Source organism: Scyliorhinus canicula, chromosome 15 (assembly GCF_902713615.1).
Source record: "Scyliorhinus canicula chromosome 15, sScyCan1.1, whole genome shotgun sequence".
NCBI lineage: Eukaryota > Metazoa > Chordata > Chondrichthyes > Carcharhiniformes > Scyliorhinidae > Scyliorhinus > Scyliorhinus canicula.
This window is the reverse complement of record NC_052160.1, coordinates 143,265,321-143,337,409: the sequence shown is the minus strand read 5'-3', so window position 1 is coordinate 143,337,409 and position 72,089 is coordinate 143,265,321. Positions and strand designations below refer to the sequence as shown.

Below are 72,089 nucleotides of genomic sequence, written 5' to 3'. Positions count from 1 at the left end.
GAGGATCCAACCTTCCACATCAGCATTTCCGATATGGTTTTCCGTTTTTCTCAATTGAGAATTCTCCCGGACTCTGATTGACTGGATCCTCATCAGTATCGGTTCTATTCCACACACTTCTGCTCTCATCCCTTCCCCTCCCTCCCACATCTCAATGTTGTTCCCCGCAACAATCCACCCAGCCTCTGTATTCAAAAGATCCTCCACTATTTCCCCCATGTCCTGTGTGATGCTTCCATGATACACATCTTCCCCTCCCCTTGCAGCGTTCCAAACAGACCATTCCCACTGCTCAGTCCTCATTCACTCCAACATCTCCTCGCTTTCAGGGGCACCTTTCCAGAAAAGCACAGGAGATGTGATGACCTCGGCCCCAAACACTCCCTCCAAGTGAAGCAGCGATTTCCCTGTACTTTCTTCAATTTAGTATATACTGTATTCACTGTTCACAATGCGATCTCAACACGGGAGAGGCCAAATGCAGACCGGGTAACTGCTTTGCCGAACATTCAGTCCACAAACATGAGTCCAAGCTTCCCGCTGCTTGTTATTTTCATTCTCGACCTCGCTCCCACACTGGATGGGCCATGTGATCTACTTCTGCGCCCATTTCTTATGGTCTTAACAACCTGTTCACAAAGTTGTGCAAATTCATGGCTTGAAATATGAATGTCTTCAAATGTGCAAAGTTATCCAATTAATGGTCAGCAGTTTCAAAAGGACAGCTCAACAGGCTAAATCGCTGGCTTTTAAAGCAGACCAAGCAGGCCAGCAGCATGGTTCGATTCCCGTACCAGCCTCCCTGGACAGGCGCCGGAATGTGGCGACTAGGGGCTTTTCACAGTAACTTCATTGAAGCCTACTCGTGACAATAAGCGATTTTCATTTCATTTCATTGGTAAAACACCCCTCACAAACCCAATTCTCTGTCCCACCAATTAATGGGTCAAAATCACCTCCAGCCACCGCCAGATACCGGTTATTTGAAATTGAAGACAGCGATATGATCGGACGGCAGTGCGTGCATGATCTGAATTAAAAGGGGCAGCACAGTAGCACAATGGTCAGCACAGTTGCTTCACAGCTCCAGGTTCGATTCCCGGCTTAGGTCACTGTCTGTGCGGAGTCTGCACGTTCTCCCTGTGTCTGCGTGGGTTTCCTCCGGGTGCTCCGGTTTCCTCCCACAGTCCAAAGATGTACAGGTTAGGTGGATTGGCCATGCTAAATTGCCCTTAGTGTCCAAAAAAGGTTAGGTGGATTACTGGGTTATGGATGTGGACTTAAGTGGGGTGCTATTTCCAAGGGCCGGTGCAGACTCGATGGGCCTAATGGCCTCCTTCTGCATTGTAAATTCTATTATTCTATGGCACATTGGTGGTCATCATTGAACATTTTGTGGACCCTGAAATGGTTCCTACAGATTGGGAGGTGGCAAATGTAACTCAACTATTCCAGAAAGGAGGGACAGAGAAAACGGATAACAACAGACCTATTAGTCTGACATCAGGAGTAGGGAAAATGCCTGAATCTATATTGAAGGATGTGATAACTGAACACTGAAAATAATGACAGCTTTGGACAGAGTTAACATGGATTTTTTGAAAGAGAATCACATTCATCTAAAAATTTGGACTTTCTGAAGGATCAAACTTGCAGAATAGTTAAGGGGGAACTGGTGGATGTTGTACATTTAGATTTTTGGAGAGGGCAGCACAGTGGCGCAGTGGTTAGCCCTGCTGCCTTACAGCGCCGAGGTCCTAGGTCCCGGCTCTTTGTCACTGTCCATGTGGAATTTGCACATTCCCCCCATGTTTGCATGGGTTTTGCCCCTACAACCCAAAGTTGTGCTGGGTAGGTGGGTTGGCCAGGCTAAATTGCCTCTTGATTGGAAAAATGCTTTGAGTGTGGCGCGGATGCAGTGGACCCTGAGTCAGTGCATAATGGAGGAGCCCCCAAAGTCTACCAGAAGGATGCCCTACCCCACAACATAAATCCTGACCCCCCCAGGTCCCTGCATCAGACCCCTCCAGCCCCTATCAGAACTCCCCAACTATCCCATCAGACCCCCTACCAGACCCCCACTATCAGACTCCCCATGAGACATCCCCACCAGACCCCCTCATCCAAGACCTCCAATAGAGACACCCCCATCAGACCCCCACCCCTCAATCAGGCACCCCTGCCTGAAAGCTGAAGGTCAGTCCAGCATTAGAGGGAAAAATCATAATATTTTCACTTACCTTTCCTAATATCTGCTGCCTCAGATAAAAGTAGACATATTGGAGGCTTCATTGAAAACCCAGTGCACCTCATGGGCTTGAAATCCCTTGACAGCCTTTGAAATGCAGATCTCCCACTCAATTTCACACAATAAAACATTGCATTACCCAGTGATTGACAAGTTTATTAATCCAGAGACAGCTGCTTGGTGGATTGTTAATCTATCTTTCCCTTCATGCTTGAATGCATCTCCATTACACAGCTTTGATTCTAATTACAATGTTTATGAACACTCTTGCTGTGACTGACCGCTGGTCACCTCATCAAAAGCAGCTAAGTGCTTTGACTTCCTCTTGTTCACAGCAGAAAGCACTTAGTCTCCAAAACAGAAAATCCAGCCCATTTTGCCCACACGGGTATCAAATTAATGACTGATGCAGTGGTCACCTCTTTCCCACTGCATAGCAACGAGACCATGACAACCTAACGCATGTTCATCTCATGATATCTGTTCCTTACAAATAGGAATGTGTTGGAGAATTGGATAATTACATTGGTCCAGGATCAAACTGAAACACTGGGGGCTGGATTCTGTGCCAGCGGGATTCTCCATTGTGCCGACAGAACACTCATGCCTACGGTTTTCCCAGTGGTGTATGGTGGCCACAATGGGAAAATGCACTGGCAGGTGGCGGAATGGAGAATCTCGCTGCAGGCGAGAGCATGCTGCCCAGGAAAACTCTGCTGGTGGACCAGAGAAACAGCCCTCGGTACGTGGATTCAGCTCACTTAATTGATCATGTATCCTCACCGAATAGAATAGAATAGAACAGTACAGCACAGGCCAGGCCCTTCAGCCCTCGATGTTGTGCTGAGCAATGATCACCCTACTTAAACCCACGTAACCCGTATACCCGTAACCCAACAATCCCCCCATTAACCTTACACTACGGGCAATTTAGCATGGCCAATCCACCTAACCCGCACATCTTTGGACTGTGGGAGGAAACCGGAGCACCCGGAGGAAACCCACGCACACACGGGGAGGACGTGCAGACTCCACACAGACAGTGACCCAGCCGGGAATCGAACCTGGGACCCTGGAGCTGTGAAGCATTGATGCTAACCACCATGCTACCGTGAGGCCCACTAATCTCTTTCAGTTTTTAAGAAGGTGGACTAAACACTCAAATAGGAAATGTGGACATGGATTTAGGAGGCAATATCTTGCAGGGACAGAGAGACTGAGGGCGATGACAGGGGTTTTGAAAAGGAATGTACAGAAGCTGAGGTGAAAGAACCAAGGGCAGCACGGTGGCACAGTGGTTAGCACTATTGCTTCGCAGCGCCACAGTCCCAGGTTCGACTCCCGCATGGGTCTCTATCTGTGCGTAGTCTGCACATTCTCCCCGTGTCTGCGTGGGTTTCCTCCGGGTGCTCCGGTTTCCTCCCACAAGTCCCGAAAGATGTGCTGTTCGGTAATTTGGAGATTCTGAATTCTCCCTCTGTACCCGAACAGGCGCCGGAATGTGGCGACAAAGGGCTTTTCACAGTAACTTCATTGCAGTGTTAATGTAAGCCTACTTGTGACAATAATAAAGATTATTATTATTATTCACAATGTCATGTTGATGGGCCTCTCGTCCTGGCCTCACTGAATTTGCTGGAGATGCAATGATGATAAGAGTCACATCTGGTGAAGCTTCCAGAGACAGACATACATGGACAATAGCCGAGTCCACCCAGACCCTGAGTCCTGACATTGCTCAGCTGTGTGAGTGATTCAGAGTTTCCTTAAGGAGAACTTGGTGATGTCACAGAAAGGCAGATCCAGCAGAGCAATTTGTGGCTCCCAGAGATGTATTGAATCCTGCATTTCATCAGTCTGTCCAAGAGCTTTGGGCAGCAGTCACCAAATGGGAAAGGGCCGAGCTGCCAGCATTCTCCTCCAGATGTTTCTCCAACTCCTGTTGACAGGGAGGTGCCAATATACACCGGAGGGGGGGGGGGGGAGGGGTGCAGCTTCAACCTGACACATCTGGGGGCTCCTCTCAGGGGGCTCCAAGGGTGAACAGGTGCTCCTCAGACCTTCAGCCAGTGACCTGATCTCCTCCAGTAATTGCAGTGAAAGAGGAGACATCTGATCTTGTGCAGGAGCCCCTCAGCATGCTAGGATATTCCTGGCCTCGCCGGCCCAAAGGGCGGCCAACAAGGTCATCTATGGCCAGGGGACAGTGCGATCAGTGAACTGTCTCCATCTCAGTTGTGGATGCTGGGGTCACACCTCACTCAGTGAGTTAGCGAGCTGGAGGAAAGGGCATTGAGGGTCACACAGCCCTCTGAAGGATCAATGGGAATCTACAAAAGAATCCTCACGACAGTGCTGGGATGAATTGGTGATCTTTAACCTCCTCACTCACTCCCCCCTCTGTTGCTGCCTCCTCTCCGTTTCCCTCCTCCTTTGAGTCTGAAGCTGACCCCAGCTGTTTACATCCCCCCCGAAACGCAAGTTAACCCGTTTCACACAACAAGGAATGAGCCTCACTCTGCATGTGGCTCACGAGCTGTGATTTGACCACCCCTGACATAGGGGCAGCAGGTGGCATGTGGGTTCAGACGCTTAACGTTGATTGGTATTTATTTTTTATTAAATAGTGTCTTTATTTCAATCCTGTTCGCTGTGACTTCAGAACAACTATTTGAAACGATGGTTGAAATGTTCTGGTTCTTCCCACTGGTAGGATCTTCCGGCCCTGCTGAAGGCACCTCCCTGCCCTGGGTTCCCTGGTGGTAGAGATTTCAAACAACGGGAAAACAGATTAACAGTGATCAATCTGAAATTTCCAGCCATTGGCCAACTATGGGCCGCTTCTGCCACAGCAAAACACACGGTGCATGGACACCTGGAAACAGCCCCATGGATTGAGATGTTACTGTCTATAGGGTTGAAAGCAGAGTGTGAACTTTCCTGTGGAATGTACCAGTATATTTAGAGGTTCATGTCCTAGGCAATAGTGATCATAATATGTATGAGATTGATTTCCGTATTTGGATTTCCATCCTTTTATTGGCTGGTGCCTTGGATGGAATGTTCAGTAATTGTCCCTCAGCTTTTCAATGCTGAACTTTTCCCTTCCAGCTCTGATCCTCAGATCGTCAAATGTGACCCTCTCCTCTGTATTAACATTGACCATCTCTGTGCTCCAAATGAAAGACTGCTCCCCAATGAAAGGCAGCTTCCACTTTGTCTGACATTCCCCTCAAAGTCTGACAAACACAGAGGGCGGAAAAGGATTGAAAATGATAAGGATGAAGGTCAAAAGACGAGAGGCTTTGCTTCAATATTAGTTCTTCAGCACACTTTCTGCACAGCATGCGGGTTGATAAAGTCTCTAGTTTACAGCTGTAATAATCTTCCTCACTGAGTCATTCATTCAATACAGCACTTACAGGCAACAAGCTTTCTGGAGAGACGTTTTATTTCTTATCAAACTGGGCCTTCAGCTCGGGGTTCTCATCCATGCCTGTATCTTTCTGTATACTGTTACAACACCCTGGGCGAGTGCGGGGTCAATTCCAACCCCACAGACCCCCTGGAGTCCAAGAAGAAATGAATTAACCAATAATCCGTATTTTCTGAAGATCTTTAACCCTTGACTGCTCCGATGTGTTACAGACACCAGATTTATAAATAAAACATTAACAAACTATTTATTGATAAAAAGCAGAAAAGATGAACATGTAAGGAAATAAAAGGATATCCATCTACCAGACTATCTGATCCCAAGATCTCATAAAACCCTCTACCCAGACACACACAAGACAGACACAAGGTAAGGGTTGGCGGGAAGTAAGATAAAATAGGGATGAAAGTGGTAGGTCTGAGATGAGTCTTCACTACTGTGGCTGCAGCCTTTGGGAAATAGATTTACTTGAGGGGTTCAGGTTGGTGAAATTCTGTCCTTCAACCACCAGGTGGTGTTTCACCTAAGAATTCCTTGTCATGTCCGCCGTACTCATGAAAATGCGAGCCACAAGAGCAAGGGGGACACAATTGACACCATTCGAATTATTGACCGGGAGAGCTATGGCACTCCCAGAGGACATAGTAACAGGGGGCGCAGAGAGCTGTAATGCAAGGGAGAGAGTGTTTAAATTTATCAGTCTCCCAGCGGAGCAGCTGCACAGTTTAAAGGGAGAAGTGATAGACACACAGAGAGTGAGAGATTGGGAGAAAGAAAGGGATTACATCTGCAGCCAGACCCCAAAGGCTGGGGACAGAGTCATGATTTAGCATAAATCAGCAGGGGCTGGTTTAGCTCACCAGGCTAAATCGCTGGCTTTTAAAGCAGACCAAGCAGGCCAGCAGCACGGTTCGATTCCCGTACCAGCCTCCCCGGACAGGCGCCGGAATGTGGCGACTAGGGGCTTTTCACAGTAACTTCATTGAAGCCTACTCGTGACAATAAGCGATTTTCATTTTCATGATTAAGGTACTTCCAGAAAGGGCAGGCTTACAGCCCAGATGGGTGGGGCCGCAGGGGATACATGTGCCTTAATTGAAATGAAAGGCACGCTGAAGTGGAAGCATTATACTCAAATTAAAATGTACAAGGAACCAAAGGAGATCTAACTTCCCCCGATTATGAGGGGTTCATACCATCTTTTGTTACAGATTCCTGCTTCCATGGATACTGTTGGAACCAACAATTCTACGGACACGTGCTTGTAGGGTTAGAATAGCGGTTTTAATATACTTACAACAGAGCCAGCCTGTTAGCCGTTTAACTTTCGGTGAACTGGCTGGCTGACCCTGTGGCACGGATCTTTATACAGCAGCTCCAGGGGGAGGAGTCCTGGGCGGAGCCAAGGGAGGAGCCCAGTACAAACCCTCGAGTACTCCCAGAGCTACTCCCCCGGTGGTCAAGTAGTGCAACTGCACTTATAATATTGATACATTAATACCGTGTGAATCTCATTCACCATAGATACGCCTCGGACAGACCTGGGAGGCACCCATGGTATTCATCAGCGACCACACATGCTTGCACTTGGGGCAATATGTGCAACTCCCCACAGAAGGAACGGGAGAATGGATAAAGATCTCGGAGAGGGTCACACCGGACATCCATCGAACCCAAGTGATCACGACCGTATAGGGAAGGATGGTGGCAGAGAGCACAGTTTCGGTGCCCCTTGAAAGGCCCGGTACATCCATTAGACTCAAAGATCCAGGCTGCGACTGAGCCAACGCCAACTGGGGGACAAACAGCATTAAGCGACCCACAGGATGGCACTTTCTGAAGACACGTGCGGGATGAGGGTGGTTTGCCATCCCTTCCGACTTGGGACTAAAAACTGAACTGGGCATTGAAGGACAGTTGCTCATAAAGGGGATTTATGATGTGCACACGGGTTTGGGAATGTGGGGATATACATGCAATGTAACTGGATCACAAGGGAAAGCTTGGGTATTTGGCCCATATTTAATTATAACAGCCGAATGGGCCAGTCTGCCCCCGCTTTGTGTGGGAGCCTGGCCTTGGAGGGTTGTACTGTCAGGAACATTGCACACATGTGAGAGACAGATTAGGATGTAAAGGTGTAAGAAGCTACAATCTCAGCACTTGTGGATATCAAAAGCCACGAAATGCCCCCATATGGTTGAACCTCCCCCCTGGATGGGTTAGTTAGGATTGGGCAGCCAAAATTACTACTACATGATGTCGCCATGGTGTCACTAGAAGTCACATATAACGCAACAAGGTTATTGGATGTTTTGCGCTCCAAATGCTGTGACCAGCCTTGTGTTATAATTTGGGCAGAGATCAGACTGCAGGAAGCCATAGACGACTATACCTCCAGGATCGCCCCAGAATCAAAGTTATACAGGAGCAGCAAACGCTGTATCCTAGGGGACGTTGGCGGGTTGTTTGGCAGTACAAATTCTGTTATGAATTCAGCACAGTTAGCAGAGACCAACAGTTATGCCTCCTGGGTAGCAGCCGAAGTAGGAAAGGGGCTGCAGTACGGAGCTTATGGGACTGAATATGCACTGACTGCCATAAACCTACAAGGAGAAGGGCTGGTGCGAGTCTTAGATATGCGATCAGCAGGAATAATTAGCACCACAGAAGAGGAAGCGAAAGGCAGGGTTTGCGATACATTGGCAAGGGATGCAATTGACAGCATCAAAGCTTGCATCACAGACTTACGATTTGGAACTATCCCGCGGCATCTGCTCGCCTCCCTACACAGGCTAAATCTCTTAAATTTACATAGGGACAGGCATGAGCTTGTGGTCACCAGGCCAGGCGACGAACCAATTGAGGGAGGGATGAGATTCATCATGGCGGTGCCTCAGGTAAGTCGAACAAAGGGCACCTTTGAGGACAGTTACAGGTTTGAATCCCTGGGGACAGTACAGGAGGGCTGGGTCTATCACACTGGATCCAGGGGGTACATTGCACACAGCGAAGGTTTGGCATACATAAGCACTGCAGAGTGCTGTTCAGAATCAATACACTATATTGTGTGTACATGTAAAACCCTCAAGCCCCTAATACCAGAAGAGTGATGGTCAACATACTGCCTTTACGAGAAGCCTTCAAAGCTATACAGGCGGGGCCGACACAGTGGTGCTTCACAACACCGGAGACAGAGATCATCTCAGGGGGTTAACTCTGTGGCAGCAGCCATAGCTTGTGTTTGCAAGTCACAGACTCATAGACAGTGGAGCACATCAGGGTATCTATTCGGAGCCTAGTGGGACGATTCCCTGTACATTGACAAGACACCGGGCAGTACAATTCGTGAGGCAATGAAATGCGCCACAGAATTAGCCCAGGATTATACCAGGCAGTCTGCAGAACAAACTAGCAAGGGGAGAATTCAGGTGAACTTAGCGCTCCAGACCGCCATCAAGATAGGATTCTCAGGGGCACACCATTGGTGGGACATATTCGGAGGGGGTCGTTGAGCAGGTGTATGGGAGACAGTGAGGTTAGGGATAACCTTGGGAACATTTGCTGTACTGATATGGGCAACAGTGCTGCAAGCAAAGAAAGGCAGGGGAAAGGCCAATTGCCCCTCAATACATCCCAATGGCATTCGTCCGAAATGGGGGAGGGGAGGACAAAGGAGTGGCTGGAATTTACAGCCATGTTATTTAGGACACATTCCATGGAACCAGAGGGCTGGCCACCCGATGGGATCAGGTGCGGTCGGTGTCTTCAACAAAGAAGTAAAACAGTAGGAAGTCACCCATGGGCGAGCAGCCGATAAATCTACAAGATAGCTATAAAATATGTTTTCAACCAAAGGAAGCACACAGAGAGAAGGGAATATTTATATGGCTTTCTTGGGTATGTATATTACCAAGAGCCATCAGGGGGGAGTGTTAGCGGAAGAAATTGCTATATGTGTCAGGATTGGTATAATAAAGGTGTCTCAAAGTATTATAAGAAGTCTTACAACACCAGGTTAAAGTCCAACAGGTTTGTTTCAAACACGAGCTTTCGGAGCACGGCTCCTTCTTCAGGTGAATGGAAAGGCTTCACCTGAAGAAGGAGCCGTGCTCCGAAAGCTCGTGTTTGAAACAAACCTGTTGGACTTTAACCTGGTGTTGTAAGACTTCTTACTGTGCTCACCCCAGTCCAACGCCGGCATCTCCACATCAAAGTATTATAGCACTGGTCAAGGGCAAACCAGCAGGCAAGGGGTTAAACATATTTCAAGGGAAAACCAGCAAGCAAGGGGTTAAAGTCACCCACATTGCAAATGATTTAATCATCTCACAAGCATTTGAATATGAAAAGGGAAACACAGGAGGCCCCAGTAAGGCTAAGGGATCCATTGTCCAACACATTCGCCCCTCTTCTAGAAGTTAAATATGTTCAGCACAAACCAATGAGATTGTAAGGAAACATTGTATCTTTAATCATTTTCCCATTACGGGGACCAGGAAATATGCAAACTGATCACTTTGTATTGTTCCGAATGATTCAGTGGCGTCAATACCTGCTTGTGACTCTGAAGAACTTTAAAGATATTTGCATATGATTCTGAGGACAGGCAGAGCTGACTTTTGCAAGCTACAGGATAATCACAGAATCTATCTCTCCTGTGTGCAGAGTTTTTCTGAATTAAACAAAGTTTTACCAGCACCACGCGGTCGGGAACAGACTTTGAGGTTTTTCTTCCCTCCAACGGAATCCTCCATCCAGGCTGAAGAATGAAAACTAAAATGAAACTGGAACCTTGTGACTCTAAAAACATTCCAGTGGGATCAGATCCAATCACAACCAGTTACCGGGCAGAGCACAGCCCTTTGGGCCAATTCATTGACCACCAGCCAAATCAATCGCACCGAGTCATCCCTGATGCCGTCCAATCTGCAATCACCAGCCGACACAGCATTCTAGATTCTTCAGTTTGAATTAAAGGTACAGGCTGCTTTGCCTTAAAGTCACAGGTCAATTAAACATCCATGGATCAAAAATGTAACAGCAAAAATAAATGATAATGGAAATCAGGGAATAAACAGGTAGGATCTTACACTTATGGGAGACTGGACAGTCAGTTTTATTATTTAAAGGAACACACTGTGTAAGATCTGTTGGGATCAGTGCACGGCTCTTTGTTGTTGGATCAACGTTTACTCTCGCTCAGCCATTGCCAATGGCCATTTCTGCCACATGCTTTGTAGAATTGTGGAAAAGCTGGGAATTTCCCTCAGTGCGTGCAGAAGGCCACACCGTGTACGCCTTGCCAGGTTTTGGTGTTCCAGTGAGTGTGTCAACAACTGATCTTGTACTTAGGGCCTGTGACATTCATCGAACTTCAAAGATTGCTTCATATTTACGTCTGTTCTTGAGTAGCTCCTCGATGTAATTCACGCTAAGCTTGTCGAGCAGATCTTTCTGGAATGTTGCCACGGGAGCTAATGTGATCACCAATTCAACAATTCTGTTAGCTCTACATGTAAAAACTCTCACGCTATAACCATGTCTCCACATTTGTTGATGAAAAGTGTATAGATTCTGTGGCTTTTGTGGAAATAACATGAACTCCATGGGACGAATATGGAAACTTGACCAGATTCTGGACCAGTCTTGCAATGTCGTCCGTATCTATTGGTCATCCTTTAGCTCCTCTGCTGTTCATCCTGATGTGTTCAGCTTGTGTTGACCTTCTTTCCAAATTGCCAGATGAATTTGTCTGATTTGCTTCTCTGTTTTAAACACATGAAGAAACTATGGGCATGATTTTACCGGAAAAAATCTGTCTGTATTTGAGTGTGTTTATTGGATGTTCCTCAGCGGCCCTAGTGCCGAGAATCACACCGCGATTCAGCGGAGTTTTGCTCCGTCGAGATGGCACTTAGTCATTTCCTGCTGGTGAGTCCAGTAGGAAAGGCTGCTCGAAGATTGGTCACCCTTTTGTCTGGCAGCCCCGATCTTTCCCCCCTCCCCCACCCCGGTTTTCAACTTCCCCTCCCACCCAAACTCGGTGAGGCCCTGGGAACACTTCCTCACCCCCCCCCCCCCCCCCAAACCTGGTAAGGCTCCCACCACTGCCAGGGTGCCAGAATGGCAGTGCCAAGATATCCATGTGGCAGAGGGAGTGCCAGGGTTCCACCCAGCCCTGTTACTGACCACCGAGGAGTCTTTAATGGCATTGGAAACCCTCCCAGGTGCTGTTACAATGAGAATGGACTGCCTGCTGTGATAGTGGAGTAAGGCACTTTAGGAACTTTCAAGCGGTTATTGGATAGGCACATGGAGCACACCAGAATGACAGTGAGTGGAATAGCTTGATCTTGGTTTCGGACAAAGCTCGGCACAACATCCAGGGCCAAAGGGCCTGTTCTGTGCTGTACTGTTCTATGTGTTCTACGTTTGTGGAAACCAGTACTAAACCTGGTGAGATCTCCTAGTCACGACTTTTAGATCCCGGGCGCCAGGAGAATCCGACAAAAGAATATTTAAATGAGTCGAATGGGTCATTTAAATATGCTAATCAGGATCACGCCCAGTGAGAGTGAGATCCCGATTGTGATGTCTCACGAGACTCCATAAAATCGCACTTCGAGCGTCAGAAATTTCACAAGGGACCTCTTGCGAGATTTTTCAACCAGTTCCCAACACAAATTCGGCCACGACGATGCCGTTAAATTGTGCCCCATTGCTCTGTATGCTGCTTAAATATTTTGAACTCAGATAGCATCTCAGCTACATCCCTATTTAAACACAGAAATGTTGTTAACTCTCTGACAAGCACTTCGACCTTCCTTGTTCTTTAGCACCTGGGATTAGTGTCAGTGTGGCTGCTTTTTCCGCGCTTTTCTGAAGCACTATCTTCGATCATCGCAACTTTCTCTGGCCTGAATTACATGATTATTTAAATGTTGATATTTGTTTGACTGCCCCTCGCTCGCTCTCAATCCGGCTCATGCCCTGGCCTTTCCCGATTGGAACGCCGTTCTACTCTTCTCGATGAGCTATTCTAGCCTCCCTGAGACATCCATCTGCTCACAAGCTCTTTACTTCTGCCCTATCCCTGCAATGTGTCTTCAATGCTTTTGCGTATAGTCACCATGCTGTGATTTCAATGCTCTCTGATGCTGTGATTCTGCTGCAGTCTGACCGGAACATTGAGGGTCCTCTCACGCCATTAACAGAATCAAAGTTATATCTATCCTGAATGTTGCTTCCAGGTTGAGAACCATTCCCACCAGCCATCATTCCCCTGCCCCCCCCCCCCCCCACCCCCCACCCACCCCCCCCGCCACTCACAGGTGCATTGAGTCCTGATCAATCCAAGACCTCTAGTGAATGTATTACTGACAGCAGCCAAGCCAGCAACTCTCGACACTTGTGTTCTTAGCCCCAGGGATCTTAAATCCTGGGGAAGGTCTGACCCTGGCTAGTTAAGTTTCTGATGGGAAACAACACTCTGGGCTAATGCGCGATCAATTCCAGCCCCATAGTCCCCATAGTCACAACACAAGTGAATTAACCAATAATTTGCATTAAAATTCCAGAAATGTTGGGCCCTTAGTTGATCAATAATTACAGTCACCAGGTTTGTAAGTTGGAACACGATTACTGTTTATTTGTAACAGAAATAAAGATGCAATATGCAGTAATTACAGTATTAATGGCAAGTTAGCCTGCTAACCCCCCTCTACCCACATTCACAAACACAAGTCAAACAACCACAGAGTAGTGGAAAAGGGTAAAAATAATAAGGATTAAGGTAAAAAGGATAAGAATCCTTGCTTTAAATGTTGAATTACTTGCCACAGGCTTTCTTTCCTGCACACTTATTGATGGATGTCACCGTTGATGATGGTCTTCCAGCATCAACATTCATTCAGTACCCACAAGCAGCACGATCTCTTCTGGAGAGACACTTCAGCCTTTATTAAACTGGGCATTCAATCAAAGGGCCATCGTTGAGTCTGCTTCTCTCTGAAGACACTTTGTCTCCGCTCACACCCAGCTTCCAGCCTGGGTTTTAATCTCAGTTCTCTGCAGTTTCAATAAAATGACATCCTTGTGATGCCAAGGGACATTACTGGGGAGGGAAAAGAAATTTCACATTAGATTTAATCACATCTTAGTTGCAGGGCTGCTAATCTTCCATGGATCAAAATTGTAATTGCAAAACTAAAATAAGGGAGCAGACATGAACAAACGTGAGAGATCCTTTCAGCATTTAATTTCAATGGACCTTCCCAAAGGAGACAACAGAAACCAGTTCTCCAGGACGAACGCAAGATGAAAGTTGCTCACGTTAAATTCTTCCAGGAGTGGTTATTTTACTGGAGTATTAATCCAGCCGACCGTGAGTTCAAATCTCACCTTGGCAGTTTGGGAATTTGTTGTCGAGCGATGAACGGACATCGCGTGACAATCACCAGGCAGGAATGTTCCCTTCCAGTCGGGGAACACTTCAGCAGTCAAGGGCATTCAGCCTCTGATCTCCGGGTAAGCGTTCTCCAAGGCAGCCTTCAGGATGCGCGACAACCTAGAATCGCCGAGCAGAAACGTATAGCCAAGTCCCGCACACATGAGTACGGCCTCAACCGGGACCTTGGATTCATGTTGCATTACATTCACCCCCCACCATCTGGCCTGGGCTTGCAAAATCCAACCAACTGTCCTGGCTCGAGACAATTCACACCTCTTGAACCGGGGATTACCCCTCTCACTGGATCTGGAAATAATTAATTACCGTATATACTCGCGTAACATGCGACTTTTGAGCACCTAATTTGAAGCCTAAATTTCGGGGGTCGCATGATACGCGAGGTACAAAAATCGCGGGTGTGAAATGCTGGCCAAGATAAGTCACATAGCATCCAGCTGGCTTTACTAGCGTCGTTCAGCCACTTGCCGTTTCCATTCATAAAAACACGAATGGAAACGTCAAGTGGCTGAACATCTTCCCATCAGAATACTACTCTTCAGATTTTGACCACAGCATTCTGATGGGAAGATGTTCAGCCACTTGACATTTCCATTCATGTTTTTATGAATGGAAACGGCAAGTGGCTGAACGATGCTAGTAAAGCCAGCTGGAAAGCTGTTCAAATCGCAAACAGCTTTCACAGCAGAATCCACTCTGCAGAAACCACACACAATGATACCATTTGGAAGTTTTAGTTTCCAAAATTAATTTCCAAAAAAGTCACTCGCATGATACATGAGGTATACCATAAAATCATGTTTTGGGGACGAAAATTTAGGGGTCGCATGATACGCGAGATCGAAGGATACGCGAGTATATATGGTACCTGCAAATGCTCGCATTCAAAGTATCAACTTGCATCTTTGATTTTGTATATATATAAGTTTCTGGAACCTACCCCTTCATTCACCTGAGGAAGGAGCAGTGCTCCAAAAGCTAGTGATTTGAAACAAACCTGCAGAAAGTAAGGAGGCATGGGATAGAAGGAAATCTGGCCAGTTGGATAACGAACTGGCTAACCGATAGAAGACAGAGAGTGGTGATGCATGGCAAATATTCATCCTGGAGCCCAGTTACCAGTGGCATTCCGCAGGGATCAGTTCTGGGTCCTCTGCTGTTTGTGATTTTCATTAATGACTTGGATGAGGGAATTGAAGGGTGGGTCAGTAAAGTTGCAGACGATACGAAGATTGGTGGAGTTGTGGATAGTGAGGAGGGCTGTTGTCGGCTTCAAAGAGACATAGATAGGATGCAGAGCTGGGCTGAGAAGTGGCAGATGGAGTTTAACCATGAAAAGTATGAGGTTGTCCATTTTGGAAGGACAAATATGAAGGCGGAATGCTGGGTTAATGGTAGGGTTCTTGGCAATGTGGAGGAGCAGAGAGATCTTGGGATCTATGTTCATAGATCTTTGAAAGTTGCCACTCAAGTGGATAGAGCTGTGAAGAAGGCCTATGGTGTGCTAGCTTTCATTAGCAGAGGAATTGAATTTAAGAGCCGTGAGGTGATGGTGCAGCTGTACAAAACCTTGGTCAGGCCACATTTGGAGTACTGTCTGCAGTTCTGATCGCCTCATTTTAGGAAGGATGTGGAAGCTTTGGAAAAGGTGCAAAGGAGATTTACCAGGATGTTGCCTGGAATGGAGAGTAGGTCTTACGAGGAAAGGTTGAGGGTGCTCGGCCTTTTCTCATTAGAACGGAGAAGGATGAGGGGCGACTTGATAGAGGTTTATAAGATGATTAGGGGAATAGATAGAGTAGACAGTCAAAGACTTTCCCCCCAGGTGGAACAAACTATTACAAGTGGACATAAATTTAAGGTGAATGGTGGAAGATATAGGGGGTATATCAGAGGTAGGTCCTTTACCCAGAGAGTAGTGGGGGCATGGAATGCACTGCCTGTGGAAGTAGTTGGGTAGGAAACATTAGGGACCTTCAAGTGGCTATTGGATAGGTACATTGATTACGGTAGAATGATGGGGTGTAGATTGATTTGTACTTAATCTGGGACAAACGTTCGGCACAACATTGTGAGCCGAAGGGCCAGTTCTGTGCTGTATTTTTCTATGTTCTATGTAAACCTGTTGGACTTTAACCTGGTGTTGTAAGACTTCTTACTGTGCTCACCCCAGTCCAATGGCAGCATCTCCACATCCTTTGAACATGGTTTGAGGTTAAATATTTGCTTCAGTGAAAATCAAAACATGCAAATTAATATATTGAAAAGCCTCAGCAAATGTTCATTCCCATCAGCCCCAAGGATTCAGGAAAGTTGCAATACTATGCAGTGTTGTTCAGACACTTAGACTTAGGAAATGGCGAAGGAGAGCCTCCCGCTCCCCAATATATGCACTCAGAGCCCCTTTTCTCGGACTTCAACAGACCCCACACTCTTTTTGAACTAATCTGACTTATAAATTCCGCGGTTTTCAATAAAAGTTGCATTTTCTGTAAATGTGATAAGTTTAAGTAAAAATGTGATGCTGTTATTGTTTACATTTTTGTACTGTAATATAAGTTATTTTGGTAATTAGCTCGCAGCATAAGTGTAGTTTGGGTAAGGACAGTTAGAGGTGTAAAGAAGTTAAATGAATGAGTGCCCCCTTAGAATCTTTATAGATGTGTGACGTATTAAAACCTTAGGTAAATGGTTAGCACAGGGCTAAATCGCTGGCTTTGAAAGCAGACCAAGGCAGGGCAGCAGCACGGTTTGATTCCCGTAACAGCCTCCCCGAACAGGCGCCGGAATGTGGCGACTAGGGGTTTTTCACAGTAACTTAATTTGAAGCCTACTTGTGACAATAAGCGATTTTCATTTCATTTCATTTCATTTCATGTTCCAATCCATAGGGCAGAGTAGTATAGAACCTGCCCTTGATTAAGGGTACCTGGCACACCAAAGAACAGATGAAGGATCAGTAGTGTTATCCACCACGCTTCGGGTTTAGGATCTAGAGGACGGACTGGAGCATCTGGGATGGCCACTTACAAAGAAACATGGACATTTGCAAAGACTCAAGGGAAATATGGCCAATACAAGATTCAGGCAGGATCAGAGCCTAAATGTATATTTGTCAGCAGAGAACCAGACAGTATTGAAACCCCCAGCCGACTTGCATTCTAATAACCCATTTCCCTAAGACAAAGGACTGGTACTCAGGTAACCGATACAATTCCAGACATATCGGCGCCACTCCTTAGGACACGCCCAGCCATCAAGGCATCCGCCCCTTTATTGGCTCAGATCAAAGGCAGTGACCGAAGTCTGCCGAATTATTAGGTCCAAACCCAAGGACCACCTAAAAGAGCGCGAAACTCCCAAGGATAAAGAGAGACACTGCCATGTGTTCAATCTCTTATGGACCTGGTGCTCCGGCAACGTTTATCTCCAACTGCAGCACACCGACCAGAAGCAAGTCCAAGTTCAACGCTCGCTACCAGACAGTTGATACCAGACTGAACCGTAGTTACTTCTCCAGACCCAGCAGATCCAGATTTGAACAAAGGCCACTGTTCCTCTGACATAAGCCGGCTGCCTGAAGTTAAGTACAGGTTGTCATAGTGTTAGGTGTAATTTAGCTCGTTGTGTTTATGTTGCATGTATAAGTTAATCTTGTTTGTAAATAAAGTATTATTGAACTTGAACTAAGTAACTGGTTGTTGGCTCTTTGATCAATATCCGGTTGAACCTTGTGGTCATATCATTTGATACCTGGCGACTCTGAGTAATATAATATCAATATCTAGATAAAAGAAGGGCAACCTTATTGACTGCCATATTTATAGCGAGTAAATATACCAACAGCATTGTCCTTGTGTGGGCCACATGATGCCCCCCTTGCGGGTAGTGGTCTGGGGTAGCATAGCAGGGGGGCTTGGAGTGATCGTTGGGGGGGGGGGGGGGGCTGGTGGAGGCACCCATACAGCTGGTGGCACTTTGCAGAACCAGGGGCCAGGGTAGGTGGTCAGGGGGTGTTCTGCAAGATGCCTGCCTTGGAGGCTGAGGCAATGGAGGTATGTGTCTGGACACTGCCCCAGTCCTGTGGTGGGTTACCCTGGCTCGCCATCCCCTGTCAATGCTCCCCACTCCCTGGCAGTCACCTCCTCCCCCACCCCAGCAAGCCCAGCCAGTGTCCAGACCGCCAGCCCACGGTCACGCCTCTCTGTGTCCTCCCTCCTCTCACTCCCTCATCAGCCACGGTGACTGTTTCATGATTTTTAAAGCAGAAGTGAACCTCACCATCAGGAATACCCCCCAGTGTAGGCGGAGAATCGTGGGCGGCCCCGGAGACTATCAGGTCAGGCCCGCTAATGATATGCCAACGCGTTCACTGTTCGTGCGTTCTGGAATGCATTGACGCCGCTGTCGAGGTGCTGGAGAATTGAGATTTGGCGTAAACCCGACGCCCGCCACAATTTCACCGTCATAACCGATTCTCCGCCCAATCTCCTTTCCTGATTCCGGCGTTGGCCGCCGGAGAATCCCACCCACAGTCTTTTGAGCCAGAGTTCCATTCTGGGATCTTCCCACCCAGCTATAACATCAACTGAGATCAGAACACCAGCTGCAACAGCTCACACCCTGTTTCACCATGTGTTAATAGCTATAATTGTCAGCTGGTTCAGTCTGTCTGCTATAAAATAATTTTTATACAGTTAGGATTTGTGCACACTGTTACATCTCAGCATCACTGGTTGCCTCAACTTATACGAGGAAAATGTAAACCACGTGGTCACATGATGACGGGGTGATGCCGCTACTTAAGGGTCACGTGATAAAAGTGTGGGAGTCCTTCCTGGATCACAGGTGGTGCATAAACATACAGTAGCTGCTTAGTGAATAAAGTATTGTTCATTACAAGTCATTAGTCATTTGGCTTTGGCAACCCAGCACTTCTGCAAAGGTGGTGTCAGCGTTGGGTAGCCAGCTCAACCAATTAAGGCCTGATGATGCCAACAAATGGTCATGGTTACATCTTGCCCGCTCACTAATTCACCCGGTGGCCTGGTTGCAGGATGAGCGAGGCCCTCCTGTCCGGGAAGTGTGTCCCCAAAACAGAGTCTGCTCCTCGGAGTCACCCAGACTTTAAGCTGTCGGACGTGAGGCCACCATCTCCACATTAAATTCCACTGCCTATTTCCACAATTTTAAAAATACATCACTCATTTGTATTATGAAAAAAATCAATGGTTTCAGACACCGACATCAGATGTAGCGATTTGAGGAATGGAGTTTGTATTTCAATTGCCAGCAGCTTCCGAGCAGCTTCCTCTTGACTGGGTACGATATCGGCCCAGGCTACAGAGCATTGTGTCTGTGTATTAACCCACCCCCAACATCTGAAGGTTTCTGTGTGGGTGCAAATGAGTAGGAGACAAGACATTCAAAACAAATAGCAGAAAATGAACAATCGCAGATCTTTTTATTTTGTCATGGAAGTGCCCCTTTAAGAAATGTCTTTGTCTTATCACATGGCTTCAGTGATGTCATTGTGTGCATTGAGCTGGGATGTGGCTCTGTGAGTTGTTACTTTTGTTTTCACATTTTGGCTGCTGTGGACTCAGACAGAGACGTATTTTGCCCTGTGTCTCTATTTTCAATTTTAAAGAGTTATTGCAAGGAAGAAACCCAATGATTATACTTACTGTTGTTTTGGTGAAAAGGGGTTTTGCGATTATGGGATTTTGTTGCTGATTTGGAACAGTTAAAGGGGGAATTTATTAAGGGTTATACGTAGATTATTGCAGCTATGTGGGGGCTTTATGTTCGTAGTTGATAATAATTATTATTGTGTGTGTTTATACAGATGTTAAATAAACTCGTTAAGCTTGTTTTTCAATTAAAAGTGCCTAAGAACTCTGTTGAATAACACCTGAAAGGCAGGTCCTTGTGCTCATCATAACCAAAATCTATAAACAGTTAGAGGTCAGGTGAGCTCCATAATATACTTTAGAGTTTTCTAAACCCTGGCCCACAACAACTTACAGACTTATTTTATAATTTTTTGAGTTAAAAGCTGAAAGAGGGAATGAAAGAATATGTGACAATTAATTTGCTTTAATGATTCAAGCAAGGTGATTGGTTAATGTGTCCAGAGGCTGATTTTAAAATCTCACAATGGCAGCTGCTTCCACTAATGAAAATCGCTTATTGTCACGAGTAGGCTTCAATGAAGTTACTGTGAAAAGCCCCTAGTCGCCACATTACGGCGCCTGTTCGGGGGGGGGGGGGCTGGTACGGGAATTGAACCATGATGCTGGCCTGCCTTGGTCTGCTTTAAAAGCCAGCTATTTAGCCCAGTGTGCTAAACCAGCTAACACACAGTCAAACTATTCTCTTTGTCTAATTCTCTGCTATTTATATTTGAATGATAAATCATAATTCCGAGCCGGAAAGTTCTTGATTATAAGAATCAGTTTATTGAATTGAAATACAACTGTGGTTACTGATGAAGCAATCAAACATTACTATATTGTTTTCTGGCAATGCAATGTCAAACTAGCTCATTATCAAATCAATTATCATTTTTGCAGACTTTATCTCTTCATTCAGCATGATGCAATATTTGGAATCTAATCTGTATATTACTGTTGCATCAATTATTTGACGCAACAACGACAATCATTATTATATTTCAAATTACTAGGACAAGTCAAAACATGGCTTCCTGAACAACCGCAATTTACAAATTTATACTTCTTCTTTGGAAAAGGATAGATCCCATCAGCTTTGTTCCTGCACAACAGCATGTTTTCAACTTTCGCTGGGGTTTTCATAAATGCTGATGAAACACACCCTGCAAAACAAAATGTAAACAGTAATTTAAGTGTAATCTCCTTCCTGTTGATTCCCTCATGTCCTTTTCATGATTTTTGCCCTTATCGTTTCGGACATATATGTTTAAGGAGAGCAGAGGAAGCGATGAACTCAAACATTGACAGCCTCAAATTCCTAGGTGCGCACATCACCAACAATCTGTCCTGGTCCACTTACGTCGACGCTAGACGACCAAGAGAGCACAACAGCACCTATACTTCCTCAGGAAACTAAGGAAATTCAGCATGTGCACAGGCGCAATCTGAAACAGTTGCAAATGCTTTTTTTCCTGAACGTCCTGAAAGTATGTCGTGATATCTGGCTAATACCAGTTTTCACGCCCAAAAACGACACATATCCAACATAATGGAAAGAATCTGCCCAGAGTGTGGAGAGGAAAAAAGAAAGAGACTGGAAAGGGAAAGAGAAAACGCATTCCAAAGTGGAGAGAGGTGCGTCTCCGTCGCTTTTCCCTGCATTGAAAGCGAAAAATCTGATCCATTCAGTGGGGATTATTGACCTATTTGCTGGTGATTTTACACAATCTCATTAAGAAACAAGCAACTTGGTATAAATTTGGCAAAATGCCTTTCAGTTTTGATATTATTGGCAGTAAAATTACAAAGTTTACAGTAATTTGGGGGGCAGAGAAGGGGAGTGGGTTGATGTTGAGGAGTTTCTTTCCAGTATAAGTCAGGCACAGAGGGGTGCTGTGCTGAGACATGACAATGTCACCCCTGATGGCAGTGTGTCTGGGGAGGTGGTGAAGTTGTGGTATTATCACTGGACTAGAGGTAGACCCAGGGTAATGCTCTGGGGACCCAGGTTCGAATCCCACCAAGGGAGAGGGTGAAATTTAATTTCAATAAAAATAATAATAAAAGCCTGAGGTTGACCATGAAGCCATTGTTGACTCTTGTGAAAACCCATCTGGTTCACACGTGTCCCTTTGGGAAGGAAATCTGCCGTCCTTACCTGGTCTGACCTCCATCTGAGTCAAGGCCCACAGCAATGTGTCTGCCTCTTAAATGGCTTCTGAAAGTAAGACACTCAGTTCAAGGATCATTGAGGGATGGCGATAAATGCTGGCCTTTCGAGTGACACCAACATCCCATAAAAAAAATAAAGAAAAACAATGACAGCGTCACCCCTGAGTGTGTGGTTACAGGGGGAGAGTTTATACAGGCAGTGTGCATTCTAAATGTGGATGTCAGAATTTAAATGGGGGCAGCACGGTGGCGCACTGGGTTAGCACGGCTGCCTCACGGCACTGAGGTCCCAGGTTCCATCCCGGCTCTGAGTCCGTGTGGAGTTTGCACATTCTCCCCGTGTCTGGGTGGGTTTCACCCCCACAACCCAAAGATGTGCAGGATATTTAAATAGAAAATTTAGGCTCAAATATGTATGACAGCAGGAAGTGATGTTTGGACACAGGAAGTACATGCAGACGCAAGATTTGTTGAAATATTACACACTGCAGGAATATGAAGCAGTTCATGTTTAATTGTGTAACATATGATAAATTACCGGAATTATCAATGCCAAGAGCAGTCTTCAATGCATTGGCCAAAGGGTAAACTCCTTCATTGCAGTGAGTTCCACTGTAATCATCCAGATCCAATGTCCACAATGTGGCACCTCCAAAGTTATTGTCCTTCAGCCACTGAGCCTACAGATAAATAGATGTGAAAATACTAAATAAAATAGGTACTTTGATGCCAATGTTGTATTTTTCCTTGAAAAGGTAAAATGTGAGACAGATAAGAACATTAGAAATAGAAACAGAAGGACATATCTCACTGCACCGAAGGAGGAGTGGCTGATCTCCTTCAACGCCAGTTTCTTGACTTGATGTTTCTAATATAGAGAAATCTATCGATCTCACTCTTGAACACACAGCAGCTGAGACTCCACAGCCCACTGGGCCAGGGAACGCCGAAGGTTCACCACCCTCTGAGTAAGAAAGCTCCTACTCAAGGTAGCCCATAATGACCTGGCCCGTATTCTGAGTCCACGCCCGCTGGTTCTCGACACCACAGCCCGGGGAAAGATCGAGCGGAAAGGTCCCCTTCCCGGAACCCCTCTGGTTTGTGTACTGCGGGTTGAACAAAACTTTGGGAGTGAAAACTTCGGGAGTGACCGACTCCTGGATGTCCCTTTGCTGTGATAAAGATGCTACAGTACCAACCCCACCCCAGCCCCCTTATTTATGGGGATCTATTAGTACTGAAATCTTGTCATGATCAAAGCAGACAATCAGTTAAAGCAAACTCTTACATTTTCGTATTCAAATCAGGTATGAAATATGTGACTACGTCCTATGTCAGGAGAAATGCTAATTTGATAGTATGTCACACATGGTGCCGTACAGAGTGAGACCTATCCACGTGAGGCAACATTCACAGTTCTTAGAGTCATCACTGGACAATCCCTTTCACCAGACAAGGTAAGCTATCTTCAGCTTTTACTACAGCCGAGGAATATTAACCCGGCTTCTTATCTTGTGTCTAAATAATACAACACAGTCAGTGCTGGTTTTTTCAGTGAACAGTACTACCGGCCTCTAAGGGGATGATTGATGAAAGCCCCATTGTTTAAATTTCATTCATAAAATGATCTCATTGTGATATGTGTCGATCTCTGATGCAATTAATGAACTGCAAACTGAATACTGAGAGAATATGTGTGAAATTATGGAGGTAAATTCAAAACTCCTACTTTGGTTTTGAAGCTCTCACGATCATCATATCCGACCCACTCATTACCCTTGAATGCATAAGGAACCTTCTGATCTTCAATCATTTGTTTGGTTGCACCTTTCAAAAATGGACAGATCTGTCAATCAGTAAGAATAAGTATCATTCACATGTCAAATGAATGTCATTCTCCCATAGTTTCAATCCCATTTATATTCTCATCAAATTCTATTCATAATAAATAAAATACAATTTCTAATCGTAGGAAAAGAATGTCAAAGAGTTATCAAAAAAGTCAGAATCTTTAAAAAATGGCAAGCTGGGTAACCAAATAAACAGAATTTGATATTAAGTCTGAAACGTGCGTGGAATTATCTTTTTAATGTTGACAGTGAGGACAATCACAAAGGGATGGCGCGTTTACCACTGCACCAATTCTTTTCCAAAGAAACAAACTGGAGACTTTATGAATGAGCAGAGCTCTGTATGGTACGAAAATCTATTTTTCACTTTCTGCAACAGATATTGTGTAGACATGCATCTCATATATAGACAGATATATTAATTATCGTCTGTGTGGGTCTCATCCCCACAACCCAAAGATGTGCAGGCTAGGTGGATTGGCCAAGCAAAATTGCCCCTTAATTGGGAAAAAAAGAATTTGTTTGTGCTGGAAATATGTGGGACGATATGGGAAGCACTGAAATGTGGCATTTTCTGTTTATCTGAATGCATGGTGATAATTTGACACACATTCTGCTTCCACACACCTGGCGAACTCCACGAGCAGATTGAAGAATAGTGACCCTGCTCCCAATGATGGACCATCAATTCATTTAGGAAAATCAGCCCATTGTATCGTTGAGGAATTTTACATTATTTTATGTATTGCTTTTCATTAAATTTGTAACCCATCAGGTATGTGTTTGGCTCCGTTAGCAACACTCTGAGGCCAGAGGCTGTGGGTTCCATGTCAAATGCAGCACCTGATGAAGGCTGAAACTCTTGATTTACTGAGAGGCCGCCATGTTGTTAGCAGCCCTACCCTCAAATGAGATGTGAAAATAAATCCTTATCTGCATTTTCAGAACATCAAATTAATCTCATGCCCTGACCTTCCTATGAACAACATCACTGGACCAGATGACATGTTTATGATATTTCTGTGGGCTTTGCGCTAATTAACTGTGAATATTCACTGGATTGGAAGAACATTGTGATGTCTCGGAGACCTGTTGCATGGAGCTGAAATTTCTATGAAGGGTTTTCAGATGTCCAAACATATATTACTGGACAATTTACAAAGTTCCTGGAGGAACTACGTCGTCACAGTTCAATTGTTCCATTTCAGTGGAGTTTGTACGGAAATTCGAGAGGGATGTCAGGGAACTGCAGTGATTTTAATACTTCAAAAGCTAGTTGATTTGATAACCTAACCAATCAGGATTGTAGATATATCGACTTTAATCAGCGATTAAGACAGAGTGTAACACATCAGTTATACAGAAAGTGCAAGTCGGAGGGAGGGTGGGGGGGCGGGGGCCTGGGGGCTGCACCAGGGTGAGGATTGTTTTGTCGTTTGCATGCTGTGAGCTGGGTGGCCAATAACAATGGTGTCCGGATCACCAATTTGCGGAGTTGGTGGCTGGGCGAGCGAATCAGAGGCTATCAACGACACGAGGTGGGAACATGCCTGCCTTCGTTTTTCCAAAATCCCGGACCATATGATGGAAAAGTCATCAATGGCATCAGTGGCCTCAATATTGGGGAAGGGCTTGTACACCCCGCAGAAACTGTGGGCCGGATTCTCCAATTCTGCGGCTATGTCCGCAGGATCCGTCTGGTCCTTCAACCAAAAGGTTGGAGTTGCTCCCACACCGATCCACTGGCCAGTGGGGGGCTCACAGCCACGTCGCATAACCTGCGGATACGGCCGCAGAATGGCCGGGCCTGTGGCCGCACATGCGCACGGCGGCAGTCAGTGGCAGCCGCGCCGTACAACATGTTGCTGGCCGCGCATGGACCCAGCTTGACAAAAACTGCCCCCCGTAACCCCCCGTTGCCACCACTGGATCACCCCCACTAGTCCCCTCAGCCCCCACTGAAGCCTCCCCTGCCAGTGGAACAGCTCCCCCCCCCCCCCCCGACTATAACGGCGCTTGACACAGTCCACAACTGCCACGTGAGGTCCCCGAAGGTTGTGAGGACATGTGCCCCACGCCGTCGGGGACTCGGCCCTTTGGGGGCGGAGCATCGGGGTCCCGACGGCTGAGTACGCCGTTTTTGAGGGGGCAGAGCATTGGAAAAACGGCGGCCCCGCCGATTCCTGCAGATAAATGGGTTCTCCAGCCAGTCGTAGAACATGATTTCGGCGTCGGTGATCGGAGAATCCATCCCGAAGCCTTCGCCGACAACGGAGAAAATCTCACCCATCCAGTCAAAGGTTCCAATGGTTTCTCAAACCAAGGGTGGTGTGCACTCAAGTAACTCTTCAAGCAAGGTCAAATGTAAAGTTTAATCAATCTTTGTACTATGTTTCTTTGCTGTAAGTATCCACCAGTTGTTCTGTAAGATAATTCTACTCATTTTAAGAATCTGTAATATCTCAATTTCATTTGGTAACCACAATTCAAAATTAAATGGTACAGTTTGGAATTTCTCTTGGACAATTGACAATCAAGGGAGTCGGGAAATTTGTGAACAGTTCTTGGTGAAGAAACAAATTTGTTTTATGATGGAGCTCCTTTGGGTCTTCAGCTGAATCTATTTTAATAGACATAATTCAATTCGGGGCGGGTTTCTCTCACCCCGGACCGGAGAATTGCCAGGCTGGGCGCTATCCATGCCGCCAGTCCGCCGATTCTCCGGTCACCGTTTGGCATGGCGCCAGTCACCACACTACCAGAAGGATGTGGAGGCTTCAGAGAGGCTGCAGAAGAGATTTACCAGGATGTTGCCTGGTAAGGGTGGCATTAGCTATGAGGAAAGGTTGAATAACCTTGGTTTGTTCTCACTGGAACGAAGGTGGTTGAGGGGCGACTTGATAAAGGTCTACAAAATTATGAGGGGCATAGACAGAGTGGATAGTCAGAGACTTTCCCAGGGTGGAGGGGTCAATTGCTAGGGGGCATAGGTTTAAGGTGCAAGGGGCAAGCTTTAGAGGAACGATACGAGGGAAGTTTTGTTACACAGAGGGTAGAGAGTGCCTGGAACTCGCTGCTGGAGGAGGTGGTGGAAGCAGGGATGATAGTGACATTTAAGGGCAATCTTGACAAATACATGAATAGGATGGGGATAGAGGGATACAGACCCCGGAAGTGTAGAAGATTTTAGTTTAGACGGGCAGCATCGTCGGTGCAGGTTTCAAGGGCTGAAGGGGCTGTTCCTGTGCTGTACTTTTCTTTGTTCTTTGTTGTTAACTGTGGATTTCAATGGCTTTAGTATGAGGCTTGGGTTAAGATATGTTGATTTGAGAATATGACTTTATTTGGCTGTGTTTGAAAGGAAACATGCATTTGTTTGTGATGGAATATAAACCTCCAGAGTCTACGACCCATCGAGCAGGGCTTGTTGCAAAGGTGGATGTCACCAGATGATTTGCATCCGACACTAACTGGAATTTGGACATCTACAAAAAAGGAAGGAGGGATGGGAAACTGAGGGATAAAAGTTGAGAAATTGTAATTCTCGTTGGCACAGTGATGTCATGACTTCTGGGGTCTGACTCTTCTGGACACAGGTCAAAGAAGAGAGGCCTTGGGCACGATTTTCCCACAGTGCGCACCCCGCTTTATATACTCTGGGGAATTGAGATACCCCGTCTCTATTGGGGGAGTTGGTGCTCCTTCTGGACCACAGGGAAGACAACGCCCCCACTCTGTAGGTCCCATGGAGGATATTGCATCCCCCAACCCCCACCAAGTCCGAGATGGAGATGGAGGAGCAGGCGGAGGACATCAGAGTCTCTTCGGCTCCGGTAGGTCCTCATGGAGCTGACGTGCCAAATAAGTCGGGGTATACCGCTCTGGTGAATGCCGTCTGTGGCAGGAACCTAATGAGGCGATTGAATCACGGAGTCGGTGTCCGAGACCACGGATGGCTGAGTCTCCATCTCGGAGTCGGAAGATACGACGTTGGGCATGTCGCCGTGAGAGAGAGTGGAGACGTCACAGCTGGTTGGTTCAGCATTGGAACTGGAGGATAAAAGGCAGGATTCTTTTGAGGCACTTGACAAGGGAGCAACCAGCATGAGTGAATGCGAACCAGGTGCCATCTCATTAGTTGCCGCGGACCTGAACTTGGTCAGAGACTGGTCCTGTTTGCAGGATGAGCATCATCATTGAAATTACGAATGAAAACTGCGTCGTCAGATTCAAAGTGTCGACATCAAACTGGGCAATGTCTTTACAAATCTCGGTTACGGCGCACCTTCACGCCGATGTCCGATAGAATCATACTCAGTCGTGTATGAAGTCTACGATCCATTGAAATCTCAGCACGGACTACCCCAGTTACTGCGTGCGGTGTGGTCCTGTAAGAGAACAAAAATCTTGTCAACCCATTGAGCCGGACGTCTGTGCCTTCAGCCCCAGTTTGACATGTGCTCTGCCCTCTCTCCCAAACCATTCGATGCTGGATCGTACTGGGTGGTGCGGACGTGGTGAATCCCATTGCTCTTCACCAACGCGTCAAACTCTTCATTCGTGAAAAAGACCCTGTAATTGGTCGCAAGTACCTCCAGGATTCCATGGGTGGAAAAAGAAATGCGTAATCACTCGGCGATCGGCTGGGAAGGGATAGGCGCCATCTTGTGGACTTCCAGCAACTTTGAGTGGGTGTACTTTGTGTGACGCAGGCAGACCCCGTATTAGGGAAACTGCTTCAACACCGCCTGACGGTTCTGGCCCCTGTGACTAACACGTCATTCAAGTAAACCGCAACGGATGGCCATCCACGCAATATGTTCTCCATGGTGTGCTGGAAGACTGCACACGTCAAGGAGACTCTGAACGGAAGGTGGGTGTACCATAGAGTTCCTTGTTCATATTAATCATGATGTATCTCCGTGAGGATTCACCGAGCTTCAACTGTAAATAAGAGTAAATTTATAGTCACTGAATGGAGGGCTTTCTTATCCAGTTTCAAGATGGGAACCACAGGCGCCACCCAATCAGTGAAACGCACAGGCCGAATAATGCCCAAACCCTCCAAATTCTGAAGTACAGTCTGAACCTTCTCCACTGTAGCGCAGGGAACCGGGCGGGCACAGAAATATCGGGCTGGCCATACGGGTGCACCTGGAGTCTGGCCACGGCCCATTTAATGGTTCTCAAACCCGGCTGGAAAATCTCTGTGAATTTGCTCAGTCCCGCACACAGACAGCCAGACCCCACTGAGTGGATATGCGGCCAATCCAACTGCAACTACTGCAGCCAATCATGGCCCAACAGGCTGGGGCCGCTTCCTTGCACAACAATGAGGGGCAGGCGTACTAAACGGCCAGAGTGAGGGTGGACCTTCTATACAAGTGGCCAAACAAGCGTCATGTCAGCCAAAGATAGAGTACGCACTCCTTGTTGGGTAAGAGCAAACGTGGTCTACACCACCAAAGAAACCGCTGCTCCCATATGCAGCTCCATTTGGAGTGTATGATGGTTCACTTGTACAAGACCGTGAATCGGGGCCGCACGGGGCGCTGCCAAACAGCTCAGCTGCAGCTCAGCCTCATCCTCAGCCTCTTCTGGATCATCCAGGTGAAAAGTCTGGCCCCGGGGCTGATGCCTACTGCCAACGGGGCACCTGGAACGCTGACCCTCCCGCTGTCAGCGGGTACATCTGAACTGGCGTCAAATGCATCTGACTACCCAAACAGAGGTATGGTGACGAGGCAAATAAATCTGAACCTGGCTCCAGTAAATCGGGGAGGTGGCTCTGTTCAACAGGTTTCAGCATCGACAACAATCTAGTTTCATCCTCATCGCCAGTTTAATAAGAACATCGGGAGTCCACATCGAGTAAAATTAAAACAAAGTTTTATTTACAAATGATATATTTACACTTCCCGGGAGACCCTGACCAGATTCCTGCTTGGTCCTGCTTACTGGCCGACCGTATATCCAATGGGAAATTGAGATACCCCCTCCCCCCCTTATCAGGGGAGCTTGTACTCCGCAAGGAGCACGGGGAAGACAGGCATTCCCAGCCTGTAGGTCCCGACCAGGATATTACATACAGCTTGTAGGTCAAACACAACTGGGCACCTTAGTGCTAGAAGTTAAAAATTTGGATCAAAGAGTTTTCTTTTTGGTTAGGGAGGGCCTTATACCTCAAAGGCCGAATGAAAAACCTAAACCTTACACTGCTGTAATCTGAGGAGGAAAATCTCAGATTGCAGGACGTTTAGCTGGGCTGGTCAGGTAGACAGAACAGTGGCAAATGGAATTTAACCCTGAAAAGTGTGAGGTGATGCATTTTGGGAGGACTAACAAGGCCAGGGAATACGCAATGAACGGTCGGACACTAGGGAGTACCGAGAAAGAGGGAAGGAAAAGAGGAAAGGGCTATGGATCTCATATACATGGACTTCAGTAAGGCATTTGATAAAGTTTCCCATGGCAGGTTGATGGAAAAAGTGAAGTCGTCTGGGTTCAGGGTGTACTAGCTAGATGGATAAAGAACTGGCTGGGCAACAGGAGACAGAGAGTAGTGGTGGGAGGGAGTGTCTCAAAATGGAGAAAGGTGACTCGTGGTGTTCCACAGGGATCCGTGCTCGGACCACTATTGTTTGTGATCTACATAAATGACCTGGATGAAGGTATAAGTGGTCTGATTAGCAAGTTTGCAGATGATACTAAGATTGGTGGAGTTGCAGAGAGCGAGGAGGACTGTGAGAGAATACAGCAAAATATAGATAGATTGGAGAGTTGGACAGAGAAATGGCAGATGGAGTTCAATCCAGTCAAATGTGAGGTGATGCATTTTGGAAGATCTAATTCAAGAGCGGACTTTACGGTCAATGGAAGAGTCCTGGGGAAAATTGATGTACAGAGAGATCTTGGAGTTCAGGGCCATTGTACCCTGAAGGTGGCAACGCAGGTTCGATAGAGTGGTCAAGAAGGCATACAGCATGCTTGCCTTCATCGGATGGGGTATTGAGTACAAGAGTAGGCAGGTCATGTTACAGTTGTATAGGACTTTGGTTCGGCCATATTTTACATAGAATTTACAGTGCAGAAGTAGGCCATTCGGCCCATCAAGTCTGCACCGGCTCTTGGAAAGAGCACCCTACCCAAGGTCAACACCGCCACCCTATCCCCATAACTCAGTAACCCCACCCAACACTATGGGCAATTTTGGACACTAAGGGCAATTTATCATGGCCAATCCACCTAACCCGCACATCTTTGGACTGTGGGAGGAAGCCGGAGCACCCAGAGGAAACCCACACACACACAGGGAGGATGTGCAGACTCCGCACAGACAGTGACCCAAGCCGGAATCGAACCTGGGACCCTGGAGCCGTGAAACCATTGTGCTATCCACAATGCTACCGTGCTGCTCACTTGGAATACTGCGTGCAGTTCTGGTCGCCACATTACCAGAAGGATGTGGATGCTTTAGAGAGGGTGCAGAGGAGGTTCACCAGGATGTTGCCTGGTATGGAGGGTGCTAGCTATGAAGAAAGGTTGAGTAGATTAGGATTGTTTTCGTTGGAAAGACGGAGGTTGAGGGCGGACCTGATTGAGGTCTACAAAATTATGAGAGGTATGGCCAGGGTGGATCGCAACAAGTTTTTTCGAAGAGTGGGGGTGTCAATTACAAGGGGTCACGATTTCAAGGTGGGAGGGGGAAAGTTTAAGGGAGATGTGCGTGGAAGGTTTTTTACGCAGAGGGTGGTGGGTGCCTGGAACGCTTTACCAGCGGAGGTGGTAGAGGCGGGCACAATAGCATCATTTAAGATGCATCTAGACAGATATATGAACAGGCGGGGAACAGAGGGAAGTAGATCCTTGGAAAATAGGCAACAGGTTTAGATAAAGGATCTGGATCGGCGCAGGCTGGGAGGGCCGAAGGGCCTGTTCCTGTGCTGTAATTTTCTTTGTTCTTTGAGAATCAGAGCCTATCCACAGATCCCTGAAGGCAGCAAGACTGATAGATCAGGTGGTTCGGAAGGCATATGTTAACCGAGGCACAGAATATGAGAGCAGGTAGGTTATGATGGAGCTGTATAAAATGCTGGTTAGGTCCCAGCTATAGTACTGTTTGCAGTTCTGCTCATCACATGATAGGAAGGATGTAATTGTACTGGAGAGGGAGTAAAGGAGATTCACCAGGATGGTGTCTGAGCTGCAGCATTTCAGCTATCAGGAGAGACCGGATAGGCTGGGATTGTTCTCCCTGGAACAGAGGCTGAGGGGGGAAATGATTGAGGTGTTTAAGTTATGAGGGGCATGGGACGGGTCAATAACCAGAGAACATTGATTTAAGGTGAGGGGCAGGAGGTTTAGAGGGGATGTGAGGAAAAACCTTTGCGTCCCGAGGGTGGTGGGAGTCTGGACCTCACTGCCTGAAAGGGAGGTGGAGGTGGGAACCCTTTAAGAAGCATTTAGATGAGCACGTGAAATGTCACAGCACACAAAGCTAAGGATCAAGTGTTGGAAAACTGGATTCGAGTAAACAGGTGCTTGATGGCTGGAGTGGACTTGATGATTCGAAGGGACTCTTCCCGTACTGTGACTATGACTCTAACTCTCCATGACTCGACTGAAGAGTTCTTGTCTGATCCTGGGCAGGGCTGGATGAAGCTGTCAACACCCCAAAATAATAAATCCACTGATTTATTTCGGGAGAAATAAAATCTTATGGAGTTTCCAGGAAAATTAAACTTTCCCTTGTTGCTCCACCTATTTTTACCCGACTCCAGGTGTATATAATAAATCATACTTGTGTAAATACACATATTTTTGCAATTACGAAACAAAATTCTACTTTTTAACAGAACCAGCAAGGAAATTATACCACAATGATTTGAAACAATTTATTCCTGATCATTTTCCACTTAAAATCAGTTGTGGAGAATTGATCATTTAATAACCCCATAACATTTAATGCGTAATCACCTCCTTGTATGCTTTGATTCCTTCTTCAACAGTGTATGGCCCAGCTTTCCCAGATTTAGATACTGGAGCACCAATCCCTGTTTGGGAGCTGCTAAGGTCGTAAATATTTCCAAAGGTTGGAAATGTCACAAGTAATTTTTCTGGCGCTACACCTTGATCTCTCCAGTATTTTAAAATATAATCCTGCAAAATAATAGATCCAGGTAAAAATGCCTCCCTCTAATCTTTTGGCAGAATATTAAATGATGACGATAATAATGAAACATAGATGGTGACTTTTTTTTAGCAGGCATACTTACAATATTGCGGTGTGAACTTTTGTCTGCAGAGCCACGATGGAGAGGGCTATTGTGCCCCGTGACTCTATCCACTATACTGTTAATATGCAACGTCATCACAGAGAGAAAGTCTACATATCTGTTTAAGAAAACAATAAATGAAGCATTACAATCAGAGACTGCCACCAGCAGTATATTGTGGGACCCGGTCCTTGAAGTTATTTTCTCGAAGTCGCCGGCTTCAGTGCCACTTCCCCTGCCCACGATCAGCCTTTGCTGATTTCTAGAAAAATCTGCCTTAAAATATGTTATTTGTGTCAAACTCTCATTCAGAAATGTTTCCCTGTTGCTGCCTGATGCCAGTCAAACAGTACAATAGGAAGCACCCATTAATCAATAGTTTAATGGTGGTCAGTGAGGAACATTGAACGAGAAAGAATAGGATTTACAATGGCTGCTTGGACCATGATTGGGAGTGAGGGAGAGATCTCTGGCACCACATTCAAAATGAACACTATTCAAAACTTCCAGAGGTTGCGGTGAATAAAACTCCTTCACCCGTGTTTGTGAATGTTGCAGAGAGGAGAAGGTGAACTGTGCTGATTTTTTGCCGGGTATTTTAAGCAAAACTTAAAATCATGGTGTGATGCACTTATGTAAGATATACTGCTGATGGCATGTTACGTGATCTGTGGAGTCGTGAGCAGTGAGTTTGCGTGGGTTTTAGTTCACCCAACTTGCACTGGATGAGCAACATTTCCCGAATAAAGCCTGCATCGTGTCTGGAAGAAAACCACATGTGTGGCACCTCCACACCTTTTCTCTCTGTGGAACATTCAGGACATAACAAAAGAGAAAACCGGTGATGCGGATTGAAGCAAGAGAAAACCAGCGATGAGGTTCGAGGCAAGAGAAAACCAGCGATGAAGATTGAGGCAAATTGAAAACTTGCGATGGAGATCGAGGCAAGAGAAAACTGTCACTGAGGATTGAGGCAAGATGAAAACTGATGAGGCACAAAAACTGTGGGTGAGAAAAGTGAAAACGGTGATGAGAGTGGAGGATAAGATTCTCGGAATTGGATTCAAACGTCAATCGAAGGAACAGCCGCGGATGCAGAAAGTTTTAACAAAAATTGAAGCACAACCATGAGTAGGCAGAACACAAGTTTGAAAAACTTGCTTGCGTTTGAAGTGGGTAGACCTGCAGAAACCACCCACGTGGCGGAGTGAAACAGGCTGCGGGAACGGGGATTAAAAAGTATGATTCTGTTCAAGATACCACTCAAATTGGACAAACCACAGGCCAGGCAAAGGAGAAAATAATAATTTGCATTTGGAAGGCCCCTTGTTTCATAGATAAAGCAGAAATGCTAGGGAGGAAGTTTTAAAGAAGTATAGACCCTGGGAGCCGATGTACGAAATGTTCGGGAAAACTGACGCAATGGATGCCTTTGATGAAGACGGAGAGACCTCGAATTCATATGAAGCGAGATTTCAACTTTACCTCATAGCTTATCAAACATCAGAGAACCTAACATTTCACAGCTCGGTAAGGCATAAAATTTTTATGCTAATACAAAACTTAGTCCATCCATCAAAGTCAGGGGTTAAGACCGGCAATGAATTGATTAAGATGCTAGAAGGCCATTTCCCATCAGGACCACTCATAGAATTTACAGTGCAGAAGGAGGCCATTCGGCCCATCAAGTCTGCACCGGCTCTTGGAAAGAGCACCCGACCCAAGATCAACACCTCCCCCTATCCCAATAACCCAGTAACCCCACCCAACACTAAGGGCATTTTTGGACACTAAGGGCAATTTAGCATGGCCAATCCACCTATCCTGCACATCTCTGGACTGTGGGAGGAAACCGGAGCACCCGGAGGAAACCCACGCACACACGGGGAGGATGTGCAGACTCCACACAGACAGTGACCCAAGCCGGAATCGAACCTGGGACCCTGGAGCTGTGAAGCCATTGTGCTATCCACAATGCTACCGTGCTGTCCACTGGTTCCACTACCATATTCAGGAAGAAGGTGAAAGCACCTTACAATTCATGGCGACCTTAAGAGGGTTAGCAAAATACTGCGAGTTTGGTGCAACCCTAGGTGGCACCCTTGGTGACAGGCTGGTATGTGGACTCTGCAACGACTGTATTCAGAGGAAACGCGTTACTGAAAATGATTGAACACTTAAATCAGCTGTAGAAATTGGCCCGCCAATGGAGCCAGCAGCGGAAGGCGTAAGAGGCTTCACAGATAGGAGCTGGAGTGATAATCTACAAGGTGGAAACCAGCAAAAACAAGTTTGCAAGGGTCCGACCATGACACTGATGTACACAGCTTGGACGCTCAGCGGGGGAATTTTGGAATAGAGAAAACAAGGATAAAACCTGTGGCAAAAAGGGCCATATTGCCAAATCATGCTGGTCATGGCAAATTTCACCACTGCTCAGATGTGTAAGAGGAAGAAAACATTTAAGGCTGTGAAATGAGTCCACAAGGTGATATACAAAGTTCAAGACCACTTAAATTCAGAAACTGAAACGAGGCATCTTGTCAGTATGGGGTGATCAACAACGTTTCTGGGTATTCCCAAAACTTTTTTAAAAACTCATTTATGGGATGTGGCATCGCTGGATAGGCAGCATTTATTACCCATCCCTAGTTTCCCTTCAGAAGGTGGTGGTGAGCTGCCTTCTTGAGTCGCTGCAGTCCTTGGGGTATAGATACACCCACTGTGCTGTTAGGGAGGGTGCTCCAGGATTTTACCCAATGACAGTGAAGGAACGGCGAAATATTTCCAAGTCAGGGTGGTGAGTGATTTGGAGGGGAACCTCCAGGTGGTGGGGTTCACAGGTAATCTGCTGTTCTTGTCCTTCTAGATGGTAGTGGGTTTACATAAGAACATAAGAACTAGGAGCAGGAGTAGGGCATCCGGCCCCTCGAGCCTGCTCCGCCATTCAATGAGATCATGGCTGATCTTTTGTGGACTCAGCTCCACTTTCCGGCCCGAACACCATAACCCATAATCCATTTATTCTTCAAAAAACTATCTAGCTTTACTTTAAAAACATTTAATGAAGGAGCCTCTACTGCTTCACTGGGCAAGGAATTCCATAGATTCACAACCCTTTGGGTGAAGAAGTTCCTCCTAAACTCAGTCCTAAATCTACTTTCCCGTATTTTGAGCTATGCCCCCTAGTTCTGCTTTCACCCGCCAGTGGAAACAACCTGCCCCCATCTATCCTATCTATTCCCTTCATAATTTTAAATGTTTCTATAAGATCCCCCCCCGCATCCTTCTAAATTCCAACGAGTACAGTCCCAGTCTACTCAACCTCTCCTCATAATCCAACCCCTTCAGCTCTGGAATTAACCTAGTGAGTCTCCTCTGCACACCCTCCAGTGCCAGTACGTCCTTTCTCAAGTAAGGAGACCAAAACTGAACACAATACTCCAGGTGTGGCCTCACTAACACCTTATACAATTGCAACATAACCTCCCTAGTCTTAAACTCCATCCCTCTAGCAATGAAGGACAACATTCCATTTGCCTTCTTAATGACCTGTTGCACCTGTAAACCAACTTTCTGTGATTCATGCACTAGCACACCCAGGTCTCTCTGCACAGCGGCATGCTTTAATATTTTATTGTTTAAATAATAATCCCGTTTGCTGTTATTCCTACCAAAATGGATAACCTCACATTTGTCAACATTGTATTCCATCTGCCAGACCCCAGCCCATTCACTTAACCTATCTAAATCCCTCTGCAGACTTCCAGTATCCTCTGCACTTTTCGCTTTACCACACATCTTAGTGTCATCTGCAAACTTGGACACATTGCCCTTGGTCCCCAACTCCAAATCATCTATGTAAATTGTGAACAATTGTGGGCTCAACATGGATCCCTGAAGGACACCACTAGCTACTGATTGCCAACCAGAGAAACACCCATTAATCCCCACTCTTTGCTTTCTATTAATTAACCAATGCTCTATCCATGCTACTACTTTACCCTTAATGCTATGCATCTTTATCTTATGCAGCAACCTTTTGTGTGGCACCTTGTCAAAGGCTTTCTGGAAATCCAGATATACCACATCCATTGGCTCCCCGTTATCTACTGCACTGGTAATGTCCTCAAAAAATTCCACTAAATTAGTTAGGCACGACCTGCCCTTTATAAACCCATGCTGCGTCTGCCCAATGGGACAATTTCTATCCAGATGCCTCGCTATTTCTTCCTTGATGATAGATTCCAGCATCTTCCCTACTACCAAAGTTAAGCTCACTGGCCTATAATTTCCTGCTCTCTGCCTACCTCCTTTTTTAAACAGTGGTGTCACGTTTGCTAATTTCCAATCCACCGGGACCACCCCAGAGTCTAGTGAATTTTGCTAAATCATCATTAGTGCATCTGCAATTTCCCTAGCCATCTCTTTTAGCACTCTGGGATGCATTCCATCAGGGCCAGGAGACTTGTCTACCTTTAGCCCCATTAGCTTGCCCATCACTACCTCCTTAGTGATAACAATCCTCTCAAGGTCCTCACCTGTCATAGCCTCATTTCTGTCAGTCGCTGGCATGTTATTTGTGTCTTCCACTGTGAAGACCGACCCAAAAAACCTGTTCAGTTCCTCAGCCATTTCCTCATCTCCCATTATTAAAACTCCCTTCTCATCCTCTAAAGGACCAATATTTACCTTAGCCACTCTTTTTTGTTTTATATATTTGTAAAAACGTTTACTGTCTGTTTTCGTATTCTGAGCAAGTTTACTCTCATACTCTATCTTACTCTTCTTTATTGCTTTTTTAGTAGCTTTCTGTTGCCCCCTAAAGATTTCCCAGTCCTCTAGTCTCCCACCAATCTTTGCCACTTTATATGCTTTTTCCTTCAATTTGATACTCTCCCTTATTTCCTTAGATATCCGTGGTCGATTTTCCCTCTTTCTACCGTCCTTCCTTTTTGTTGGTATAAACCTTTGCTGAGCACTGTGAAAAATTGCTTGGAAGGTTCTCCACTGTTCCTCAACTGTTCCACCATAAAGTTTTTGCTCCCTTAGCTAGTTCTTCTCTCATCCCATTGTAATCTCCTTTGTTTAAACACAAAACACTAGTATTTGATTTTACTTTCTCACCCTCCATCTGTATTTTAAATTCCACCATATTGTGATCGCTCCTTCCGAGAGGATCCCTAACTATGAGATCATGAATCAATCCTGTCTCATTACACAGGACTATATCTAGGACCGCTTGTTCCCTCGTAGGTTCCATTAAATACTGTTCTAGGAAACTATCGCGGATACATTCTATAAACTCTTCCTCAAGGTGACCTTGACCGACCTGGTTAAACCAATCGACATGTAGATTAAAATCCCCCATGATAACTGCTGTACCATTTCTACATGCATCAGTTATTTCTTTGTTTATTGCCTGCCCCACCATAACATTGCTATTTGGTGGCCGATAGACTACTCCTATCAGTGACTTTTTCGCCTTACTGTTCCTGATTTCCACGCAAATGGATTCAACCTTATCCTCCATAGCACCGATGTCATCCCTTACTATTGCCCGGATGTCATCCTTAAATAACAGAGCAACACCACCTCCCTTACCATCCACTCTGTCCTTCCGAATAGTTTGATAACCTCGGATATTTAACTCCCAGTCGTGACCATCCTTTAACCATGTTTCAGTAATGGCCACTAAATCATAGTCATTCACGATGATTTGTGCCATCAACTCATTTACTTTATTCCGAATACTACGAGCATTCAGGTAAAGTACACTTATGTTGGGTTTTTTACCTCTGTTTTGAATCTTAACATCTCCAGTTTTATTCCTTTTAGTATTACTGGGACTGAGCTCCCCTCAGTCACTGTACCTTGTACTGTCGCTCTTTTTGATTTTTGACTATGTCTTCTCTGCCTTGCACTTTTCCCCTTACTTCCTTTTGCTTCTGTCCCTGTTTTACTACCTTCCAACGTCCTGGATCGGTTCCCATCCCCCTGCCACATTAGTTTAAACCCTCCCCAACAGCTCTAGAAAACACCCCCCCTAGGACATCGGTTCCAGTCCTGCCCAGGTGCAGACCGTCCGGTTTGTACTGGTCCCACCTCCCCCAGAACCGGTCCCAATGCCCCAGGAATTTGAATCCCTCCCTCTTGCACCATCTCTCGAGCCAGGCATTCATCCTATCTATCCTGACATTCCTACCCTGACTAGCTCGTGGCACTGGTAGCAATCCTGAGATTACTACCTTTCAGATCCTACTTTTTAGTTTAACTCCTAACTCGCTGGATTCCACTTGTAGGACCTCATCCCATTTTTTACCTATATCGTTGGTGTCTATGTGCACCACGACAGCTGGCTGTTCACCCTCCCCCCCCAGAATGTCCTGCAGCCGCTCCGAGACATCCTTGACCCTTGCACCAGGGAGGCAACATACCATCCTGGAATCTCGATTGCGTCCACAGAACCGGCTGTCTATTCCCCTTACGATCGAGTCCCCTATCACTATAGCCCTGCCATTTTTCTTCCTGCCCTGCTGTGCAGTAGTGCCAGCCACGGTGCCATGAACCTTGCTGCTGCCTTCCCCTGGTGAGCCATTTCCCCCAACAGTATCCAAAGCGGTATATCTGTTTTGCAGGGAGATGACCGCAGGGGACACCTGTACTGCCTTCCTACTCTTGCTCTTTTGGTCACCCATTTGCTATCTCCCTCAGTAACTTTCACCTGCGGTGTGACCAACTCGCTAAACGTGCTATCCATGACCTCCTCAGCATCGCGGATGCTCCAAAGTGAATCCATCCGCAGCTCCAGAGCCGTCAAGCGGTCTAACAGGAGCTGCAACTGAACACACTTCCTGCACGTGAAAGAGCCAGGGACAGTGGACGTGTCCCTGAGCTCCCACATCGCACACGAGGAGCATGACATGGGTCTGGGATCTCCTACCATGTCCTAAACCTTAGGTAAACTTATACAACTACAATTTCAAAATAAAAATAAATAAATTAGACAATGAAAAGAAAAACTACTTACCAGTCATTTACCAGGGTTAAAAAGCACCTCCGAAAAAGCACCTTCTCTCACTCTGCACCGAATTACCTCACTGCACCAAATTACCAAGTTGCATTTACCACTCTGGAAGTGCCTCACTCCGGCTGTGTCTCCTTGACAAGTGCAAGCTTACTGAGTGCGCTTTCTGTCTGTCTTTTGTGCAGTCCCCGGCTAACTGATGACTCACAAAAAGCTAAACTTCAAAGAGAAGAATACAATGTGCCCTTTGTGCCCCTAAACAGGCCTCAGGTGACTGACAGATAACTGCCTCTCAGCAATTAGGGTGGGGGCAGCTTCAGCCAATCAGACACTAAGCTACACACTGCACTTTTAACTGAAAAACAGCAGAATTACACTTAACACTTACCTTTCCTGATTACCTCACTGCACCAAATTACCAAGTTGCAATTCCCACTCTGGATGTGCCTCACTCCAGCTGTGTCTCCTTGACAAGCGCAAGGTGTTATCTGAGGAACCTCAGTGAGTAACTGCAGTGCATCTTGGAGATGGTAGTTACGGCTGCCACTGTTCGCCGCTGGTGGAGGGTTTGACTGTTTGTGGTAGGAGGAGAAATCAAGCAGCCTGCTATGTCCTGGATGGTGTTGAGCTTCTTGAGTTTTGTTGGAGCTGCACTCATCCAGGCAAGTGGAGAGCATTCCACTACACTTCCGACTTGTGCCTTGTAGATGGTAGACAGGCTTTGGGGGTCAGGAGGTCAGTTACTTGCTGTAGATTCCTAGCCGTTCACCTGCCCTGGTATCCACAGTATCAATGTGGCTAGTACAGTTCAGTTTCTGATCAATGGTCACCCCCAAGATATTGATTGTGCAGGAAACAGTGATGAGAATGCCACTGAATGTCATGGGGCGATGCTTAGATCCTTCCTTGTAGGAGCTGGACGGTCCAAAATGGACTTTTAATGTGAGGAATCCAAGTGATTATTCATAGAACAGAACAGCACAGAACAGGCCCTTCGGCTCTCGATGTTGTGCCGAGCATTGTCCGAAACCAAGATCAAGCTATCCCACTCCCTGTCATTCTGGTGTGCTCCATATGCCTATCCAATAACCGCTTGAAAGTTCCTAAAGTATCTGACTCCACTATCACAGCAGGCAGTCCATTCCACACCCTAACCACTCTCTGAGTAACGAACCTACCTCGGACATCCCTCCTATATCTCCCACCCCGAACCTTATAGTTATGCCCCCTTGTAACAGCTACATCCACCCGAGGAAATAGTCTCTGAACGTCCACTCTATCTATCCCCCTCATCATCTTATAAACCTCTATTAAGTCACCTCTCATCCTCCTCCGCTCCAAAAAGAAAAGCCCTAGCTCCCTCAACCTTCCCTCATAAGACCTATCCTGCAAACCAGGCAGCATCCTGGTAAATCTCCTTTGCACCCTTTCCAATGCTTCCACATCCTTCCTATAATGAGGTGACCAGAACTGCACACACTACGCCAAATGTGGTCTCACCAGGGTCATGTATAGTTGCAGCATAACCCCGTGGCTCTTAAACTCAATTCCCCTGTTAATAAACACTAACACACTATAGGCCTTCTTCACGGCTCTATCTACTTGAGTGGCAACCTTCAGAGATCTGTGGACTTGAACCCAAGATCTCTCAGTTCCTCCACATTCCTCAGAACCCTGCCGTTGACCCTGTAATCCACATTCAAATTTTTTCTACCAAAATGAATCACCTCGCACTTATCAGGGTTAAACTCCATCTGCTATTTTTCGGCCCAGCTCTGCATCCTATCAATGTCTCTTTGCAGCCTACAACAGCCCTCCACCTCATCCACTACTCCACCAACCTTGGTGTCATCAGCAAATTTACTGACCCACCCTTCAGCCCCCTCCTCCAAATCATTGATAAAAATCACAAATAGCAGAGGACCCAGCACTGATCCCTGTGGTACACCGCTGGTAAGTGGTCTCCAGTCTGAAAATTCTCCATCCACCACCACCCTGTGTCTTCTATGTGACAGCCAGTTACTTATCCAATTGGCCAAATTTCCCTCTGTCCCACACCTCCTTACTTTCTTCATAACCCGATCATGGGGAACCTTATCAAATGCCTTACTAAAATCCATGTATATGACATCAACTGCTCTACCTTCTTCTACACACTTAGGTACCTCCTCAAAGAATTCAATCAAATTTGTGAGGCAAGACTTACCCTTCACAAATCCGTGTTGACTATCCCGGATTAAGCTGCATCTTTCCAAATGGTCACAAATCCTATCCTTCAGGACCTTTTCCATTAACTTACCGAGATGCAATCTCATCTCTTGCCTCCCAAAGAATCCTTGGATATATCCCATCTGGTCCAAGGGACTTGTCGACCCTCAAGTTTTTCAAAATTGCTAATACATCCTTCCTCAGAACATGTACCTCCTCCAGCCTACCCACCTATATCACACTCTCATCCTCAAAAACATGGCCCCCTCTCCTTGGTGAACACTGAAGAAAAGTATTCATTCAATGCCTCTCCTATTTCTTCTGACTCCATGCACAAGTTCCCACTACCGTCCTTGACCGACCCTAACCTCACCCGGTCATTCTTTTGTTTCTCACATAAGAGTAAAAAGCCTTGGGGTTTTCCTTGACCTGACCCGCCATGAACATGCCCCCTCCTCGCTCTCCTAAGCACTTCTTTTAGCTCATTCCTTGCTACCTTGTAACCCTCAAGCGACCCAACTGAACCTTGTTTTCTCATCCTTACATACGCTTCCTTATTCCTCTTGACAAGACATTCAACCTCTTTTGTGAACCATGGTTCCCTCACACGGCCATTTCCTCCCTGCCTGACAGGGACATACCTATCAAGGACATGCAGTATTTGTTCCTTGAACAAGCTCCACTTTTCATTTGTGCCTTTCCCTGACAGTTTCTGTTCCCATCTTATGCTCCCTAATTCTTGACTAATCGCATCATAATTACCCCTACCCCAATTATAAACTTTGCCCTGCCATATGGCCCTATGCTTCTCCATTGGTCACATCTCCAAAGTGCTCTACCACAAACAAATCTAACACTTGGCCCGGTTCATTACCCAGTACCAATTCCAATATGGCCACCCCCTCTTGTCGGCCTATCCACATATTGTGTCAGGAAACCCTCCTGCACACACTGTACAAAAACTGCCCCATCCGAACTGTTCAACCGAGAGGTTCCAATCAATATTTGGAAAGTTAAAGTCACCCATAACAACTACCCTGAGACCTCCACACCTATCCATAATCTGTTTTGCAATTTCTTCCTCCACATCTCTATTACTATTTGGGGGTCTATAGAAAATTCGTAACAACGTGACCGCTCCTTTCCTATTTCTAACTTCAGCCCATATTACCTCAGTAGGCAGATCCCCTTCGAACTGCCTTTCTGCAGCCGTTAAACTTTCCTTGATTAACAATGCTACTCCTCCACCTCTATTACCACCTTCCCTACTCTTACTGAAACATCTATACCCCGGGACTTCCAACAACCATTCCTGTCCCTGTTCTAACAATGTCTCCATAATGGCCACAACATCGTAGTCCCAAGTACCAATCCACACTCCACGTTCACCTACCTTATTCCAGATGATACTTGCATTGAAGTAGACACACTTCAACCCACCTTTCTGTCTGCCGGTACACTCCTGCGACCTTGATACCCTCCTCAGTATCTCACTACTCTGGCTTCTGGGCTACAGCTCGATTCCCCCCCCCCCCCCCCCACCCCCCCGAAGAGCCGTAGCAAATTTCCCTCCTAGGATATTGGTGCCCCTCTGGTTTAGGTGCAAGCCGCCCTGTCTGTACAGGTCCCACCTTCCCCAGAATGTGCTCCAATTATCCATGTAACTGAAACCCTCCCTCCTACACCATCCCTGCAGCCACGTGTTTATCTGCACTCTCTCCCTGTTCCTCACCTCGCTAGCACGTGGCACCAGCAACAAACCAGAGATAACAACATGGTTTGTCCTGGCTCTCATCTTCCACCCTAGCTCCCTAAATTCCTGTTTCAAATCCCCGTCCCTTCTCTTACCTATGTCGTTGGTACCGATGTGTACCACAACTTATGACTGTTCACCCTCTCCCTTAAGGATTCTGGAAACACGGTCCGAGACGTCACGGACCCTGGCCCGGGAGGCAACATACCATCCGTGAGTCTTTCGTTGTCACATAACCGTCTATCTGCCCCTCTAACTATCGAGTCCCCAATAACTATTGCTCTCCTGCTCTCCCTCCTTCCCTTCTGAGCCACAGGGACGGACTCAGTGCTGGAAATCCGTTCACCGTGGCTTACCCCTGGCAGGTCGTCCCCCTCAACAGTATCCAAAACGGTATACGTGTGACTGAGTAGAACGACCACAGAGGATTCCTGCACTGATTCTTCCTCTGAGCCCCTCTCACCGTCACCCATCTATCTTGATTCTTCTGAATAACTACATCCCTGAAGCTACTATCTATGACCACCTCTGCCTCCCGAATGATCCAAAGTTTATCCAGTTCCAGCTCCAGTTTCCTAACACAGTTTCTGAGGAGCTGGAGATGGGTGCACTTGCCACAGGTGAAATCAGCAGGGACACTGACGGCGCCCATCACCTCAAACATTCTGCAGGAGGAACATTGCACTGCCTTCCCTGTCATCCTCTCTAGATAAAACAAGAAAAAGAAAGAAAGAGCTTACCTGTTATTCACTCTACCCCTTAGGTTAAAGGAGGTGGAAGGATGGGGGGACGCTACAAGTGTAGTGTCTCGGGTTTAGGAACCGCCCAACTTAAATACAGGTAAAAATAAAACACTTAACCAGCAACCACTGCGCCCCGCACAAGAACAGCAATCAGCTGTTATGGGCCTGCGCAAACAATTTAAATCTTTACTACTTACCCAGCAGTCACTATGTCCTCACTCCGACCGGATTCAGCAGGAAACTCCCAACAGTAAGTTTTAAAAAATTTTTACTACCCTTCTCAGCAAGCACTCACTCAGTAACCACTGCGCCCCACACGAGAACACCTCAGGGAAAAGAAAAACTGTTTACCATTCACCAGTCAATCACTTACCTGCAGGCTGTGACGCACAGTTCAACTTCTTTCTACTTCTACCAGCCCTCAAGTCTCCCTCTTGATCTTTACTCGGCTGGGATCCTTGCAGTGATTTTTTTTTTGGTTAGAGGAGGAGGTAGGGAGGGAAACACTGAAAAAGTGTTTGGGGTTTAACTGTCAATTGACAACAGGTCCTCCACAAACTACCTTCTGGATACAGTGACTGCAATGTACTGATGCAATTTTTCCCCGCAACAGCCAATCAGCAGCTCCGCTCTGCTGCCCTCTGCTGGATGCTTGCCTTCACTTGAACATGAAGAGTGTCTTGCTCAGGTACACATTCTGGATACAGTGACCGCAATGCACTGATGCAAATTTTCCCTGCAACAGCCAATCAGCAACTCCGCTCTGCTGCCCTCTGCTGGATCCTTCGAACTTGTGTATTAAAATCTTTGGCCAACTACATGAGGGATAGCCTGGCATGGTGAGAATGAGGGAACTGGCATACAGTTATTTTTTGGTGGCCAGGACTAGATGCTCAAATTGAAGAGAAAGTGGGACGATGTCAGTCCTGTGCCAAACTAAGAAATCCTCCACTACTCAACCCAGATATCCATGGGGATGGTCGATGCCGCCATGGCAGTGAATACTCATAGGCTACACTGGTCCAGTGGTCCAGTGGAGGGACGCATCTTCCTGGTATACATTCTAAATGGTCTTAAGCTGTGATTACGAAATCCACGATGCCAGAACAAACTATTGAGGAATTGGATGAAATATCTGCAGGATTTGGTAGCGAGGAGCAGGTCGTGACATGGAAGTCAATTCACTTCCAAGGACTTTGAAGTCTACTGAAAAGGAAATGGGATACAGCACATCAAGTCAACTCTTTATCATCTGGCAACAAATGGATTGGCCGAGAGATTCATTCAGTCATTTAAACATCAATCAGGCATCAAAGGACCAAAGTGCATTGTCAAGACGACTGAATAACGTCTTGATGTCACACTGAACACTGTACACACGACGACACAGAGTTCATCAGCAATGCTGCTCTTCAAATTAAAGCTTTGGGCAAAGTTTAAACTTTTGATTCCAGCTAATACTTCAGAGATTGTCAAACGAGAAAAATGAGCACAGATTGCTGGGAGGAAACAAAACTCTAAAAATGGAGAGTTTATAATAATCTTTATTATTGTCACAAGTAGACTTACATTAACACTGCAATGAGGTTACTGTGGAAAGCGCTAGTTGCCACACTCCAGCGCCTGTACACAGAGAGAGAATCCAGACTGTCCAAATGACCGAACAGTACGTCTTTCAACACTTGTGGGAGGAAATCGGAGCACCAGGAGGTGCCACGCACACACGGGGAGAACGTGCAGTCTCCGCACAGACAGTGACCCAAACTGGGAATCAAATGCAGGTCTCTGGTGCTGTGAAGCAGCAGTGCTAACCACTGTGCTACCGAACCACCCCTTTACTCAAGGAGAGCGAGTGCTAGCAAGAAGCTACACTAAAAATGGGATATGGATACCTGCTGTGAACATAGCAAAAACAGATCCGGTATCACACACCGTACCGACGGATGACAAGAGAGTTTGGTGACATCGTACTGACCAACTGATAGGTTCACAAAGTGAAATTGCTGAAACCTCCCAGGAAGTATTTCCATCGGAAAATCTGAGCAGTTATACTCTGAGTAGAGACTGAGCACAAAGACAAACTCAGATTCTGTTTCTGAGGAATCGACAACGCCAATGGAGACAGACACTGAAGTAACTTCACAAGAAATCCCACCGACGGAAGAAAAAGAAAACACTTCAAAGGCTTTGAGTAGCCAGGTTCCAGAACGTCAAGAGCAACCCAAAAGAAATAGACATCCATTTGAAAGACAGTCTTATTAATCTGCATATACGTAAAAAGACATTAATGCAAAATAATGCATGTAATATATAATTGGGTCTGTTGTTTAAAAGTCAAGAAAAGTTATAATTTGTACTAAAGATGTAAAGGAGGAGGGGGTTATTTCATTAAGTGATACATCCCTGCTGGTGGAACATCACGTGATCCTTAGTGAATGAGCAGAGAGTTTGTGCAAGTTTTTTGTGCAACATCTCCTGAATAAACCTTGCATCATGTTTGAAGAAATCCAAGTATGCGGCACCTCCGTAACCTTTCTCTTTGCAGCACATTGCGGATATAACAGGTGATAATTGAGTGTTGACTATAATTGCCCGGATTACAGAAACCATCCCAATTCCTCAGAGAACAGGAGTTTCCTCTTGGTCGGAAGGTGTTGGGATTGAGAGCTACACAAGACTCCTCACTGCATTACTGAGGGAGTGCTGCATTGTCAGGGACTCATCATTTAGATAAACTCTTCATCAAAGCCCTGTCTGACCTCCAATGGACCATAAGACCATAAGACCATAAGACATAGGAGTGGAAGTAAGGCCATTCGGCCCATCGAGTCCATTCCGCCATTCAATCATGGCTGATGGGCATTTCAACTCCACCTACCAGCATTCTCCCCGTAGCCCTTAATTCCTCGCGACATCAAGAATTTATCTATCTCTGCCTTGAAGCCATTTAGCGTCCCGGCCTCCACTGCACTCCACGGCAATGGATTCCACAGGCCCACCACTCTCTGGCTGAAGAAATGTCTCCGCATTTCTGTTCTGAATTTACCCCCTCTAATTCTAAGGCTGTGCCCACGGGTCCTCGTCTCCTCGCCTAACGGAAACAGTTTCTTTGCGTCCACCCTTTCTAAGCCATGTATTATCTTGTAAGTTTCTATTAGATCTCCCCTTAACCTTCTAAACTCCAATGAATACAATCCCAGGATCCTCAGCCGTTCATCATATGTTAGACCCGCCATTCCAGGGATCATCCGTGTGAATCTCCGCTGGACACGCTCCAGTGCCAGTATGTCCTTCCTGAGATGTGGGGCCCAAAACTGGACACAGTACTCCAAATGGGGGCTAACCAGAGCCTTATAAAGGCTCAGTAGCACATCGCTGCTTTTATATTCCAACCCTCTTGAGATAAATGACAACATTGCATTCGCTTTCTTAATCACAGATTCAACCTGCATGTTTACCTTTAGGGAATCCTCGACTAGCACTCCCAGATCCCTTTGTACTTTGGCATTATGAATTTTCTCACCGTTTAGAAAGTAGTCTATGCTTGGATTCTTTTTTCCAAAGTGCAAGACCTCACATTTTCTCACGTTGAATTGCATCAGCCATTTCCTGCACCACTCTCCCAAACTGTCTAGATCCTTCTGCAGCCTCCCCACTTCCTCAGCACTACCTGCCTGACCACCTAACTTCGTATCATCGGCAAACTTTGCTAGAATGCCCCCAGTCCCTTCATCCAGATCATTAATATATATGGTGAACAGCTGCGGCCCCAACACTGAACCCTGTGGGACACCGCTGGTCACCGGCTGCCATTCCGAAAAAGAACCTTTTATCCCAACTCTCTGCCTTCTGTCAGACAGCCAATCCTCAACCCATGCCAGTAGCTCACCTCGAACACCATGGGCCCTCACCTTACTCAGCAGCCTCCTGTGTGGCACCTTATCAAAGACCTTTTGGAAATCCAGATAGACCACATCCACTGGGTTTCCCTGGCCTAACCTACTTGTCACCTCCTGAAAGAATTCTAACAGGTTCGTCAGGCACGACCTCTCCTTACTAAATCCATGTTGACTTGTTCTAATCTGACCCTGCTCTTCCAAGAATTTAGAAATCTCATCCTTAACGATCGATTCTAGAATTTTACCAACAACCGAGGTTAGGCTAATTGGCCTATAATTTTCCATCTTTTGTCTTGATCCTTTCTTGAACAAGGGGGTTACAACAGCGATCTTCCAATCGTCCGGGACTTTCCCTGACTCCAGTGATTTTTGAAAGATCTCAACCAACGCTTCCGCTATTTCTTCAGCCACCTCACTCAGAACTCTAGGGTGTAGCCCATCGGGGCCAGGAGATTTGTCAATTTTAAGACCTTTTAGCTTTTTTAGCACCATCTCTTTTGTAATGGCAACCATACTCAACTCAGCCCCCTGACCCTCTATAATTTTTGGTATATTACTCATGTCTTCCACTGTGAAGACAGACGCAAAGTACTTATTAAGTTCTCCAGCCATTTCCTCGTCTCCCATCACTAGCCTTCCGGAATCAGTTTGAATTGGCCCAATGTCTACTTTGGCCTGTCGTTTGTTTCTTATGTATTGAAAGAAACTTTTACTATCATTTCTTATATTACTGGCTAGCCTGCCTTCATATTTGATCCTCTCCTTTCTTATTTGTCTCTTTGTTAACCTCTGTTTGTTTTTGTAGCCTTCCCAATCTTCTGATTTCCCAGTGCTTTTGGCCACTTTACAGGATCTCTCTTTTTCTTTGATACATTTCCTGACCTCCTTTGTCAGCCATGGCTGTCTAATCCCTCCCCGGATAATCTTTCTTTTCTTGGGGATGAACCTCTGTACAGTGTCCTCAATTATGCATACAAACTCCTGCCATTTTTGCTCTACTGTCTTCCCCACTAGGGTCTGCTTCCAGTCGATTTTCGCCAGTTCCTCTCTCATGCCCTCGTAATTACCTTTATTTAACTGTAACACCATTACATCTGATTTTGCATTCTCTCTTTCAAACTGCAGACTGAACTCAACCATATTATGATCGCTGCTTCCTAAGTGTTCCCTTACTTTAAGATCTTTTATAAAGTCTGGTTCATTACATAGCACTAGGTCCAGAATAGCCTGCTCCCTTGTGGGCTCCATGACAAGCTGTTCCAAAAAGCCATCTTGTAAGCATTCCATGAATTCCTTTTCTTTGGATCCACTGGCTACGTTATTTACCCAATCCACCTGCATATTGAAGTCCCCCATGATCACCGTGACCTTGTCTTTCTGACATGCCTTTTCTATTTCCCGGTACATGTTGCACCCCTGGTCCTGACCACTGTTAGGAGGTCTGTACATAACTCCCATTATGGTTTTTTTGCCTTTGTGGTTCCTCAATTCTACCCACACAGACTCCACATCATCCGACCCTATGTCGTTTAGTGCCATAGATTTAATTTTGTTCTTAACTAACAAGGCAACCCCACCCCCTCGGCCCACCTCTCTGTCTTTTCGATAGGTTGTATCCTTGGATGTTTAACTGCCAGTCCTGAACCCCCTGCAGCCATGTCTCTGTGATGCCTACCACATCATAATCATTCACGATGATCTGTGCCATTAGTTTGTCTACTTTGTTACAAATGCTACGAGCATTCAGGTAAAGTGCCTTAATGCTAACTTTCTTATCATTACAGATATTGGAAGTCCTAAGATGTCCAAAGTTATCCTTCCTTTTTGTTGAATTCCTCGTCTGCCTCAAGCTTAAATCCACCTGCCTACATGTTATCCTCCTGCGTATCTTGCCATTTAACTCCATGCTCCCTGTCGCTTTCACTTTCCCTTCCCCCCAACTCAGAAGTTTAAAGTCCATTAAACAATGGAGTTGTTTTAGAGAATAGCAGGTGAGTTTCGGCTGGGTTTGTTTACAATATTGTAAATGATCCAGAACAGGAGCTTTTTTGTTTACTCACTTTGAAATTTTAGCTACGTCATAGTCAGCTTTGATATCATTTATATGCGATGAAACTGGAGCTGTCAATAAAAGTCTCTCTTTCATGGATTTCTTTGCCTCTGCTTTAAAGGCCGCCATCAATTCCTATGAAGAATGAGCAATAGTTAATGGTGATAAACATTCTTTAGGTCTTAATTCCTGCAGTCACAGTTCCAATTGTCAGTCTATTCACGTCGGGTGAATGTCATCTATGTCGGGCAGGTTTGGTGAAAATATCACGAGAAAGGCCTAAGTCATGTGTCCCGTTAATGTAAATGCAGGACGCGGTGGTATATTTCACTTCTTTCCCGATGAGCAGTACTCCAGGGAAGCTCAGCTCCCACAGAGCAGCACAATATCGTCAGGGGGAGTATGTGGCAGGGGTTGAATGGGAACTCAGTGCTTACCGCTGGGCTGCTGGGAGTGAGGGGGGGGTGTGGGTACCAGGGGGTGAGTGGGGGGTTGCAAGATGGGCGCTGGCAGGGTACCAGAGTGTGACCCTGGGAGAATAATGTTCATGACTTCCAGGCAAAATCCATGTTCTTACCGTGTTCAGGGGAAGCTTTCTAATCTAGCGATCGGACCATCAAAGTGCTCAGGTGATAATTGGGTGGGCAAATCAGAAGCCGTCTGCCAGCGATATTACACGGAACCCATGCCTGACACTTTTTTCAACTAATACAGTGGAGAAAACTGCCATTGCGGTCGACGGGTTCAATCCCATTTACCCTACCTAACATCGGACTTTGCCGATATCAGATTTCACTGTCTGTCTCTCGTCATGAAATGTAATTGTAATTATTATATCTGATATTGTGTGCATGTCCCTGAGATCCTGTTTAAACTAAATATGCCCGAGTCATTTTCACTGCTCCTCCAGCAGTTATTTTCATTGTCATGTGAAAGTACCTTTAAGAAATGAGGGTTTATAAAATAGCTGTAGCGGATGTACCTTTAAGAAATGGGTATTTAGCAGTGATGTGAGAGTGTGGGTGGAGCTGGGCTGTCTGTCTGCTTTTACTTTCGCTTTGGGCTGTCTGCTACAGGGTGTGTTTAGTTTTGTTTTAGATTTGGAGAAGCTGCAGTCACAGCAAGATGTTCTCTGCAAGCTAAAGAATGTTCATTTGGTGATTTCAAAGTGGTAACTGCTCTCAGTAGAGAATCTAAACCTGCTGTCTTTCTGTAAAAAGGGTTCTTTTTTGTCTTATAGATGTTGCAAGGAAAGATTAAGAGCTACTTATAGAGTACTGTATTCTTTGGGGAATTTATTGGTGTTGATAGTTGTTGAGATGTTTACTGTGGTTTTATAAAGTGTAACTAGTTTCATAAATACACATTGTTTTAATTTATAAGTACTGTAGATTTCTGTTGCCTCACACCTGCAGAGTGGGCCCTTGTGCTCCCCATAACCACAATCTATTAAATGTTGTGGGTCAGATGAACTCCATGATACACTTTGGGGTTCTATAAACCCTGGCCCATAACATCATGAAGGTACGGCCCTCACTGGCATTGAGCCGACATTATTGCCTTTAGATCATCTCCAAATACCTTTACAAGATGTCACATTAAAGATGATAGTCTGAGACCTGTCACCTTGACCAAGAGGGTGAAACGTCGTTTATCTTCCGGTGACTTGCAGCCACGCTCAGGAGACTTCCAGTCCAGGTCCAAACCATCAAATTTGTGCCATCGCAGATACTTCGCGATAGAATTGGCGAAATCTTTTCGGCTTTCCTTTGAAATTGCAATGCTGGGAGATGTAACCATGGGAAAGTTGGAATGGAAAAAGCATTAAATCTGTAAATTTCCTTCTCACAATCAGGCCATTTCTAACTGTCCAGTATTGTTTCTTTGAACACTTAACACGCTAATTTTAAACATCACTCTATTTCAATACCTGAAAACATTTTCAAAAACTTAAATATGCGTTCAATCTTTCCATAGGAACAGTGCCTCTTGATTCTGACATTATGTTTATTATTCCAAAATTCTTTCTGAATATTTTTCGACCTAAATTTAAAAAAATTTAACCGAGGTGTCGTTGTGCAATGATAAATCTGTAACTGGGTTTTATTTTACATTCCTCTGCTTTGGGTTACATACCAGTTGAAATGCAGAGTCATTCCTTAGCTCTGAAAGTGATGCAATGCCGTCTGTTACAAAGGTAAAAAGTGGCTTCTGGATTAAATATCTGAATCTGCTAGTGCATTTGTTTTTTTATATAAATTTAAACTACCCAATTCTTTTTTCCAATTAAGGGGCAATTTAGTGTGGCCAATCCACCTACCCTGCACATCTTATTGTTGTGAGTGTTAGACCCACGCAGACATGGGGGAGAATGAGCAAACTCCATACGGACAGTGACCCAGAGCCAGGATCAAACCCGGGTCCTTGGTGCTGTGAGGCAGCAGCGCTAACCACTGCGCCACCGTGCCACTCTTTGTTCATGCATTTCTAACCTTTAATTGAGCAGCCAGCGATTTGCCGTGATAAATTGCCCTCAGTATCCAAAACGGTTGGGTGGAGTTACTGGGTTACGGGACAGGTTGGAGGGCTGAAGTGGGGTCCTGTTTCCAAGGGCCGGTGCAGACACGATGGACTGAATAGCCTCCTTCTGCACTGTAAATTCTATGATTCTACGAGACAGATTGAGCATCTAATGGGAAATCTAACAAGAAACCTGGAACTGTGGAAGCTCAGTGTCTGCTGCCATCGTTCTTTTGCATCATTGAAAATGACCAATTTAATTTTAGCAAAATGGTCACAGAAATGCTGACATTGATATTTACAAACTCTCAAATCAGTAAATTGTACAATTTGGGAAATTATAACTTTTACCTTCTAACCCCACAAGCAAAAGTGATGAATCCTAAAAGCGTTTTCAGCTTCTTATTTCTGATCAGAAAAATGACAGAAACCACAAGCGTCAGTATAACAGTGAATAAGGTTGGAGACTACAACAGCAACATTTCAATTCTCCACCCATATAAACGATACACACCGATTCTCTCAATGATACCTGGGGGGGGGGGGGGGGTGATATCTTCCATTCTGCATTGATAGGTTGGTGTTGGGAGTGGATGTTGGAATGATTTCCATTGGGTTGTGGGCTGCTGTGGGGTGAGTGGGATGGCAGTTCCTGAGCAATCCCTCGCTGTTCAGCTCATTACAAATGTATGTGCAGTGAATCTGAGTAAGTCACCGCCCCTGCCATTCCCTCATGGGGTTTCGGGATGATAAAGATGTGAGGAGAGTGTAATATTCTGCACGGGACTTACGGGTTGGGAGTGTTTATCTTCCTCGTGGTCCTCGGGGGAGTACGGGCCGCTGAGGGGTGAGGAATCTCTATCAAACTTTGTATAAATGTTTGGCCAGTGAGGCATCAAGCAGAGAAATAGATCTGCCGGGTAGGGTAAATACCATCACGGTTTGGATTCCCCGTGTCCTAATTAAACAGGTTTGGGGTTAACAAGGGCAAACAGCAATCAGTAATGATGAACAGGAATTTGGTGATAAATCTGCATTGAGAAGTGATCTTGGGAGATCAAATCACGTTCTCACCCCGTGCTTCCAAGGATCAACCCACAAACAGAGAAGATGTTAAGTTGTGCAGTTTAATTTAACTCATTAATCAAGGAAACTGAGAGCAAAGTACAATGTCTGTGCACGAAAAGGAGCTGGGTTCGGCAAGGAAGGGAAGATGGAAAACACAAAGTTAAATGAAATGTCTCGGCAGCTCATTCTTCCTGGAATCTGTTAGTGATCAGGTCGTCATGGACCTGTCTGCCACATCGTTGAAGTGAAATTTCTTCTGCATGTGCCTCAGCAACCTGCCAACCTTTGCCAGCAACAACTCTTTCATTTCTCCCATCATCGGAGGAGATATCTCGATCCTCCATGTCTACAGCACTACGGAGTCACAACCATGACCTCGGCAAAGACATCCCCTCTTTCCAGAAAGAGGTTGTGCAGGGCACAACAGATAACAATGACCTGGAACAATCTGGAAAGTATTGGAGAGTCCCACCTGAGTGGTCCAATAACCTGACCCTAATCATTTTCTGATCTCCAAAGATGTGCAGGTTAGGCAGATTGGCCATGATCCCATTGACCTGTAGGTTAGGTGGGTTACGGGGATAGGTTGTGGGAGTGGGATTAGGTAGAGGTCACTTTCAGACTCGATTGGCTGAATGGCCTCCTTCTGTACTGTAAGGATTCTATGGTTCTATGGTTTTGGCGGCCTATCATCTACTCATTGGATCTTGTGGGGGTAGGTGCAACATTGCAGAGCTCCTCAGGAGATCTGAGTGGACAGTGAACTGGTGTCATCAACCTAGTCTTCAGGGTGTATCCTTTGTCCCCAAGGAGCCTGCTCTGTCATCACTGAGGTCTTTCAAAGATCTTGGCAACAAAGAGTGTGTCCGAATGTTGGTATCATGAGAGGTCCCTGGGAGTCGAACAAAAACATGCAGGGTTTATCTTCTGTGATCACATATCAACTGCAAATGTAAAGAGTGGAAATACTTTCTCTTGATGAATGTGATTGGCTGATGCCAGAGTGCTCTCAAGGCCACATGCATGCAGTCATTAGACTCTCACACTTGTGCAAAACCTGTTATTGCTGCAAAACCCAACACTCCAGGAGCCTGGTTTTCTATCCCATTGGAGTTTGGCAACTTGGTGCACTATCCTGAAGAGGGTGTCTGTCACCTCCCAGGTGCACTTGTGTTTCCCTGACTGGGAGATGTGACACAGTTCCCCAGTGCAACCCTGGAAGGAGCTACTGACAAAGAGGTTTCGGGCGGTGGGGATCTTTAATCCCACCAGAGTGGGACTGCCTCTGAGTTCTTGCAGCTGTAGATCCTGATGGAGAAATGAAATGAAAATCGCTTATTGTCACGAGTAGGCTTCAATGAAAAGCCCCTAGTCGCCACATTCCGGCGCCTGTTCGGGGAGGCTGTTACGGGAATCGAACCGTGCTGCTGGCCTGCCTTGGTCTGCTTTCAAAGCCAGCGATTTAGCCCAGTGTGCTAAACAGCCATGGCAGGTAGCCATGAGCAACCACATTGCAGGACAGGTTAAGGCACCACTGGCATTGCATTTCATGCATCTTGTAGTTAGCTACACCGATTGTGACACTTGAGCTGTGGGATTCAGTGGCTGGAGGCACTTCAGCAAGGCTGAGAGCTGTGTGGACAGTATATTCAGAGAGATGGTCACATATAATCTTGGAGAAAGGTGGATACAGAATCCCACCCACGGTGTCATGATATGCAAACATGCAACCAATGAACACTCAGAATAGGACACAACCAATGGGCAGTCAGGACACTCAGAGGTGGCATCACCACAAGGGGGTATGACATAAACACTATAAAAGGGATGAGGCACTCACACCCTGCCTCTTTCCACAGACAGACATCTAGAGAATTAGACAGGGTATTTCAGCAGCATCACACCCCAGCACGTGGCTTAGAGCAAGCTGGTACAGTAAGATTGATTCTACAGTTTGAGAACTGTGTTAATAGTTCAGTAAACACGTTGAACTTATTTCACAGTCTGGAGCATCCTTTAGTTAAGACTGCATCAAGTAGCAGCCTGTGTTATCCGAAGCAGCAGACACAACATGATACCAGGAGTGACTGTTCAATCTGTTTAGTTCAACTCAGCAAGATCCGTGACAACCAGCTACTGAATACAGGCACAATGGACAAGATTCAGGCTCCTCATCAGCTCAGGACCACCGGCAATCTTAGTGTCCGGCAATCCACGAGTCTAGAACAAAAAGGCATCATCTCCAAGGTCACTGAACCAACCGACTGGGTCAACTATACGTGGAAGCATCCGACTTCAATGGCGCGGCTGATGCTCGGAGATAGCTCTTCTACTCACCACTATGGGTGACCATGCGATAGAGATCTTCAACTCCTTTCACTTTCCCGAAGGGCAGCCAAAACGAAGTACCAAACCACCCTGGACAAATTCAACTGACACTGCAAGGTGGGCACCAATGAAATCTTCGAGCGGTACATCTTCAAGCAGAGGAAGCAAGGTAAAGCCGAATCCTTCAACTCCTATCCAACTAACCTTAGACTGCTAGCGCAATCCTGCAACTTCGGTGGTATCACTGACTCCATGATCAGAGACCAAATCGTTTTTGGAGTCCACTCTGATCCTCTGCGAGAGCACTTGTTGAAAATCAAGCACATGACCCTGCCAGTCGCGATTGAAATGTGTACTATGCATGAGCACTTTAAAAATCGCTCTTCACAGTACAAAATGGCAGAAAGTGAAAAACAAGTCTCCCACGAGGTGGAGAGTGTTCAGGCCATCTCCTGGATGCAGTGCCTCCACATTGACAAAAGCGGCCATTTTGCGCACTCTTCCTGGGGCCCGACGCATGCGCAATGTGATCGGGAACACAAAGTGGCCAAAAACCGCACTGCGCAGATGCAGACGTCCGAGAACCGCACCGCGCATGCGCAACGACGCACTGAGCGTCATGATGCAGACATCATGCCATCTGCGAACTGCGGCACCGCCCATTTTTTAAAAAACTGCCCTGCAAGAGGCAAACGCTGTTTAAACTGTGGGAAACCAAACCGCTATGCAGCCCTGTGCAGATCTGCTCCACCAGCCAGGAGCCAGCGCTCCCAATTCCGACAGCGGCGCATCAGAAATGTGCAACACCGAATGCATGACTCTGATCCAGGCAGTGCGACGGATCCAGATGATGAATACCTGGACAACACTTACCGAGTGGGCATTATTACGAAGTGAGAATACGCCACACCGGACACATCGCAAGTCCAATCAATCCTGGCCATGGATTCCGAGGATGCATGGCATGCAGTGATGAAAGTCAACCACTGCCCCATCCAGTTCAAACTGGACATAGGTGCCTCCGCCAACCTGATTTCGCAGGTGGACTTCAAGAGAATCAAGAAGCCCCCCACAATCCTTCCAGCTGCCTGCAAACTCCTGGACTACAATGGAAACGAAATGCACTGGGGTCCTGCCATCTGCAGGTGTCCAACCGACACTCACAAGCAAGCTTATGCTTCGAGATTGTTAAACCAGACAGGGCGCCCCTGCTAAGTGCGCACGCCTGCAAGCAACTGAACCTCATTCAAAGGGTCTACACCATAACGCCGTCCCATTCGGATCTTCAGGCGAGCATTGACAACATCCTAACCCAGTACCCAGATGTATTTAGCGGGATGGGCACGCTGCCGTACGAGTACAAGATTCTACTGTAGCCTGATGCCAAGCCAGTGGTCCACGCACCACAACGTATCTCTGCTCCACTGAGAGAGCGTCTGAAGGCAGAGCTCACGAGTCTAGAACAAAAAGGCATCATCTCCAAGGTCACTGAACCAACCGACTGGTTCAGCTCGATGGTGTGCGTAAAGAAGCCTGCGGGGGACCTACGCATCTGCATTGACCCCAAGGATCGAAACAAAAACATTATGCAGGAACATTACCCCATCCCGAAGAGGGAAGAAATCACGAGTGAGATGGCACACGCGCGCTTCTTCACAAAATTGGGCGCATCCCAAGGATTTTGGCAAATCCAACTTGAAGAATCCAGCTGAAGGCTCTGCACCTACAACACGCCTTTTGGCAGATTCTGCTGCAACCGAATGCCATTTGGTATAATTTCAGCATCAGAGATTTCCCATCGCATCATGGAACAGATGATGGGAATAGAATGGGTTCGTGTCTACATTGATGATATCATAATCTGGTCCACAACCCCAGCGGAACATGTGTCGCAACTCAAGAAAGTATTCTGACGCATACATGAAGATAGCCTCAAGCTAAACAGGTCCAAGTGCTGTTTTGGGACACCCACGCTGAAGTTCCTGGGCGATCAGATTTCGCAACACGGTGTGCGCCCGGACACTGACAAAATTAAAGCCATTGAGGCAATGAAAGTCCCCGCGGACAAAAAGGCAGTACTGCGCTTCCTGGGAATGGTGAATTTCCTTGGCAAATTCATCCCAAATTTGGCCACACACACCACGGCCCAATGCAACCTGGTGAAAAAAATCAACCGTCTTTGAGTGGAAGGCGGAGCACCGAACAGAGTGACTGGAGCTGAAAGCCAAGCTCACCACTGCACCCATCCCTGCATTCTTTGACATAGACTGAGAGACAAAGATATCCACAGATGCAAGTCAGGATTGCATTGAGGCGGTGTTGCTTCAAAGAGATAACACGTCATCCTGGGTACCAGTAGCAAACACGTCAGGGGCAATGACACCCACTGAGACCAGATATGCACAGGTTGAGAAGGAGTGTTCAGGTCTTCTCACCGGCATCCTCAAATTTCATGATTATGTCTGCGACTTGCCAGCATTTACTGCTGAGACGGATCATAGGCCTCTGGTCCACATCATCCAAAAGGACCTGAACGACATGACACCTCGTTTGCAGAATTCTGCTCAAACTCCGGAGGTATGATTTCAATTTGGTGTACACGCCTGGCAAGGAGCTCATCACCGCCGATGCATTGTCCCCCTCCGTCAACTCACCCAGTGAACCACTGGAGATCATCCAGCACATTGAATCGCAGGTACAACTGTGTGCAAGCACTCTCCCGGCAACAGATGAGAAGATTGTTCTCATCCAAGAAGAGATGGCCAAAGACCCCGTGTTGCAGCAAATCATCCACAACCTCAGCAATGGCTGGCAGAAAGGGCAATGCCCTCAATTCTACAACGTCAAGGACGACCTGACACTGATCTTCATCCTGCTGAAGCTGGACAGGATAGTCATCCCGCTATGTCTCCAGAGCATGGTGCTGCGGGAGATTCATGAGGGACACCTGGGTGTAGAAAAGTGCAGACACAGGGCCCGGCAAGCTGTCTACTGGCCCGGCATCAACCAGGACATCACGGTCATGGTCCTGAACTGCGAAACCTGTCAGAGGTTCCAACCAGTGCAGAGTAAGGAGACGCTCCAACCACATGACCTGGAGGCTTCTCCGTGGTCCAAGGTTGGCATTGACCTATTCCACGCGAATGGTCGCGACTATATCTTAATCATCGATAACTTTTCGAACTATCATGAGGTGCTGAAGCTGCCAGACCTCACCTCACGGACCATCATCAAAGCGTGTAAAGAGACATTCTCACGGCATGGCATCCCGAACACTGTCATGAGCTACAATGGCCCCGTGCTACCACAGTCGAGAATGCTCCACATTTTCCAAGAGCTACAATTTCCGGTATGTCACCTCCAGTCCGCACTTTCCGCAGTCCAATGGCAAAATCAAAAAAGGGGTGCACATCGTTAAGCAACTCATCCGCAAGGACTCGGACTCCGCTTCCGACATACACCATGCACTACTTGCGTACCGGGCGACTCCCTTGTCCACTGGCATGTCGCCAGCTCAACTGCTGATGAACAGGGACCTGAGGACGTGCTTCCAGCCATACACCTGCCCAACCTTGATCACCTCCCTGTGCAGCAGAAGATGCAGCAGCTTCGCAACAGCCAGAAGCAGGGCTATGAAGCACATGCCACCGATCTGGACGTGCTATCCCTGGCAGACACGGTCAGGATCAAGATACTGGATGGTGGGTGGTCTGCTCCGGCTGTTGTTGTTCGACAGGCCGCGCCCAGATCCTATGTCATATGTATGGCTGATGGCTCCATTGTGCGAAGGAATCAAAAGGCACAGAGAAAAGTTGCTTGCCCACAACCACTTTCCCCTCCATTTCCACATGTCAAATTGCCACCTCCAGACACCTTGAACCACGAGGCCAGCAGTCAGGCCTCCCACTCGCCTGTCAAGACACCATCATCCCCTCCACCACCTCTCCGGCAGTCGACGAGGATCAGACGCAAGCCTCAGAGACTGGACTTATGAGCATTTATTTTGTTTGTTCTGTTCTGTATTCCTCAGTCAGTCACATTAGACTGACACATTCATATGTATGTACATCTAAAAAAAAAGGGGAGGGAGATGTCATGATATGCAAACATGCAACCAATGAACACTCAGAATAGGACACAACCAATGGGCAGTCAGGACACTCAGAGGTGGCGTCACCACAAGGGGGCATGACATAAACAGACATCTAGAGAGTTAGACAGTGTTGATCAGCAACATCACACCCCAGCACGTGGCTTAGAGCAAGCTGGTACAGTTAGACTGAGTTACTACAGTTAGATTAGTACAGAGCCAAACTCATTTGAGAACTGTGTTAATAGTTCAATAAACACGTTGAACTAATTTCAGAGTCTGGAGCATCCTTTAGTTAAGACTGCATCAAGTAGCAGCCTGTGTTATCTGAAGCAGCATAACACAACACACGGTGCTTGACTGGGAGCCATGCAGTCATGATGGACAAGATGGCCTCATTCTGCACCATGACAGTTCTGATATTCTGTGATTCTGTGCGATGCATGTAAAAGGGATTTCTGACATCGTTGGGAAGCTCAACCCGCCTTTAAAGGCTCCGGAACTGAATTATAAAAACCTGTCACACTGGCGATAAACGGATTTTTGGTCTCCAACCCAAACGAATTCCTCACCCTCCGGGTTTCCCACTACAGGCTGGACCAGAAGATTCCGGACTTGGTTATGGAATTATTTTAATATGGTAACACGAGAATAACTGTAAATTACAAAATGGATATTAAATTTGCAACTAATTCACTTCAGAGAGAATTATGTCACTTACTTTGTTTTTAGATGATTAAATCTCTGGAACACATCTGTTTCTTTCCACTTCGTGAAGTCCGTTGGCCCGTTGACATTTGAATAAACCAGGTGGGTACAGAGGCAAGCGTCAATATTTTCTGGGTGGAAGTTAATGTTTGGTGACCTTTGTTCAGATGTTTTTAAGTAGTAACAGAGCAGTACGTAGGGGGAGGCTAAAGTGTGAAGAAAAGATTGTAGTTATTTGAAACATTAAAGACAATAAGGTGAAAAGAATGAAAAAAGAAACACGTGACGGACTTTCCTGAATCCTTGGGCCTGACGGGAATAAACATTTGCTGAGGTTCTGAGGGAACTTTGACTTTTGTTCCCAGGGAAACGTTTGGATTGGATTGGATTGGATTTGTTTATTGTCACGTGTACCGAGGTACAGTGAAAAGTATTTTTCTGCGAGCAGCTCAACAGATCATTCAGTACATGGAAGAAAAGGGAATTAAACAAAATTCAAGAAAATACAAGAAAATAGATGAGAGTACATAATAGGGCAACACAAAGTTTGCATTTTTCTTCAAAGTAATTTGTTTGTCTCCAGTGTCCTGCCGGAGAGCTGTGCGCAATTTGGGTTCATGGCCCTCACAATTTTTATAAATTGATATTAATTGAAGATGATCTTTGGTTGGCACTTGTGAGGTGCAAATGTTACTTCCCACTTGCCAGGAGCTGTCGGCTAAGAAAATAATCATGTTTAGGAAGTGGAAAAGTCACCGGGCTTTATAAACCTGTAATTTTTATGTGTGGTGAACCACTGTGCACCTGTATTAGGGGATGTACGGTAGGACCTGCACTACAGGTTCGCCGGTAGCCCCTGCCGGCTAGCTCCGCCCACAAGGAGCCGTATAAATATGCGTGATCTCCTCCTGATCAGCCATTTGGCCAGCTGCAGCAGGAGGCCACGCATCTGACTGTAATAAAGCCACAGTTGTACCCAACCTTAGTCTTTCGTGCAATTGATCGTGCATCATTATGTAAGTCATACCTGATCTTAAAATCTTCTCACCGCATCACTCAATCTCCTCTCCGGCTGCACACATTTAATTACGGTGGAATGTGACCCTTCAATGGGCAGCAATTGCCCATGGCCTCAGTTAACATCAGGATGGGGATTCCGTCCATAACCCTGACCAATCCTGGACTCAATGGGGCAGAAGTGTGAAGGAAAAGGGGTCCCCACTCCACACCCTCCGCCCGATTAAACCCTCCCACCTCCAAACCTGCTGCCAGATGGGGCTATTAAATTCCACCCGACATTACCTTTCCCAGGACCAATGAAACCCACCAATTTATATCAAATGGAAACGTACAAAAACTTACCCAACGATACGTAGTGTAAGAAGACCAAACTCACTGAAATAAAAATAAATACACATTTTCATTTCATATCACATTTGACAAACAATTATTAAATGTCTGCAGAGCTTTAGTCTTAAAGGATCCATTACAAACTAAACTAAATTAATATTTTAATGTGATTATTCTCGGTGTAAAGGATATTCTGATATCAATGTCGTAAATTAATTTCTATTCTGTTTAATCTTCTATATCTTTGATGATGATTTCATTTTCAGATGAATCAAACCCAGGGCGTTAACAGTTTGTGAAAATCCAGTCAATCTGGATGTAAACAATTTATTTATTTTTACAGGATGTGGGCTTCACTGGCTAGGCATTTGTTGCCATCTCTAAGTGCAGTTGAGAAGGTCGCGGTGAGCTGCCTTCTTGAACCACTGCAGTCCGTGTGGTGTTGGTGCACCCACAGGATGGTGAGGGAGAGAGTTACAGAATTTTGACCCGGTGACAGTGAAGGAATGGTGATTTCCAAGTCAGGATTGGAGGGGAACTTCCAGGTGGTGGCATTCTCAGCTTCCTGCTGCCCTTGTCCTTCTGGGTGGTGATGATCATGGTTTTGGATGGTGCTAGATTCCTAACCTATGACCTGTTCCTGTAGCTAGTCCAATTCAGTTTCTGATCAATGATAACCCCCAGATATTGATAATGGGGGATTCAGTGATGGTAATGCCATTGAATGTCAAGGGGGTGTCATAATATACATCCATGTATATAATGGAGTGCAGCCAGGCAGTGATTGACAAACAGGATGACCAGTGAGCACACAGAACACAGCAGCCAATCACCAAACAGGACGCGGCCACTATAAAGCCAGAGGGCACTAGGTTTCCCGCTCTCTCTGGACCCAGCCACTGAAACAGTCAGAGTTCGTGAGCAGCAGCTAGTACGAACACCATGGGGTAGCTAGTAAGTCTGGTCAGACTAGTACTAGGTTTCCAGTCAAGTCAGTATAGTGTCAACCCACAGTTGAACATGTATAGTAGTTAAGACGTTAAATAAAATTGTGTTGCATCTTATCAAGTGTTGGAGGTCTGTCTCTCGCTACACTGCATCAAGTGCAGTCCACATCGACCCAGCCTGCCCAACACATCATGGTACCAGTGAGTGATGCTGAAATTTGACGGACCTACCTTGAGTGAATCAGCATTGACCAGCAAACAGCCACCCGCTGATATGGAAAACGTCCGCCCTCCTCCGCAGCTCCGCATCGCCGGCAACCTCAGTGCAAATTGGAAGATCTTTAAACAGAATTTCCAACTCTATCTCGAGGCCGCATCGGATGCCAGGAAGATCGCGCTATTCCTCTCCACAGCCGGGGACCACGCCATCCACACCTACAACTCCCTCACATTCGCTGAAGGTGAAGACAAGACGAAATTTAAAACAGTCCTGCTGACGTTCGACAGCCACTGCGACATTGAGGTGAATGAGAGCTTAGAACGGTACATTTTCCAGCAGAGGCTTCAGGGTGAGGATGAACAGTTTTCAGTCCTTTTTGACCCATCTCCGCATCCTTGCGCAGTACTGTCACTATGACTCGACAGCTGATTCCATGATCCGGGATCAGATCGTTTTCGGGGTCCACTCCGATTCCCTTTGCCAGCCGCTCCTGAAAGTCAAGCAGCTCACCCTCACCATCGCCATCGAAACGTGCGTTGTGCACGAACATGCTGACAATCGGTACTCCCGCATCAGGGCGGCAGAAATGTCAAAGCTAACCTCCCACGAGGCGTAACGGGTGCAGGCTATCGCACAAATGCAGGGCCTAAATATCGACGAGAGTGGCCATTTCGCACGTTTTTTTCCGGGCCCCTGCGCATGCACGCCACGACCGAGGGGACGGCGAGACCGACGACCAGACTGCGCAGGTGCGTACGTCATTCGACTGCACTGTGCATGCACGATGGTGCACAGAATGCGCTGACATTGGCATCATGACGTGCCCGAATTGTGGCTCCGCCCATTTAAAGCGGCAATGTCTGGCAAAATCACGACGGTGTCTACAGTGTGGCAAGCATGGGCACTACGCAGCCCTTTGCAGATCTGCTCCACTGCCCAGCAGCCAACGATCCCAGTCATGGCGCAGGAGTGTCCGTTCAATACAGCAGGCCATGCCAGACCCAGAAGTGTCCGTTCAATACAGCAGGCCATGCCAGATTCTGATCCCGACAGCCCAACAGATCCTGATGCCGAGTGCCTCAAATCCCCATACCGGGTGGGCATCATTACGAAGCATGCGCTGCCTTTCTCCAAGGTAGTGAAGCACCTCTCGATCCTCAGTGTGGATCCCGATGACGAGTGGTGTGCTGTCCTCACAGTTAACAAGGCTCGCATCCGCTTCAAACTGGACACCGGCGCATCGCGAACCTCATCTCGAAATGCGATCTCAACACCATCCGCGCCAGACCAAGCATTCTTCCACCAGCCTGCCAGCTCCTTGACTACAATGGCAATACCATAGCTGCCAGTGGCTCGTGCCAACTCGGGGTGTCAAATAAGTCAATTAAAGCGACGCTGCGGTTCGAGATCGCAGGACCTGACAGAGCATCCCTGCTCGGTGCTCGGGCCTGACAGAGCATCCCTGCTCGGTGCTCGGGCCTGCAAACTCCTGAACCTGGTTCAGCGAGTCCACACCATGTCATCGTCACAGGCAACGGCCTCACCTGATTAAAACTTCCAGGCTGATATTGATGACATCATCACGCAGTGTTCGATGGAATGGGCACGCTTCCATACTGATACAAAATCCTGCTCAAACCGAACGCCACCCCTGTAATTCATGCACCATGTCGGGTGCCGGCACCCCTCAAGGAGCACCTCAAGCAGCAATTACAGGAACTCCAGGACCAGGGCATCATGTCAAAGGTCACAGAACCCACGGACTGGGTCAGCTCCATGGTCTGCGTCAAGAAGCCGTCAGGGGAGCTTCGGATCTGCATCGACCCGAAGGATCTAAACCGCAACATCATGCGGGAGCACTACCCGATACCAAAACGTGAAGAGTTGACCAGTGAGATGGCTCATGCCAAATTCTTTACGAAGCTGGACGTCTCCAAGGGGTTCTGGAAAATACAGCTGGACGCATCCAGTCGCAAGCTGTGTACATTCAATACCCCGTTTGGTCGCTACTGCTACAACCTGATGCCTTTTGGCATCATCTCTGCCTCAGAGGTATTTCACCGCATCATGGAACAGATGATGGAGGGTATCGAGGGGGTGCGAGTGTATGTTGACGATGTCATCATCTAGTCCACAACTCCCCAAGAACACATTGCTCGCCTCAAGCAGGTATTCCAGAGAATCCATGAGCATGGTCTCCAGCTCAACAAGGCCAAATGCTCGTTTGGTCAATCACGAGCTGGGGCTGTTTAGCACAGGGCTAAATCGCGTGCTTTGAAAAAAACAGACCAAGGCAGGCCAGCAGCACGGTTCGATTCCCGTAACAGCCTTCCCGAACAGGCGCCGGAATGTGGCGACTAGGGGCTTTTCACAGTAACTTCATTTGAAGCCTACTCGTGACAATAAGCGATTTTCATTTCATTTTCAGACATCAAATTCCTTGGCAACCACATCTCGCAGCAGGGCGTGCGACCAGATGCTGACAAGGTTTCGCCCCCAGTGGACAAGAAGGCGGTCCTCCGCTTTCTAGGAATGGTCAACTTCCTCGGGAAATTCATTCCCAATATGGTGTCCCACACCACGGCCCTCCGCCATCTCGTCAGAAAGCCGACGGAATTCCAGTGGCTGCCCGCGCATGAAAAGGAATGGCGTGAGCTGAGGGCGAAGCTCACCACAGCCCCGGTTCTGGCGTTCTTCAATCCAACCAAGGAGACCAAGATATCCACTGACGCGAGCCAGGACGGCATTGGGGCGGTGCTCCTCCAACGGGATGACTCCTCATCCTGGGCCCCAGTTGCGTATGCGTCCAGAGCCATGACGCCCACTGAGCAACGGTACGCTCAGATTGAGAAGGAATGCCTGGGCCTCCTAACGGGAATCGACAAGTTTCATGACTATGTGTATGGCCCCCCTAAATTCACGGTAGAGACGGACCACAGGCCATTAGTCCACATAATCCAGAAGGATTCAACTGACATGACGCCTCGGTTACAGCGAATTCTTCTCAAGCTACGCCGCTATGACTTTGAACCTGTCTACACGCCAGGCAAAGAACTCATTGTTGCAGATGCCCTTTCCAGTTCCATTACCAAACCGTGTGAGCAAACTGACTTCATCTGCCACATCAACGCGCAGGTGCAATTGTGCGCCACCAACCTTCCGGCCTCTGATGAGAGGGTCATCCAAATTTGTGAGGAAACGGCCAAGGATCGTCTGCTACAGTGAGTGGTGCAGCACCTTACAAATGGCTGGCAGAAGGGACAATGTCCCCAGTTCTACAACATCAAGGTCGACCTGACGGTGGTGGACGGCATCCTCATGAAGCTCGACAGGATCGTGATTCCTCAGAGCATGAGAGCTATGGTGCTCGGCCAACTCCATGAGGGTCACCTTGGGGTCGAGAAATGCCGACGCAGAGCTCGGGAGACAGTCCATTGGTCAGGCATCAGCCAGGACATTGCCAACACGGTCCTCAACTGCCCTACATGTCAGAAATTTCAGCCAGCTCAACCCAAAGAAACTCTGCAGCAACATGAGATAGTGACCTCCCCATGGTCCAAAGTCGGTGTCGACCTTTTCCACGCCAAGGGGCGTGACTATGTCCTCCTGGTCGACTACTTCGCCAGTTACCCAGAAGTGGTGAAACTGTCCGACCTCACGTTGAAGACAGTGATTAAAGCCTGCAAAGAAACGTTCGCCAGGCATGGGATACCGCTCACTGTGATGAGTGACAACAGTCCCTGTTTTTACAGCCAGGAATGGTCTGATTTTGCACAGTCCTACAACGTCCATCACATAACCTCCAGTCCCCACTACCCGCAGTCAAACAGGAAGGCCAAAAAAGGGGTCCATATTGTTAAGAGGTTGCTATGCAAGGCTGCAGTCTCAGGCTCCTACTTCAACCTGGCCCTGCTGGCATACAGGGCAACCCTACTGTCCACTGGGTTGTCTCCAGCGCAGATGCTCATGAATCGCACTCTGAGGACCACGGTTCCAGCCATCCATGTTCCAGACCTTAACCACCTCATGGTCGTACAGAAGATGCAGCAGTCTCGGGCCCAACAGAAATCAGCATACGCCGCTCATGCCACGGATCCCCCCGAGCTGGTCCCAACTGATCGAGTTTGTGTACAGCTGCCTGACGGCGGCTGGTCCGCCACAGCTGTGGTGGTCAAGCAAATGGCCCCAAGATCATTCCTCGTCCACATGGCTGATAGCTCTTTGCTACGATGCAACAGACGGGTGCTGCGCAGAGTTCCACGCCCACCACCTGACCGAAATGCCCCGCCACCCACAATGCTTCCTCCTGACGTGCCCTACCACGAGACCACCGATCTACCAGCAATCCTGCCGGCCCCTGCGACCACCACACTGGCAGTGGCCCCACTTATCCATGTGCAGGCAGCCCCTGATCCACCCTTGCGGCGATCAATAAGAATTCATCGCCCGCCACAAAGACTAAATTTATAGATTGAACTTTTGTACATCTTGTGACCTCATCGTTTTGACCTCTATAAATATCGTTTTACCGTTTCATCTGCCCTATACCTGTACTAGCGACACCTTCCTATGTATATCAGTTCATTTAGCACGTTCTGTATATAGTCACACACATATACACATCCACACGCACACGCACCTTAATATTTATTATCTAAAAAAAAGGGGGGGAGATGTCATAATATACATCCATGTATATAATGGAGTGCAGACAGGTAGTGATTGACGCACAGGATGACCAGTAAGCACACAGAACACAGCAGCCAATCACCAGACAGGACACTACCACTATAAAGCCAGAGGGCACTAGGTTTCCCGCTCTCTCTGGACCCAGTCACTGAGACAGTCAGAATCCATGAGCTAGCAAGTGCAAACACCATGTGGTAGTTAGTAATGCTGCTCAGGCTAGTACTAGGTCTCCAGTCAGTTCAGTATAGTGTCAACCCACAGTTGAACATGTATAGTAGTTAAGACGTTAAATAAAATCGTGTTGCATCTTATCAAGTGTTGGAGGTCTGTCTCTCGCTACACTGCATCAAGTGCAGTCCACATCGACCCAGCCTGCCCAACACATCAGGGGGGTCCTGTTGAAGATGATCATTGTTTGGCACTTGTGTGATGTAAATGTTACTTGCCACTGGTCAGCCTAAGCCTGGATGTTGGTACAGGTCTTGCTGTATTTGCACGTAGACTGCTTCAGTGTCTGAGAAGTCGTGAATGGTGCTGAATATTGTGCAGTCATCAGTGAACATTCCCACATCTGACTATATATGGAAGGAAGGTCATTGATGAAGCAGTTGATGATGGTTGGGACTAGGGCATTACCTTGAGGAACTCCTGTAGTGATGTCCTGGGACTGAGATGACTGATCTCCAACAACCACAACCACCTTCCTTTGGTGCCAGGTATGACTCCAACCAGTACAGAGTTTTCCCCCCGAAACATTGACACCAGTTTTTCTCGGGCTCCTTGATGCCACACTGTCAAGGGCAGTCACTCTCACCTCACCTCTGGAGTTCAGCTCTTTTGTCCATGTTTGAACGAAGGCGGTAATAAGGTCAGGAGCTGAGTGACCCTGGCAGAACCAAAACTGAGCATCCGTGAGCAGGTCATTGCTGAGTAAGTGCCAGTTGATATCACTGTTGATGACTCCTTCCATCACTTTACTGATGATGGAGAGTAGACTGATAGGGTGGTAATTGGCTGGGTTAGATTTGTCCTTTTTATGTACAGGACACACCCGGGCAATTGTCCACATTGCCGGGTAGATGCAAGTGTTACAGCTGTACTGGAAAAGCTTGGCTAGGGGGGCGGCGAGTTCTGGAGCAGAAGTCTTCAGTACTATTGCCTTAATATTGTCAGGTCCCATAGCCTTTGCAGTATCCACTGCCTTGAGCCATTTCTTGATATCACGTTGAGTGAATCAAATTGGCTTCAGACTGACATCAGTGATTCTGGGACCTCTGGAGACCAGGATGGATTATCCATTCGGCATTTCTGGTTGAAACTTATTTAGCGTTTCCTGTCTGTGTGCTGACATTGCGGAAACCCAGCCAGTGCCAGCACATACTGGGCAATCACAGGGATGGTGCCCGCACAGACAGCCACATTCTGGGTCAGATGTTAAACTGTTCCATTGTCTGCCTGTTACTGTGGATGTAAACAATCCCATGGCACTGTGTAAACAACAGCCACATAAACAGACAGAAGGTGAGAAACCAGTGACCTTCTGATGAAAACAATCGTCTGGTGATGTGGCCGTATTTACCGCTTCAGATCGTCTGAAATGAAAATAATCCAACACAAAATAGCCAATACTGACCAGTCAAGAGAAGCCCCTTCCCCATCCTGGAGCTGGGAATCTGCTCAGTCACTGGATTTCCGTCTGGTGCCTTTGAGAGTCCCAGCACGAGACTAAATAAAGGATCTGTGGAAGAAATCAGAGAGAAATAAGGAATTTGCAAAGAAACAATTTGTGGGATTTAATGGGGGTCACTGGGCAGGGACTTGGTGTGGGGGGAGGTGTGGAATTGAGCAGAACCTCTCCAGTTGGAGCCTGACCCCAGGAAAGGAGAAGTGGGTCAGGCAGGGAGCAGGAGGGCAGTGAGGTGGCAATGCCACATGGCAGCGACAGGAATAGTAATAGTGGAATCTATAGTCAGGGGAACAGATACATGCTTCTGTAGCCATCAATGTGACTCCAGGATGGGTGTGTTCCCTCCCTGGTACCAGGTCCGGGATGTCACTGAATGACTGCAGGGCATCCTGAAGGAGGAGGGTGATAAGGCAGAGGTCATGGGGCATGTTCATACCACTGACAAAGGTAGAAAGAAGGATGAGGACTTGCATCAAGAATTCAGGGAGTTAGGCAGTAGACAGGACCTCTGGGGTTGTAATCTCTGGTTTACTCCCAGTGTCACGTGCTGGAAAGCACAGAAATAGGAGAACAGCAGATATGAATGGGTGGCTGAAGAGTTGGTGCAGGAGGGAGGGTTTTAGATTCCTGGATTAGTGGAACTGTCACCGGGGAAGGTGGATTACGTACAAGCGGGACGGTCTACATCTGTACCAGAACGGGACCAACAGTCTTGGGGGCAGGTTTTCTAGTGCTGTTGGGAGGGCTTTAATCTAATTTGGCATGGGAAGGGGATTGTTTGCAGAATAGGGACATAGCATAAAACAGTAAATCAATCAAGTCAGAGGGAGTACAACTGTTTTAAGATCCAAGGGAGAAAGGCCAGGCTGGATGGCCTCTACTATAATGTCAGCAGTATTACAAGTAATGCGGATGATTTAAAGGTGAGGGTTGACATGTGGAATTATGATATCGTAGCCATCACCGTCGTAGTTGAGGAAGTGGCAGGATTATCAGCTCAACATCCCGGGATTTGGAATCTTCAGGCAAGACAGGGGAGAGGATAAAAGAGGAGGAGGCATCGCATTATTAACTAAGGAGACAGTTACTGCCATAAGGAGAGATCTTGGAGTGGACAATGAATGAAACCTTTTGGTTAGAGTTTAGGAATAAAAAAGGGTCAGCCAAATTGATGGATGTTTATTAGAGACCCTAAGATAGTCAGCGGGAAATTGAGGAGCAAAACTGTGCACAATTCAAGGAGGTGTGCAAAAATAATAACAATATGGTAATTATATTCGATGATTTCAACTTTTCCAACATTTATTGTGTTGTGTTAAGGGATTAGATGAAGTGGATTTCTTAAAATGTATTCAGGAAACCTTTTTGCCTCAATATGGGGAGGATGCAACAAGGTGGATCTAATTCTGGGAGATGAAGCCGGAGTTGTTGGTGGTTGAGTATTTTAGCCATGATGTGGAGATGCCGGCGTTGGACTGGGGTCAGCACATTAAGAAGTCTTACAACACCAGGTTAAAGTATTTTAGTGATACCGATCACAATGTAGCACAACTTAACCTTATTATGGGTAAAGAAATAGACAAATCACAAAAAAAAGATTTTGGTTTGGGGGTGAGCGGGTTTTAGTAAAATAAGTCAAGAAAAGGCCAAGGTAGACAGAAAGAGTTATTTGTGTA

General features: G+C 46.7%; 1 protein-coding gene across 1 annotated transcript; it reads right to left on the bottom strand.

Moving 5' to 3' along the window:
* Positions 1-20,693: 20,693 nt before the first annotated feature.
* Positions 20,694-70,456, bottom strand: LOC119978803 (acidic mammalian chitinase-like). Its single transcript, XM_038820680.1, has 11 exons — positions 70,360-70,456; positions 62,883-62,915; positions 61,534-61,726; positions 53,678-53,734; positions 52,433-52,589; positions 50,817-50,941; positions 33,127-33,244; positions 32,828-33,010; positions 23,731-23,847; positions 22,540-22,681; positions 20,694-20,992 (listed from the first exon to the last, which is right to left on the bottom strand). Exons 1-11 carry the CDS (start codon positions 70,382-70,384, stop codon positions 20,796-20,798), a joined length of 1,347 nt encoding a protein of 448 aa, XP_038676608.1. The 5' UTR covers positions 70,385-70,456; the 3' UTR covers positions 20,694-20,795.
* Positions 70,457-72,089: the final 1,633 nt, after the last annotated feature.

Coding starts and splice junctions, on each gene's coding strand:
- LOC119978803 (XM_038820680.1), bottom strand. CDS start 70,384: ATGGGGAAGGGGCTTCTCTTGACTG. Junction 61,727..62,882: donor CTTACACTACGTATCGTTGG/GTAAGTTTTTGT, acceptor TTCACACTTTAG/CCTCCCCCTACGTACTGCTC. Junction 33,245..50,816: donor GACGTAGCTAAAATTTCAAA/GTGAGTAAACAA, acceptor TTTCTTAAACAG/ATATGTAGACTTTCTCTCTG.